The sequence below is a fragment of the Pyrus communis genome, chromosome 4 (assembly GCF_963583255.1).
Source record: "Pyrus communis chromosome 4, drPyrComm1.1, whole genome shotgun sequence".
Classification (NCBI taxonomy): Eukaryota; Viridiplantae; Streptophyta; class Magnoliopsida; order Rosales; family Rosaceae; genus Pyrus; species Pyrus communis.
In genome coordinates, this window is record NC_084806.1 from 25,798,621 (window position 1) to 25,870,709 (window position 72,089).

The 72,089-nt window shown below is 38.8% G+C and overlaps 3 protein-coding genes across 6 annotated transcripts; all 3 read left to right on the top strand.

The window, feature by feature from the left end:
• The first annotated feature begins 7,984 nt into the window (after positions 1-7,984).
• LOC137732886 (uncharacterized) lies at positions 7,985-11,240 on the top strand. The gene is made up of 7 exons (XM_068472142.1): positions 7,985-8,158; positions 8,240-8,429; positions 9,303-9,388; positions 9,651-9,940; positions 10,396-10,577; positions 10,676-10,827; positions 10,914-11,240. The coding sequence occupies exons 1-7, from the start codon at positions 7,985-7,987 to the stop codon at positions 11,238-11,240; spliced, it is 1,401 nt and encodes a 466-aa protein (XP_068328243.1).
• A 13,408-nt stretch (positions 11,241-24,648) lies between these two features.
• On the top strand, positions 24,649-47,634 carry LOC137732887 (cytochrome b). The gene is made up of 2 exons (XM_068472143.1): positions 24,649-24,825; positions 46,737-47,634. Exons 1-2 carry the CDS (start codon positions 24,649-24,651, stop codon positions 47,589-47,591), a joined length of 1,032 nt encoding a protein of 343 aa, XP_068328244.1. The 3' UTR covers positions 47,592-47,634.
• A 1,950-nt stretch (positions 47,635-49,584) lies between these two features.
• LOC137730814 (regulator of nonsense transcripts 1 homolog) lies at positions 49,585-62,897 on the top strand. 4 transcript variants are annotated; one of them, XM_068469793.1, is made up of 29 exons: positions 49,585-50,293; positions 52,741-52,992; positions 53,093-53,263; positions 53,407-53,457; positions 53,572-53,664; positions 53,788-53,883; positions 53,976-54,026; positions 54,113-54,231; positions 54,597-54,705; positions 54,951-55,073; positions 55,149-55,220; positions 55,856-55,927; positions 56,026-56,092; positions 56,168-56,310; positions 56,395-56,466; positions 56,567-56,695; positions 57,902-58,057; positions 58,204-58,317; positions 58,402-58,500; positions 58,579-58,656; positions 58,827-58,961; positions 59,237-59,311; positions 59,455-59,572; positions 60,052-60,428; positions 60,539-60,601; positions 60,689-60,760; positions 61,538-61,669; positions 61,742-61,840; positions 62,108-62,897. In XM_068469793.1, the coding sequence occupies exons 1-29, from the start codon at positions 49,763-49,765 to the stop codon at positions 62,240-62,242; spliced, it is 3,804 nt and encodes a 1,267-aa protein (XP_068325894.1). In that variant the 5' UTR covers positions 49,585-49,762; the 3' UTR covers positions 62,243-62,897. The 4 variants fall into 4 exon arrangements, with proteins under 4 accessions (XP_068325894.1, XP_068325895.1, XP_068325896.1 ...); XM_068469794.1 differs by having other exon boundaries at positions 60,055-60,428; XM_068469795.1 differs by having other exon boundaries at positions 59,455-59,566; positions 60,055-60,428.
• Positions 62,898-72,089: the final 9,192 nt, after the last annotated feature.

Below are 72,089 nucleotides of genomic sequence, written 5' to 3' on the forward strand. Positions count from 1 at the left end.
AAATTAGTGTTAATTGGGTTGTCATGGATAATTATCCCTGAAAATAAGTAGTTCAGGAGTAGGGTGTTATTGATTGTACATTTCACACCGTATTGTATATAATTGAAAATGCTATGACATGGTTGAGTATTAGATTGCATCATGGTATATCCATATGTATATTACTTGCACATAATTATTGGGTATGCTTTCAAGTGCAAAGGTGAACGCAGGACACCCAGGTAAGTTCAGGTGAGTTTATGGTATTAGTTGAATCGATGGAGTTATAGCATAACTACATTTATGTGTTAGGCAACTCTGATATTGTCGTACTGGTTGCCATGAGTTGTACATGTTATATTGAGATGCATAGAGAGCTCATCACTTGCACCCCGGTGTTAGTGCTCCCGCCCATGGTCAGGGCACAGTCCTTCACGTGATGTTCACCTCTCACACCTTACGCTTACCTTGGACTAAAGGTAGGTGCACAGGCCTGTCGTACAGACCACTATAAGTGGTTCTGACTCGTAGGTGACCCGCGATTATTCGCCCAGTCTTCACGTGATCGTAGCACTTGAGCGTACTTATTACACCCAGTCCTGTCATACAGACCACTAGAGGTAGTTCCGACTCGTGTGCAGGGATGTTTGATGAGCTATAGATTAAGTCGTATAGGTCACTATAGGTAACTCCCGACTTGTATACTAGCATTGATTGATGAGATATGGATACCTACACCTCGGTGTTAGTGCTCCCACCCGTGGTCAGGGCACAGTCCTTCACGTGATGTTCATCTCCCGCACCTTACGCTCACCTTGGACTCAAGGTAGGTGCATAGGCCTGTTGTACAGACCACTATAGGTGGTTCCGACTCGTAGGTGACCCGCGATTATTCGCCCAGTCTTCACGTGATCGTAGCACTTGAGCGTACTTATTTACACCCAGTCCTGTCGTACAGACCACTAGAGGTAGTTCCGACTCATGTGCAGGGATGCTTGATGAGATATGGATAAGTCGTACAGGTCACTAGAGATGACTCTCGACTTATATGCTAGCATTGATTAATGAGATATGAGTACAGTCGTATGGGTCACGTTAGGTGATTCCGGCTGATCTATCATTTTATATTGATTAAGTTCATTTGGCCTACTTGTTAATGCATTGTAGAGTCTATGGACATGGCATACCCGTGGTTTTGGCCCTTTTTTTTATTAGCGTGGGTGGATATGTTGATATATATATATATATATATATATATATATGTAGTATTGTTCTATAGAAAACGATAAGGGATTTACAGTGAGGGGTTATTACTGTTAGAAAGGTAATAGTTTTGGGAAGCTTGGTTTTACTGCTTACTCACACTTTCTGTTCTGTACCCCTTCTGGTTATAACTGCTGAGTTTGTATCAACAAGGATATATGGCTAATCTTAGTATTGGTGGCTACATTTAAGGGTATGATTCTTACCCACACTATTGTACCTTACTTATACTCTGACATCGCGTGTGAAATGAGTTCGCTCCCACTCGTAGCGCACTCTGGTATTTAGACACTTTTAGATTCAAATTTATTCACTTTTTATACACTATCACATTTTATGGCTTTGTCACCTTCCAAGTGTCAGCCAACACAGCTCGATTTGGGGTCCTAGTGGACATTCCGGGTCGGGATGTGTCAGTTGCCCATGAGAAAAAATAGGCTGCAATAGATACAAGTGGACAATTTTAAGGATTGTCCTTGGCTTTTGTTGATTGTCATCGCATAACAAATTTTTAGAAGGAACTGTCGCCTTCGCAGCGTAAAGGGAAATTTATGTTGAGCTGATTCAGTAATTATCCTGGGGATATAAACTCTGTCACCAATGTTTCTTCCCATAATGATTTTTGCTTGTATAATTCGGTCGTTTAATTGCATCACAACCAACTGTATTCCATTATACAACCCAACATCTTGGTTTAAATTCCTGATCATCATCACTCGGGTGCCAACTTTCAAAACCAACTTGTGGTGCGGCAAACCAAGTAAATTAAGTTGGTTCAGAAATTCTATTGGATAAAGCACATCTAAATTTTCTAAATTTTTTGTTGAAGAAGACAACGAATCAAAACTAAGATAGGTATGACTTTTGTCGGGCACCATACCCAACAAACAATCGTTTATTTTAGTGGTTGTATCATTAAATGGCGTCACCACAACTCTTTCTTTCAAATATGGCATATCTCAAAAATTTGTTTTGAAATTGTTATACACAGCTGAAACCATGGCTTTGATGGGATCTTCATCAAAACGGATAAGGAATTGTTTGGGAATTTGAACCTAATAGCATTCTTCATCGGTTGAAGATAAAGACCTAGCAACAGTACCGTTGCCAATGTCTAATATCCACTTTGCAAAATCAGCGAGTTCTTGTTTTTCCCTTTCATCCAAACTTGTTTTCGAAAACCTTATGTTTTGCTTCAAAAAGAATATGGTTAAATAGGGCAAAGATATAAACTCGTCAATGAAGCTTCAACAATGTCAACGACATTTCCATTTGGAACAATAGGAAGAATATGCTTGAAATCACCTCCAAAAAGATTTAGCTTACCCCCAAATGGCAAATGGTCAAAACCTGGTTTTGACCCTTTAAGAACATCACGAAGGGATCTAACTAGAGTTTCAAAACATCATTTATGATTCATGGGGGCTTCGTCCCAAAGAATAAGAACAACTTCAGTAATTAGTTTTGCAAGATGAATCCCTTTTTTTATTTCACAAACCAAACAATCTATGATGTTGATAGGAATTTTAAATCTAGAGTGAGCCGTTCTTACACCAGGAAGCAAAAGGGAGGCAATTCCAAATGAAGCCATCACTAAAACAATTTGATTTTGGGATCTAATTTTAGCTATGATGGTGGTCTGCAAAAAAATTTTGCCTATCCCACCATGACCATGCACAAAAAACAAGCCAGATATGTTGTGAATTGTTTTTATGACACTGTGATAAACATATTTTTGCTTTCTATTTAACTGGTTGATCAAGAGCAAGTGCTCATGTTTCAGGTTGTCAACATTGTAATCTAACTCTACCCTCAAACTTCTATTCGCAAGTCTATCCATCATCAAATTGTTTGGTCATGGTAGGTGATGCTTCGACAAAGAACTATTTGCAGCAGCAAACAATTTTTCTAACTCGTACAAAAGTGAATTTCTAAGTTCATCTTGGTATTTAGAGACATCTTGCAGGTCAAAAGCATTGATCATGTTTTTCAAAATGTGATCACACATCGTCTTCCAATACGTTTGAAACAAAGTTGATGGATCAACAACATCACAAAAAAGAACCAATGTGACAAACAATTGCCTAAGTTGAGAGGATGATGCAGTGAAAACGGCTTGTAATATTACATTATTCCATTCCCTATCATCACCTAATAAACCAAGAGAGGTGCATGCAACTCGAAATGTCGGTTGAAGAACACCATCGACAGTCCTCAAATGGTCAAATCCAAAGCTACATTTTCAGTAATTTAGCAACAACCTCAAGTAATATAATTCACCAACAATAAGGTGACCATATGCAACCCTACCTAGAGATCTACCTCTTTTTCTACGAGACCACTATTCCTCATCATTTTTCCATACATACTTGGTAGGAAATTCAACGTAAGATAATTCACATGCATCAGGGTCTTGGACATTGGTTTGAAACCATTGTGTTAACATTGTGCTTTCAAGATTAGGGTGATTAACAGTATGGTTGAGATCATTGGTCTCTCTGAAAAGAACATTTTGGTCAAATGGAAGGTGTACATACAACCTCTCAACCAATTGTTTTCTAAAATGAATGTGAAACTGTAACAATCTCCAAACTGCTTCGTAAGGGCATAAGTATCTACGGTTTAGATAAGATACAATCTCATTGAACTCCTCATCCTCAAAAAGCACTTTAGTCCAATCAACACCTTTAGTTATGTACTTAAAAAGATACTAAATGTGACAACCCGTTCCAATTTTTCATTATAATTTTCTCCCCGAGTATGTAAGATGATGATTATGCCCTTGGTGGCTTAATGACGTGGATGTACGTATGCAGCTTTAAATTATCTTCCTCGTTATCGTAATTAAATCGTGCTTGACGTCACAAGTACATTGATGCAAGTTAGACTTGAATCAGGTCGTAACGAGAAAGTTACGATCATTGAAGTGCGTAAACGAGTAATGACGAACCAATTATATGGGCTCATTTTCTCTTGGGCCTAATCAGATTTTATTATTTTCTTCTTCTGCCAATCACACAAACACGCACACATACACCCCCACATTTTCTCAACTTCCTTCTTAACTCTTCTCTCCGTCCGTACATCTGAGATACCCCACCTCGCAAGCTTAACCAAATCAGCATAGATCGATCTTATAAGCACCACCATCATCCTCCTCTTGACTTCACGATCATCACCATAACCTTAATTTTCTGTTTTCGTAAACTATAACACGTCGATTCTCGAGCTTCATCACGGTGGAACTTTGGACCACGTGATCGTGGACGATTCATGAAGTTTTGAGGCTTGAGGAAGCATCCAATCAACTTCCCTAGAATTTTGGAGTAGTTTTGGAGTGGAGTGGACGTCAAAATAGGCAAGTTCGAAAGGGTACATAGTTGGCCAAAACTTTTGAAGGTTTTTCTAACCGTTTTTCCTTGGATTTTGGACCTCTAATAGGTACGAACATGTTCTACTCTTCAAGACCTTCAAATCCATATAGATTTCATGGATTTTGGTTGAGAAATGATAAAGTTATAAGCTTTAGAAGAATTTTCAGTTTCCGAGGAGTACAGACAGCGGCTTGCAATGGCGGAAACGAATGGAGTAACCGGAGGAGAAGGCGAATATTCCATCAAAGATAAAGGAATATTCCTAACTGCGTCAGGTACTGTCAGTGATCTTTAACGGAATACTCTGTCAAACTAAAGAAATATTCCTAACGACGTTAGGGTTTCTGTCAGCTTGGTATGCATGTGCCTACGCGTGGCCGGCACATGGTGGTGTGTCTGACATCCAAAAGTTTTTCTAAAAATATAGGGGTTTTCATGTTGTCAAGTATATCACTTTGGTATATTCAAACACCCCATTCGAGCAACGTATGAGAAGTTATTCCTAGGGTTTATGTATGTGCTTTAAAATTAATGTAAAATTAGTTATTTCGCATATAGGTGAGACGTACCCCAAGGACGAGCGTGGACAAGTGAGATTGGGGGGCTACGATCCTGCTACTTATCAGTGAGTTGACATTTGCTTTCTATATATGTATATATATATATATCGTGGTTTCCAGAACATTTTTAAAAGGATTTATGCTTTAAATGCCATGTCAAAAATGAGTTACATTTTAAGTATTGCAGTACTATAAATCGTGAATTATATCGTGTGATGCTGCGAAGGCCCAGGTAAGCTTCAGGTGAGTAAATTGTGATGGTATTGGTTGCATTGCACATTGTTATGCATAGATGCATTTAGAGCTCAGCATTGTTGCACCCCAGTGTTAGTGCTCCAACACAAGGCCAGGGCACAGTCCTTCACGTGATGTTCACCTCCCGCACCGCACGCTCACGTTGGATCCAAGTTTGGTGCCATCCCTATCGTACAACCACAATAAGTAGTTCCGACTCGTAAGTGACCCACGATTATTCGCTAGCCTTCACGTGATCGTAGCACTTGAGCGTACATATTACACTTAGCCCTATCATAAAAACCACAATAAATGGTTCCGACTCATGTGCTAGCATATATTGATGAGTTATAGATCCAGTCATACGAGTTACATTAGGTGACTCTAACTGGCATATTATTTTATATTGATTTCACTTGGCTTACATCTTTTAGTGCGAAAATGTTATGACATGGCATACTGCAGTTTTTACTGGCCTTGTCCATTGGTATTCGTATGTATATACGTAGTATTATTTTCTAGAGACTATACAGGTTTTACAATGAAGGGTTATTATGTTCAGAAAAGATAAATGTGTTTTCAAACGTTTTGTTTTTGCCCACTCACCCTTCTGTTTTGCGTCCCTCCAGGTCTTAGGTAGCTATACATATTGGTGGCTGCTGTACATATTGGTGGCTCATGAGGACTTCTCGACAGTTCTGACTATCCACTAAATAACTGTAGGGATCTTCTGCCCGTTTGTATAATTAGTACTTTTTTTGTTTGACTGCACTGTTGATACCTATGCTCTAATTACCTATGTTTGGTTATGTTCACTTTCACACACTTATTTCTAGTCTAAATAAGTTTGAGTTTAATTTTTTTTATTATTATAACCCACGTTTTCGCATAATTATCACTTCTGTTGTGCACTTGGTTATGTCACCCTTACGTGACGGCCAACACGTCTGGACTCAAGTCGGGGTATGTCAGTTTGGTATCAGAGCACTAGGTTTTGCCAGTCCTACATTTTTGTTGAAGTCCTAATTATTTTGATCTATTATGTCAGAACCATGTCGCCTCGTAGAGAGCCATGTACTTCTTTTAAGTCTAATTTTCCAAATATTGGACAACTTAGTGAAGCTATTGCTAATGCTATTCAGTCCTCACTTCGTCCTCCCCAGAAGACCCATTTGGAGACTGTATATAACTTCAAGCTAAATAATTTCTTTGGCAATAAGAGGTCCAAATGAGCTAAGCGTTAGCTCAACCATGTTGAGAAAACCTTTTAGGTGATGCAGTGGCATGGAAATCTTTCTGAGGACAGATGGGTCGAGACGGCCATTTGGTTCTTATGTAAGAAAGTTGCATTGGAAACAGGAATCTTTTCAGTTGACAACTAAAAATGCCATAAATTAGGAGATTTTCAAACATCTATTTCAGAGGAGATTTATACCTCCGGAGTATTTAGATCATAAGAAGGAAGAATTCTCGAATCTGAAGCAAAGAAAAATGTCAACCACTGAGAATCATCGAAAGTTCACTGATTTGTCCCGATATTGTCTAGAGATTGCTGCAAATCCTGCTGAGATACTCCGACGTTTTAAGTGGGGTACTCGTAAGAAGTTGCGTTCTATGGCGACTTCAACTCCCTGTTCTACATATCAAGAATTTTTCGAGGTTCTACTTTTTGTTGAGGACTCCTAGAATGCTCTAGATGAAATACTACTAGTAAGGATAAAGGGTAATCATCCTACAATCCTCGTAAGACACATAATTTTAAACGAAGCGGTACTAGCTCTGGTTCATCTAGTGGTGGTTCGAGTTCTACTGCGCCGTGGAGAGGCAGCCAGTCTTCAGGAGGTTCTCGATTCCAGAGACAGAGAGATTCTAACAGTTCTGGTGCTCCACTTTGTCGAAGATGCAATAATTGACATTTTGGGGAGTGTAGACGAGGTAGTAGTGGATGTTTCACTTATGGCCAAATAGGGCATCGGGCTAACCAGTGCCCACAGAATCAGTAGAAACCCCAGCCTCCTGCTTTACCACCAGCGGTTCCCCTTCAGCAGATTCAGGGGCCTCATGATTATACCCCGACGGGCTACGGTGATGCTTACCACTATCGAGGGGATGTAGCTTCGTATTCTGGTAGAGCCTATCAATATCCAGTTGATCCGTATTATTAGGGTGGTTATCCACTATATCAGGGAAATTATACCCCATATGCACCATACCAGGGTGGTAGACCACAATGGTATGCTAGAGGACAATCTCAGAACTTTGATGTTGCTTCTAGTAGTGCTGGTTTGACGAGGCAGCCTAATCAGCCTAATCAAGGATGAGGAATTCAGGGATGCGGTAATCACGAAAATAAAGGTCCTGGACGTCGGCAGCAGGCGCAGGGTCGTGTTCATCACATTACTCCGTAAGATGCTGAAAGTAACCCTGATTTGATTATGGGTACATTGAATATTCTTGGTCATTTTGCTAGAGTATTGATTGATTCAAGTGCTACACATTTCGTTATTTCTCATATGTTTGCTCAAAAGACTCAACCTTACCCCTACGCCTCTCAGGTATGAGTTAGAGTATTCGATGCCTAGAGGTGAGACATGTTATGTTAGCAGGGAGTATCAGGGATGTCCTGTTCTGGTGGAGGATGTTGTCATGCTAGCTAATCTTGTTCCTCTGGATATTGTCGATTTCGATGTTATTCTGGGTATGGATTGGTTACATTACAATCGTGCCAAGTTGGATTGTTATGAGAAGGTTGTCACTTTCCATTAGTCGGGCTTGCTTATGGTTACTTTTGTTGGCAAGCGTTGTGGATTAAGACAGGGGGTTATCTAGGCTGTAAGAGCAAAGAAACTGTTGAGGAAAGAATGTCAGGGCTATCTAGTTCATGTGGTATTGAACGAGGATACTTCTCCTCGTGTGGAAGATGTTCGGGTAGTCAGGCATTTTCCTGATGTTTTTCCTGATGAATTACCTGGATTACCACCAGATCGTGAAGTGGAATTCGCTATAGATTTAATTCTAGGTACAAATCTTTTTTTTTTAACCCCTTATTGAATGGCTATTGCTGAGTTAATAAAAGTGAAAACCCAATTACAAGAACTTGTTGGTAAGGGTTTTATCCAACCGAGTACTTCACCGTGGAGAGCTCCAATTTTGTTTGTACGAAAGAAAGACGGAACTTTAAGGCTGTGTATTGATTATCGACAATTGAATCGGGTGACGAATAAAAATCGTTATCCGTTGCCTCGTATTGATGATCTTTTTTACCAGTTTCGGGGTGCCTGTGTGTTTTCAAAGATTGATCTAAGATCAAGGTACTATCAACTAAGGATCAAGCGTGAGGATGTCCTAAAGACAACATTTCGAACTCGATATGGTCATTACGAGTTTCTAGTAATACCATTCGGGTTAACCAATGCTCCAGCTGCTTTTCTGGATTTAATGAATCGAGTATTTCGCCCATATCTTGACAAGTTCATAATTGTCTTCATTGATGATATTTTGGTATATTCTAAATCTAAGGTGGAGCATGCTAGACATCTCACGCTAGTTCTGAAGAACTTGAGGGAACATTAGTTGTATGCTAAATTTAGAAAATGTCAATTTTGGCTGGATCAAGTATCGTTCTTGGGACATGTGATATCAGCCTAGGGTATTCTTATGGATCCTTAGAAGGTAGCTGCAGTAGAGAATTGGGAATAACCTCATACTGTCACGGAAGTATGGAGTTTTCTTGGTTTAGCCGGCTATTATGGACGTTTTGTGAAAGATTTCTTAGCTATAGCTCTGCCATTGACGAGGTTAACCAAGAAGAAAGTTAAGTTCAAGTGGAGTGATGATTGTGAGTGAAGTTTTCAGCAGCTGAAGTATTGCCTTACTCATGCACCTGTTTTAGCACTTCCAGATGATAGTGGGAACTTCGAGATTTATACTGATGCTTTCTTGAATGGCTTAGGTTGTGTGTTAATGCAGTATGGCAAGGTGGTTGCTTATGCCTCGCGATAGTTAAAGCCCCATGAAATGAATTATCCTACTCATGATCTTAAGTTGACGGCTATTGTTTTTGCTTTGAAGATTTGGAGGCATTATCTTTATGGGGAAAAGTGTAAGATTTTTACAGATCATAAAAGCCTCAAATATATTTTCTCACAGAAAGATCTTAATCTTCAGCAGCGAAGATGGATAGAATTGCTCAGTGATTACAACTGCACGATTGTGTATCATCCCGGTCGTGCGAACACAGTGGCAGATGCACTTAGCAGAAAAATCACGCAGCCGAATTAGTGCTCTACATGCATGTCGTATTCCCCTCCTCACTGAAGTGAGATCTATTAGAGTTGATTTAGAAGTGGAAGATCGGGAAGAAGCCTTACTTACTAGTTTTCGAGTCAGACCAATCTTGATAGATTGTGTGCTCGAGGCTCAAATGAATGATGCAGAATCTCAGGAATTAATTCAGGTAGTTTCAGACGGGAAAAAGAAAGATCTCAAGATTAGGAATTCTGATGGTATGCTGATGCAGGGCAACCGAATGTAAGTACCTAATGTCAAAGAATTAAAGAAAGATATACTGGATGAGGTGCATGTTTCGGCTTAGGCAATGCATCCTGGGAGTACCAAGATGTATCACACTATTTAACCCTTCTATTATCGGCCTGGTATGAAAAGAGATATTGCTAAATATGTGAGTCGTTGTGCAGTATGTTAACAAGTCAAGGCAGAGAGGAAGTAACCTTTTGGGTTATTTCAGCCATTTCCCATACCTCAGTGGAAATGGGAGGATATTACCATGGATTTCATGTACAAGCTACCTCATACGCGGAATGGTTATGATGGTATTTGGGTGATAGTTGATCGACTCACCAAGTCAGCACACTTCATACCCATTCGAGAAAATTTCTCGTTGAGTCAGTTGGCAAAACAGTTTATTTTGAAGATTGTCAAGTTCCATGGTGTTCCGATTAGTATCATTTTTGAAATGATCCCAGGTTCACTTCTAAATTTTGGGTAGCTTTCCAGGAAGCTCTCGGTTCGAGATTGCTCTACAGCACGACTTATCACCCTCAGACGGATAGGCAATCTGAGAGAACCATTCAGACGCTGGAAGATGTGCTGAGAGCCTCGGTTTTGCAGTTTGGAGATGCTTGGCATAAGCATTTAGCTTTATCAAGTTTGCTTATAATAACAACTATCACTCTAGTACTGGTATGTCACCTTTTGAGGTGCTTTATGGTAAACCATGTCGTACTCCGTTATGTTGGTCTGAAGTTGGCGAGAGAGTGCTGGTGGATCCTGAGATTGTGGATAAGACTACGCAGAATATCCAGGTGATTAAAGCTAACCTAAAAGCAGACCAGGATCGACAGAAGAGTATCGCTAATAAACATGCCACTGACAGAGTATATAAAGTTGGAGATTGGGTATTTCTAAAGTTATCTCTGTGGAAAGGCGTGGTATGGTTCGGTAAGAAGGTAAGTTAAGTCCTTGGTATATTGGACCGTATCAGATCACCGAGCGAGTTGGTGAAGTTGCCTACAGGCTTGAGCTACCTCCAAAGTTATCAAAGGTACATGACGTTTTCCATGTATCTATGCTTCATCATTATGTCTCTGATTCATCGCACGTGATCCCTCCTCAACCACTAGAGATTAATCTGGATGTGACCTACGATGAGGAGCCAGTGACGATCTTGGATTGGAAAGATAAAGTTCTTCGGAACAAGACCGTTCGTATGGTGAAAGTTTTGTGGAGGAACCATTTAGTCGAGAAGGCCACCTGGGAAACTGAAGAGCGTATGCGAGACTTGTATCCACGTCTGTTTTATGGTTATTGATGTGTTGTTGATGTGTAGGAATTTCGAGGACGAAATTTTCTTAAAGAGGGTTGATTGTCACGACCCGTTCCAATTTTTCATTATAGTTTTCTCCCCGAGTATGTAAGATGACGATTATGCCCTCGGTGGCTTAGTGATGTGGATGTACATATGTAGTTTTAAATTATCTTCCTCGTTATCATAATTAAATCATGCTTGATGTCATGAGTACGTTGACGCAAGTTAGACTTGAATCGGGTTGTAACGAGAAAGTTACGATTATTGAAGTGCGTAAACAAGTAATTACAAACCAATTATATGGGCTCATTTTCTCTTGGGCCCAATCAGATTTTATTATTTTCTTCTTTTGACAATCACACGCACACGTACACCTTCACCCTTTCTCTCTTTCCGTCTCGACTCTTCTCTTCATCCGTACACCCGAGACACCCTAGCTTGCAAGCTTAACCAAATTGGCACGGATCGACTCTTCTCTTGGTAAACGTTGACCAGTCAATTCTCAAGCTCCGTCATGGTAGAACTTTGGATGATGTGATCGCGGACGATTCATGAAGTTTTAAGGCTTGAGGAAGCTTCCAATCAACTTCCCTAGCATTTTGGAGTAGTTTTGGAGTGGAGTGGACGTCGGAGTAGGCAAGTTCGAGAAGGTACATTGTTGGCCAGAACTTTCGAAGGTTTTTCCAACCGTTTTCCTATGGATTTTGGAACTCTAATAGGTACGAACGTGTTCTACTCTTCAAGACCTTCAAATCCATAAAAATTTCATGGATTTTGGTTGAGAAATGATAAAGTTATAAGCTTTAGAAGAATTTTCCAGTTTCCAGCGAGTACAGACGGCGACGTGCAATGGCGGAAACCGGCGGAGTGACTGGAGAAGAAGGCGAATATTCTGTCAAAGATAACAGAATATTCCTGACAACGTTAGGTATCGTCAGTTATCTTTAACAGAATACTCCGTCAAACTAATGGAATATTCCTAACGGTGTTAGGGTTTCCATCAGCGTGCCAGGCACTTACCTACGCGTTTGGCTATGACTTGGCCGACGCATGGCGGCGTGTCTAACGTCCAAATTTTTTTCTAAAAATATGGGGGTGCTCATGTTGTCGAGTAGATCACTTTGGTATATTCAAACACCCCATTTGACACTGTATGAGAAGTTATTCCTAGGGTTTGTGTATGTGCTTTAAAATGAACGTAAAATTAGTTATTTCGCATATAGGTGAGACGTACCTCGAGGACGAGCATGGACAAGCGAGATGGGGGGCTACGATCCTGCTACATATCAGTGAGTGGGCATTTGCTTTCTATATATATGTGTGTGTGTGTGTGTGTGTGTGTGTGTGTGTGTGTGTGTGTGTGTGTGTATGTGTTGTGTGGTTTCTAGATATATGCTTTGTGCTTTAAATGCGATGTCGAAAATGAGTTACATTTTAAGTATTGCATTACTATAAATCGTGAATTATATCGTTTAATGCTGCGGAGGCCCAGGTGAGCTTCAGGTGAGTATATTGTGATGGTATTGGTTGCATTGCACATTGTTATGCATAGATGCATTTAGAGCTCATCATTGCTGCACCCCGGTGTTAGTGCTCCTGCCCGAGGCCAAGGCACAATCCTTCACGTGATGTTCACCTTCCACACCGCACACTCACGTTGGATCCAAGTTTGGTGCCAGCCCTATCGTACAAACCACAATTGGTAGTTCCGACTCGTAAGTGACCCGCGATTATTCGCACAGCCTTCACGTGATCGTAGCACTTGAGCGTACATATTACACCTAACCTTGTCGTACAGACCACAATAAGTGGTTCCGACTCGTGTGCTAGCATATATTGATGAGCTATCCAGTCGTATAGGTCATATTAGGTGACTCCGACTGGCATATTATTTTATATTGATTTCACCTGGCTTACATCTTTTAGTGCAGAAACGTTATGACATGGCATACTTTAGTTTTTAATGGCCTTGTGCATTGGTATTTGTATGTATATACATAGTCTTATTTTCTAGAGACTATATTGGTTTTACAGTGAAGGGTTATTAGGTTCAGAAAAGATAAATGTGTTTTCAAACGTTTTGTTTTTGCCCACTCACCCTTCTGTTTTCACCCCTCCAGGTCCTAGGTAGTTGTACATATTGGTGGCTTATGAAGATTTCTCGGCGGTTTTGATGATTTACAAAATAACTGTAAGGATCTTTTCCCCATTTGTATAATTAACACTTCGTTTGTCTGACTGCACTGTTGATACCTATGCTTTGAATACTTGTGTTTGGTTATGTTCACTTTCACACACTTATTTCTAGTCTAAATAAGTTTGAGTTTCCTTTTTTTTATTATAACCCACGTTTTTGCATAATTATCACTTATGTTGCACCCTTGGCTACGTCACCTTAACATGACAACCAGCACGTCTCGACTCCGGTCGGAATGTTTCACTTAATGAGCGTTGATTGACAACATGATTCAACATTTATATGTGCTTAATACTTGAATAATAGCTCACGGTTGTAAGGGACAACAAATGCATTATCAAACTTGATTCCATTTTTTAGAACAAACAGATTTTTAGTATCTCGATGCTTATACTTAATGAAACCCTCATTAGAAAAAGTGGCTTCACTTGTGAAAGATTTAGGATTTTTTTTTAACACTTGTTTTCTTTCATGCAAGGCTAAAATTGATTCGCAATACCGCATGGACCGTGCATCATGTTGTGTAAAATTGAATCATACCTATCCTTGTCACATCTTTCATCAAGAATCTCAGTTGAAATGATAGAATCAACATCATAAGGAAAATGACACTTATAAAGTTTTTTGACCCAGAGCAAGATATCACAATGAGGAAGACCCTTTTTTTGGAACTCCACTGTGTAAAACACTGTTTATCAAAACAGAATGTAGAGACATCAATACCATAGAGTATTTAGACTTGAAACGAGAAGATAGAAACAAATAGAGGAAAAAATTTGGTCAAGAGTAACATACTGACCAAATTTGACTTCACCAAAAGGTTTTCCTGATTTGAGGTATTTAATCATATGGTCAAGCTTTGCTTTAAAAATTCTTAAAATTAGATCTGGTTTGTCTTCAGCTTTACAACCAAGTTGATCACGCAAATCTTCAATAATTTCAAGCCATTTAGCATTACAGGTGAAAGTGATAAATAAATCAGGATTTCCAGAGTGGCGACATATAGCCATGGCATCTTGATAATTATTTATCATATATCTAACACTGCCAATAAACGAAGTTGGCAGAATGACCATCTTGCCAATAGTAGAACCAGTTGCATTTCTTGCTTTCAACGCTTCATGAATTCCTTTAATACCTTCTGTTCTAAAAGACTCTTGATTCGCTATAATGAAATCTAACCTATCTTCTTCAAGCATTGCATATGCATCAACCAAGTATTGTTGAAACAATATGCCGCCTTTTAACAGGGTGTCACTATGTCCTAGTCCATCCTGAATTTGATAACCCAAAAATTCTCTCATTGATGTCGCCCTCCCATCCTTTGGTTTTTTCCCCCTAAAATTGGGATTCCAAGGAAGACCTTTCCTATACCCATCTTCACCATATGGGAAAAGAAAGGGATATTGGAGTACCATGTACTTAGGATGTAACTTTGTGATTCTCTGTAGGCCATCGGTCTTATGCTCCACAACAATATCTCTTTCAGTATGAAATTGGCCGATGTCCCCAACTATTAACCCACATATCCTGTCACATGCCAACAAATTGTACTGCACATCACGGTTGCTCTGTGCACCATACAAACGCAGCCTTAAATTACTTGTGGACCCTTCATCAGTCCTATCCCTAGCGACCCTAAAAAGCTTAACGACCTTATTGCACTCATCTAACATTTTGATGAGGCCACCAACAATCTGTTGATCAAGTTTTTCAGATGTTTATGATCCATTGAAACAATTGATACGATTATTGACTTCATTTTGAGTGTCATAAATGTATAGTTGTGCAAATTTAGGATTGTCACCTTTTGGACGCAACAGATAACCCATCAAATGATGCACCTAACCATTAATCTTAAAACATATGGACCCCAACCCTTGTTGATCAACGGATCAACTTTGGCCCCTATTGAAGTTAACGCCATCATTGAATTATATGATCTAATATTTGTTTTGAACTTCAAAAATGCTCGAGAATTTGTGGGGTTTAACAAATGTTCCAAATAAGCAGGACTGGGTTTAACACGTGGGAATTGTACTTTTTGACTCATGCAGCACGCAGTAAACTGCAGGGCAGAAATAAAAGAAGTATGCTTAGCATGCTTCTTTGTCTACTCTGCAGACCAAAATAGAGCACTGCAGTACTGACATTGGCAATTTCTTAATCCAAAATCAACATATTTTGGATCAATTCCTATAAAAACAAAGATTAATAGAAGCAAAAGTCAAACTAATTGATAGAAGTTAATAAATGAAGAAATGTCAAATTTTCAAAGCAGCAAGAGAATGCAAAGAAAGTCATATCGAAAGATTCCATACTCCTTCTTTTTTTTTCTGATAAGTGGCCTGCTCAATGCTGAGTGAATTCGCAACAGAATGAACAATTTGAGCATCTCTGGCTAATAGACAGTGCACAGTGGCACGATCAGCAAGAAAAACGGGTATAGAAATTTGATGAGAACTCGTAGCTAGCTTCCAAATGTAAGGCACAAACATCACTGGCAGGAATGTTTTGTTCAAAGATTGATGCAAATGATTGGGGATGGTTGCTTCCATTGTTTAAAAATAGCAAAGAGCTTGAAGTATTGTTGTATTCATTGTTATAAGTGGTGGGAACATCTTGCAACACCAAATCATTTAGATCAACGATTGCAACAAATGCAGGCAAATCGGTATGCTGAGTTCCAGTGGCATTCCTAGCTACCCATATTCTTCTAGACATAAATCTACATAGGGGAAAAACCACACGGCAGTGGTTTATTCTCTAATAAAAGCAATGCGACGGCAAAGCAACTATGTTAACCATATGAAATGAGTAGCGAACCACAACCCATTAAAGCAGAAGATTTTCAAAACCATGAACACATTGTAAACATAACAATAACAACATAACCCTAATCTTTTTACATTAAAACGAAGAATATAGACAGTTGATCCATAGTTGTTTCCTTAGACAACGTTGTTTCTTAATGCAGGATGGAAAAGGAACAAATAAAGCGAATTACGATAGCAAAAAAAGTGTGATAAAGGTAACGAGCATAAAGATCAAATAACAACACTACCATGATCCAAAAAAACATGCATTGACAATCGAACATGTAAACCGAGAAAAGAGTAAATTAAAAAAAAAAAGGTGATGGTTCTTTAAAGGGACATAATTCTAACTATTGTAGACACGGAAGCTTAGCTGCATGCGAATGGTACCGAAGAACAATGCATGACCCCAATGATCAAAACAGAACCTAGAGAAAGAGGAAGACAATATATAAACACATATATAATTGGAGAGAAATAAAAAAGTGAACAAACATCGAACAAAAAAAGCCACGTCACACCTCTATGCCATTAGTTTTGCAAGGCATGCATGCATAAATTTGACAAAAGAAACAAATTATTTAGGCTCGATTCACTTTAGACCAGTAGACTGTGCAAGATGAAAAGCGCACAGTTAACAATCTAACCTGTTTATTTAAAACAACAAATCATTTTTAACAGTCAAAGATGGAGTTGTGCTTTGCGCGCGTAATCAACAACAAACATAGGAAGCAGTTGTCGTGCATCATAAAGGACATGCATCAAACGCTTTTAGGCCAGAAAAAAAAAAAATGTATTGCCTGAAACAAAGATGACCAGGATTTAAAACGTTCAAATTTTCTCCTTGGTTGACTAATGAGATGCACCAAGAAAAATGAATCATCTAGAATCATAACCGATCTAACAATAAGAAAGCAAACAACACAAAACAATAACAACAGGCCAAAATAATTTCAGTTCATCCAAGAACAGGCTAAGAGGATTACATAAATCATCAAAGACTGCAACAATGAGAAAGTCCGAAGATTAAAGTTTGCATTCGCTATGCCTGATCCCGTAGACGCTAAAAAAATTTCATTAAATATATTCAAGGAAACCTAGAAACCAATGATGCAATTCCATCGCCTGGGATAGCATACATTAGGCTGGAATCCAACCCTGAAACTAATATTTGTCCATCACACATCATCCATAAGATTCTCAAGTTTCATTTCAATTTTCATTATTCATATTATATTATTCGTTTCTTAACTCAAAAAAAAATAACTAAAAAATATTCATTTTCTAAAAAAGAAAAAATAAAATTAATCATATAAAGTCATATGATAAGCAACAATAATGCCATTAAGGAAGTATTGTATCGAAAATATTTTAAGCACACTTAAATTTCACGTAACGATGATATACTCCCACCACGAATGAGTGAGAGTGAGATCAAGGTGAAACATCACCATTGTAGATCTGTGCTAGAAACTCTTTAAATTTTTAGCTTGTCAATTTTTTTTTATCAAAGGTAGATATGTGCCATCAGCTCATCCATAGGTAGCCTAATTCTAATTAGTTACGTGATGTAGTTTTTATATACTTATATGAAGACAAACGGGCAAAGTATGTAGAAACAAATTCTTAGTAAAAGAATTAAGTTAATCTAACCAACAACTATTACTCAAACTGTAAAAGCGACATATGAGTTTTTTTCGCTTCAATAGAAGCACCAAAGTCAAAGTTTTTTATATGCATTAAGAGAAAAAATTCATTACGGCACAAAAACTCATAGATTAAAGCAAAGGCGAAAAAAGTAAGAGACACAATCGATGCTCTTCATCATCGTGGGGTAAAACTGTAGCTAAAGAACCTGGCGCATCTACTTGGGGGATAGCCAAGGCAACAGCAGATACTACTCCGGTATAGTGGACAAATACTGTTAGAGAAGTTGCCACATCTACCTAGGGGAAAACTGGAGAACCTACCACATCTGCCTGAAAGGCAAGTAAGGCAAGTAAAGATGATACACCATCTTGGGGGAAAACTCCAGCTAAAGAAACATCCGCATCCACTTGGGGGATAGATAAGGCAGCAGAAAATACCGCTCCTGCTTGGGGGAAATCTAAAGAAAACATGGAGAGAGTTTTCTCAGTTTATAATCTAAAAATACATAAGACCACATGAGGACCTTTACATCACTTGAAAGTGCATCCCAAGCGTGAAGGCTGTCAGCCATCTCCACCTCACTGGCCATTCTTGCGAGGCACAATGTTGCCGCTGCAATCATGCCTCACTCCTTCTCTACCATTTTCCCTAGCTTCCTTTACCTCTGTCTGCCGGCAATGTGCTCACTCCACAAAAACAGCGAGGCGATAACCGTCGCCATTTTTCACGTCCACGAAACCATTACCATTAATCTTGCCGCCTATGCAAATTTCACCATCCCTGAACCCACCCTATGCAAACCGCACTCACCCCTTGTATCTTAAATTCTTGCATTTCTTGCACGATATTCATGTCTTCCGTATTCAAATAGTTACATACCAACCGAGAATAACAATATAAATCCCCCGCCCACCCCTTTTTCCCCAGTTGAAAAATCAACCTAAAAACCACATTAACCACCACAATTTTTAAGAATCCAAATATGGCCGAAAACAAAGAACTCGCACAACATAAACATCCACACAAATAGAATTCTTAGGGAGTGAAGAACCAACTAAAATTTTCAGAGTTAAAAAAGAGAATAGAATCTCCACATAAACCAACTAAAGGTGCAATTGAAAAAAAAAAAATCCACTGAATTTTAGTAACCTTGCTGCATACATTGGCTTTGTTTAGCATGAGACCATATAAGCAAAGAAAATACTCGTTCATGAGAACAGGCCCTTCACTAAGAAAACCAAAATATCAAGACAACAACCGTCTTAAAAATGTATAACCAGTAAAGAAGCATGGGCCAAAGGATCCTATCAACAACAGCAGAAATGCCATAAAAATATAAGAAGAGAAAAATAATCCCAGCACGATGAGGTTATTGCCAGCAAAACAAAATTCATAAGTGAGAGAGAAGTGTACCAAAAAGGTGCAAAAAAGAGTATTAACAACACTTGATGTTTACAACAGTTAAAGGGTTAATTGTTTACATTATTGCCCTTATGACCAAACAAAAAAAGTTTACACTGCCTTTATCTAATCTAAGACCCATCCCGTCTGTAGACATTTAAAACCCAAAAGGCCGTTGCGATGGAGGCAAGTAAGAGCAACAAAACTCCAACCTTCTTCAAGCGACCAAACTTGTAGATCCCACCAAAAATCGTTGCAAAACATTTTCATCCAATGGAACTTTTTCTTTCGGCGGATTACTACGATTTGCAGGTGGATACATAGTATGGACCACCAACTTGTTTCAATTTGCACCCTTACCATAAACATGCAAACCCATCCTTGTTTTTTCTATTCTCAATGCTCTCTTTGTACCAGGTCCCCGGGCAGTGTCTGAATATCTCACTAATGTCCCTTGATTTCGTTCATCGTTTCAAGCCATAACCAGTTTCCTTAAATTTTTTACCAAAACTCCTCCTAGAATTTGTTGTTCTCTTCAATCAATCAATCTTTTTCACCATTTTATTTACCCTGAATCAGAAATTAAATAGAGCGTCAATATTGATGTTTTTTAGAAATATCTTTTAGCTTGTAGGTTGAAGAATAACATTGTCATCAATGTTAAAAACTCAAATTAATAAAGTGAATATATAAGAGCTCGCAAAAGTTAGATAAGTATTAGAGAAAACGCAACCAAAAAGCATTTCGACAATGTTGTAGATCAAATTTTGAAGTGGTAGCCGATAAAGAAAATACATAACTTAATTATTAATGTGTTAATGTATCTTGCGGTTTGAATGTAAATATCCATGAATATTTTTGAACATCTAAGATGCATTCATGCGTTGTTAAAAGTCTACTCATTTTCTTAAATACAGGATTTTTCTAAAAAAAATCTGATTCTTTGAGAAAGCGCAGTTATCAACAGCATATTTTAAAGCACTTCAGGGAGGATGAGACAATTCACTATCAGAAAAACCTAACGAAAACAACAACCAACCAATAACAGAATCACAAAGATAAAATACCTAACAACATTCAATAAAGAATCAAGAGCACTGGGTTAAAACCAAAATCACAGAGATAGCAAGGGACCTTCAACCTTAACAGAATCGCACAGACAAAATTAAAACCAAAAAAAAGAAAAGAAAAAAACAAACCATCCAACCTCTGGACAATCAGAGGATCACAGAGACAACAAAAAATGAGAAACAAAGCAGAAACCAAACGAATAATATAAGGCGATCAAACCAAACAATCAATAAATAAAAAATATTCATAAAGTCGCATTCTCTCAAACGGAAAGCACGGGAAAAGAACGCATTTAAGTTCAGGTGACATACCAAAGCCTTGATTCAAACGCAATGCCTCAGAACCCCTAGATTAATGGCAATAGCAAGAGTTGATCATGATGTTGCGATGATAGTCCGATCTAAACTGCAAAAAAGCAACGAGATTCAGAGTAAGAATTCGAAGCGCAAACAAACAAATGTAGGAAAAGTAACTCAATCTATAACATTGCAATGGACTCAATTTGTGACAATGCAAGGGACTTAATGTACAACAAAATTACATTTCACGAAAGAAAAGTAGCTAATCACGGGAAGTTTTCATTTGTCGTCATAATCGTCTTTGCATTCAACTTTTCCATCTGAGATGATAGATTATCTTAAAAAAAAGTTATTGAAACCTTCCAAACACAAAAATGTGCTCAAACCAAACATTTTTACCACTCATCCCCACCCATAAAATGTATTGAGGCCGTCACATGAAATGTACTCGAAAAAAAAAAAACCAATCTGGAACATCATTAGTTTTGATATAAGTTTTATCTTCTAGTGTTCCTTAATCACTATCATACATCATATATGGGGCAGATAATCTTTTGAACTTTTCTGTAGTTAATTTTCCATTGTATATCTCGGTACCCTTTCTTAAATACTCTTCCCATGTTTCAAATAACCTATCGTCAAACTTGATCAGGCTTCGATTGTTGAGTCCTCTTCGAGCTCATTTGGTATACTGTCCTACATCAGTGCTGTTTAATGATCCCAATTCAATGTTTTTCTTACCCTGATCGATAGCCAATGGAAAATAAACCAGCTTTTAATTCAGTTTACTGCTTTAATATCTAGTGAGTAAATGGAATTGGAAAGCTTATCGAGCTTCCTTCGCCCCAGCAGTACAGTTAACCAAGTTACGGGTGAATGCAACTATACTCTACGGTGATGGAGTACTTATTTTCTTGTTTAGGTATTAATGAGTTTATAAATATTGCTTCATACTTTTCTTGGTAGCTAGTTCAACGACGGATTCTTTGAAACAAAACAACTTGGAATAAAGAAGTTTTAGGCACAGCACGTAATATGCTAAATCCTAATTAAAAAAAAATTAAAAAACAATCCTAAATGCCTTATTTCAATTAAAATTTATACAGAGTAAGGAGGTTAAAGAGATTTGAGAAGCTAATTAAACCTCAGGCAGAGTGTCACTCACATAGGCCAAACGTATACCATATCCTAAACCTCACTTAAAAATACACCAAAAATTTGACGGATTCTTTGAAACAAAACAACTTGGAATAAAGAAGTTTTAGGCACAGCACGTAATATGCTAAATCCTAATTAAAAAAAAATTAAAAAACAATCCTAAATGCCTTATTTCAATTAAAATTTATACAGAGTAAGGAGGTTAAAGAGATTTGATAAGCTAATTAAACCTCAGGCAGAGTGTCACTCACATAGGCCAAACGTATACCATATCCTAAACCTCACTTAAAAATACACCAAAAAATTGGAATGATTTCATTTTAATCTCAAAACAAAAGGCCAAATGTTAAGCATTAACTAATGATAATTAAAATATAAACTCAAGAATTCAAAGTTTCAAATGTGCCATGACTTGGGAAAAAGTACAACCAAGATTTGGTAACCTTGACCTATCAGATACCCCCAAAAACAAAAATAACAAAGATCAATCCAAAAAGGAGTTCGAAAGTTTAGAACAGCAAACAGCATAAAAAATTAGAGAACATAACATTCTTTCCTATTTTCCAATCAATTCTAAACCCAGAAATCATTACGTCTAGACCTTTTATTTACACCACGGCCGTTGCTCTACCCCTACATCTACCAATCCAAATTTATTCAAGAAACAATGCTGAGGAGAAAATTCAGAAATAAGAATGTCCCCATGATTAGTCTTCTCGGTTATTTTTCACAAACCAATCACATATTTAAAATCTAAGTACAAAAGCTTTGCGAAGATAAATAAAAAATTTAAATAACTAATTAGACTTTGAACATGCAATCAGGGCGCATAATCGTATACCTAAAAGTAGCAAGGAACCGGCTTCTTCCTACCACAAGCAGAGTTCCTAAAATTTCCAAAGAAAGTAAATCCGTTAGCAATTCAGAGAAATTTGAGGACCAAATCGTATTAAATTTGAGTTAAATGAGCAAAGGTACACCAATTAAATGAGATACTAAACACATTTTGAATCCATGAATTAGAAGAACAATCATGTTTAGACCCCCAAGATGGTGTCCTGAGCACAAAATTATAGGTTAATAAAGGTAAATCCCAATCCAAAGCTCCAACCTTTTAACCGAAAATGAAAACAAAAAGCATGGAACATATATTTCAGTTTTATTATTAGATTTTCTAAATCCTCAATTTAAATGTGTTGTAAATATAATACCACCAACTAAGGGTGGCAATCTGACCATCCTTGTGCATGTCATGTTGACTCTATGCTACTGAATATATAAAATTTAAGCAGCCCCACAGTCTCCTAAGCATCTACAAACCATTAACATTATTTCCCCAATTTTATTTCCCAATTTTATCAAATGCTGCATAAACGATCACAATTTTAAGTAGTTTAAGCATTTTAACATAGTCTCCTAAGCAAACAAATTTAAGCAGTTTAAGATAGCCTCCTAAGCAGAGAATGATAGTTGAATAAAGAAAAATCCCAATCCAAAGCTCCAACTTTTTAACCCAAAATGAAAATGAAAAGCATCGAACATATAATTCAGTTTTGTTATTAGATTCCCTACAATGAACGTGCGCGCACACACCCACACACACCAAACAGAAAACACTTATCACTTGCAGCCATGTTTCCAATTGCTTCTTGTGTTTTGATTACTTTTTCTTCTCTTATTGAAATCCAACCCGCCCAACCCACCCAATACATTTATGAATTAATACCTAATGGTCCTTATGGTGTAAAGACAACAAAAAACAAAACAATTTGGAGTACATATATGATCCATGCTAGCCATGTTAAAAGAAACTAAAAAAAAATCGAGTGGTCCCAAATTAATGGATAGTTTTAATATAAAAACTGCGATGAGGTTGGAAGGAGACCATCCAGTGCCTTCACCACAACCTAGTCTCCATTAACCACTAATTTTTTATCTTTTTGCTGAACTGCATGTTTTGGCACGCAGACACAGCTAGTCACTGCTGCATTGGCGTTTCTTTTAATTGGTTACAAGGGAATCAGAGAAGCCTCAACTGAGTTTTGTTTCTCCAAGATTTATTGATGGTGAGCACTGTGACAATAAAACTGATCTGACCAGTCTATTTATCTAATTTGAATAAAAACCAAAATTCTTCCATAGCCTCCATTTTCTTAGTTGTCAACTTACCTTCCAACGTAATTTCTACACGTATACATCCATGTGAGGCCTATTTTGCTTCTTTCCTTCTATATTCATGTTAAGGATTATGCCAAATTTTATTAAAACAGTGGCTTCTTGATTAATAAATTTGGGCTAATCAAAATTCACTTTGCAGATAAATCCGGTGTTGGCGAAGATGGTCTTCTTCATATGCACAAATTATTGGGAACTTGTCTGAACAGACTATATCATTTGCCAACTTGGGTTACGAAATATATTATCTTGAAGAGAATAGAGATGGTGATTCGGTCTATTATACTATTTTGGGTGACATTACATCTAACTGAAGAAACTAAAACAAAAGTATAGCAAATAATAAACCTAAAAATGTCAAGCAACCAAGCCCATAATTAAAATGTTTCGCTTTAAGCAGATAATAGTGAAAGGGTGAGGATGAACCTGCTGCTATCAATTGCAGATTCGAGTGGATGAAGCTTTCTATTTCTAAAAAACGTGGCATTGTACAAGAAAACAGAAAAATAACAAAAATGTGTAGGATGCAGATTTGTAGGTAACATTCTTACACAGAGTCACACACCGCAACCGCAAACTAAGTTCTGATATCGGAAAGAAGATAGCTAGCTACGCTCTACAGAGAGAATTGAAATTGATCAACCATGTCGGCTGCTTCCCAAGTTGATCCACACGACAAGATGAGAGCCAGAGATGTGAACAGGGTGGCTCGGGGAGAGCAAGCTCCTAGGCCTGCTCTCGAATACGGCTCCATCAAGTCAGCACCTTCTCGGCCACCGCCGTCCTCAGCCTCAACAATCAAGGATCACAGCAAAATCGAGGTCTCTTTAATTCTCTTCCTTTCTCCACATTTGTTATGTAAATACTAATGTTTTTCATCTAAAACATATGTTGCCAAACAAATGCTTATTACGGTTGTCATTTTCAAAGTTCACAGTATGAGAACATAAACATCTTATAAGTATTCTCATAACTAAAAATGAAATGCGTGCCGAAGCAGAAAAACTACAAGAGATTATGACTAATTTGCATGAAAGCTTCTCAATCGGGTGCCCAAAATTTTTGTTTACTATATGGCTAATAATTATATAGATGCTAATTATTGCTACTGATAACAACGAATATAACGATGGTATGTTAATGGCGTTGATCATATTGGCAGGTCGAAGATAACCGAACAGCGAGGCACTGTTATGCAAGTTACGTACAGTTCCACAAGTTACATATAGTACCCCTATATATTAAGCATTTTATCACTGTAAATGTTGATCGTATATTAAGGGAGATTTCTAGTTAATTATGAAGTTCAAAATAACCTTAAGCTAAAAATCATATTTTAAGTCCAGGTACGTACTAGATAGTTAAAATGTCAAACTGATTTGTTAGTTAAAGTGCCCAACAATCACAAGGTCATATCTCATTTTTTTTTTTTTTTAAGTAAATTTGAAATAAGTGTCTGATCCCGGGTTCGAACCGGGACCTCTAGTATGTGACTATCGTGATAACCGACTACACATTAACCTTAGGCATACGTAATTTGTTTTTAAATAAAACATTTCACTGCAAGTGAGTCTGGTTATTGGTCTTCCTCTTCACCATTTAAACCCTTCCTTCTCTTTAGTGTAAGTTAGTGCAAAAAATTTGCTTGCAATAAAAAAAAAAAAAAAAAAAAAACATAAAAAAGTTCACTGCATTAATCAACTTTGGCGTATGGTCTAATTCACAAATTTTGGGTTACGCCCAAAACCTTAGATCTGCACCCCAAGCCATAACTCCTCCCAAAGACCCCAAAACCCTTGATTTGCACCCCAAACCCTAACTCCTCCCAAAGACATTCTGAAATCCTAAACTCAAAATGATCAACCCTAGACCTTTACTGACTTTATAAAACTCCAAAACAATAAGAGTCAATCACGGACTCTAATGAACCTTTCAAAATCCTAAAACAAATAAACTTGAGTACATGATGGTAATTTTACCCATCTTTTATTTAGTATAGGCCTTCTTGCAATAAAAATTGTGGTCTATTCTAAATACTTAGTTGAGCTTGGTAATTTTCCTTAAGAATTTTTATTACAAATGGTACTTGAAATTGAGTTGTACCGTCAAGATGGTCTCTAAAATTAAAAATCGATCAATATTGTGACATCCCGTCCCGGAAATACCGAAATGTACGTATGAAATTACAATTTTACCCCTAGTGTGCTTTCGTCACGTTTTGGTTGTTCGTTGTGTTGTGGCATGTGTTTGGAACCTCACACACTCCCACACACACACAGACACTATCCTTCTCTCTCTCCCTCTGTCTTCTCTCTCTCCCGAGTCCTCTACCCTTCTTCTTCTTCCTAAAAACGTACGGACCAACACATATACCCCTCAAACCGTGACAGATCGAGGAAACTAAGGACACCATTCGACTCGTGAGGTCGAGGCGAGCACGACCATAGCATTTTCAGGTAAGAACTTCGACGTTTTCACGTCGATATCGCGAGGTCCGTTTTGAGCACTGTTCATGCAACATTAATTTACTTAGTTTTTGGACATTTGAAGCTTGTAGGTGTGTTGGTGAGGTCCTAAGGAGCGTCGGAGTAGCTCGTTGGACGAATTTGGACGTCGGGAAGGCCTAGTTCGAAGTTGGCCGGTTTTTGAGTTTTGAGACAGGTATGATCGCGTAACTTTTAGCCTTTAAAAGTGGTCCAACGTGATTCTACTAGTTTAGGGCTTTCTTTTGGTCCAAGAATCATAGAAAACGGTTGAGAAACGAAGGAGAATAGTTAGTTTAAAGTTTTTCCCAGTTTCCGGCGACCGGAGTCCGGCGAGGGTAGGCCGGAGAAGAAAGGGGAATATTCCGTCAAGTTTGACGGAATATTCCTAACGGCAGTGACGGTATCCGGTTAGATTTGACGGAATATTCCGTCAGTTTAACGGAATATTCCTGACGGCGTCTGTTGACACCGTCAGTGTGCCTGGCACGTGGCCGCGCGTGGGGGCGCGTGGGTCCGTGCCTGTGCTGGCGCGTGGGGGCGCGTGCGGGGTCCAAAAATTATTTTAAAAATATGGTTGCGATCCTGAGGTTGTGTAGAGCACGTTGGTATATTCATTTGTCCATTTTGAGTAATGTATGAGAAGTTTTTACGAGAATTGGGTTATGTGCTTTAAAGTTAACGTTTTTATAGTTGTTTCGCATTTAGGTGACACGTACCCCGAGGACGAGCGTGCACACGCGAGACAGGGGGGCTACGACCCTTCTACATACCAGTGAGTGGGCTTTTGTTTTCCGTATATACCTATATACATTTATATTCCCAGAAATTGATTTAAAAGGGTTATTTGCCTTATGCCATGCATGTTATTATTAACGTTTATGCATCATCACATTCATTAGTAGTAGCATGCATATACATATTTATATGTGGGTGCTGTGGAGGCATAGGTAAGTGCCAGGTAAGCGTTATTTAACGATTGCATTAAATAGTGGATAGAGATGCTTAGAGAGCTCATAACCTGTACCCCCGGTGTTAGTGCTCCCGCCCTGAGCAGGGCACAGGCCTTCACGTGATGTTCACCTCCCGCACCTTAGGCTCAGCTTGGATCCAAGCTAGGTGCACAGGCCTGTCGTACAGACCACATTAGGTGGTTCCGACTTGTAGGTGACCCGCGATTATTCGCCCAGGCTTCACGTGATCGTAGCACTTATTTACACCCAGTCCTGTCGTACAGACCACTTTAGGTGGTTCCGACTCGTGGGCAGGTTTAGATATTGAGATTGAGATTTGAGCTCTAGATGTAGCCGTACAGGTCACGTAGGTGACTCCGGCTGCCTGATTACATGATATTGATTATGATTATACCTGGGCACTTGCATATCACTTTGAGATTTGGCATGGCATATCTTGAGCATGATTGGTATACCCTTGAGCATGTTTTGCATGTCTACACATACGTACATATGTTTATTTTCTGGGAAGTATACAGGTTTTACGGCGAGGGGTTAGAAAGTATTTTGTAAATGGTTTTAGAAAGAATTGTTTTTGCCCACTCACGCTTTTGTTTTGCGCCCCTCCAGGTTCTAGTTGCTTAGCTGTTGCGGTGGTTTCCCTTGTGAGCTTTTCGGCGTTCTGACAGACACTCCACATTGTAGGGTCGCCTTCGGGCGTACTACTGTTGTTGTTTTAATTGGACTGCTATAGACCTGCTCTGAATTTGTATCGCACTAACTAGCACTCATTCTAGTACTTGTATGCTAGTTTTTAATTATTTCGTACTTTCATATTACTACTTACTAGCTTCCGCACGTGCACATGGCTACGTCACCTTTGAGTGACGGCCAGCACGCTCCGATCTCGGTCGGGGTGTGTCAGTTTGGTATCAGAGCCTAGGTTTGGTAGTCCTGTGTCCTTGTGAGTATTCTAATAATTTTGGTGTCTTCTGTCAGAACTATGTCGCCACGTCGGGAACCCCGTCGCTCTTCTGAGCCTATGTTCCCCGATATTACTCAGTTGGGGGAAGCTTTTGCTACAGCCCTTCAGGCAGTGATGCGCCCTCCCCAGAGGACTCCTCTGGAGACCATGTACAATCTGAAGTTGGATAAGTTTAAGGGCAGTGAGGGACCCGAGAGTGCAGAGCGCTGGCTAGAACACATTGAGAAGACTTTCCGGGTGCTACATAATCAGGGGAACTTGCCTATGGAGAGGTGGGTCGAGACGACCGCTTGGTTTCTAGATACGGAGTCGGCAGCTTGGTGGGAGCAGGAGCTCCGTAGGTTGACTCCGGATCAGAGGATTGATTGGAACGTGTTTACGGGGTTGTTTAGGAGAAGATATGTACCCCCTGAGTACATTGACCGCAAGAAGCAGGAGTTTTCCGAACTGAAACAGCGGAAGATGTCAGCGAATGAGTACTACCGTAAGTTTACGGACTTGTCCCGTTATCACCCTGATGTCGCTGGTAATCCGGCGGAGATGCTCCGTCTTTTCCGTCTGGGCACAAGGAAGAAGTGGCGTTCTATGGCGTCTACGGTCCACAGCGAGACTTATCGGGACTTCTATGAGATACTACTGAGGATCGAGGACTCCGAGAATATGTCGAGCGATACTGATGAAGAAAAGGACGGCAACCAGAAGAAAGATGACAAAGGCAAAGGTCAGGCATCGCTCGGGCCCCGACAGACTCAGAACTTCAAGAGAGGTGGAGCTAGTTCTAGTTCTTCGAGTGGTGGCTTCAGTGCCACTGGGCAGGGTCGTGGAGGTAGATTTTCTGGTGGCGCTAGAGGCCAGAGGCAGGGCGATGGTGGGCGAGGCAGAGCCCCTATTTGCCGTAGGTGTAACAACCGACATTTCGGTGAGTGTAGACGTGGTAGCAACGGTTGTTTCACATGTGGACAGGTGGGACATAGAGCGGCAAATTGTCCCCAGGGTCAGCAGCAGCAGAAACCACAGCAGACCTTTATGCCACCGCCTGCACCACTCCAGCAGATCCAGGGTCCTAGTAGTTACGGCCAGACGGGTCGAGGTGGTGCTTACCACTATCAGGGTGATGCTGTCCCTTATGCTCCGGGGCAGTATCAGTACCCTCAGGATCCCTATTCCCAGGGTGGCTATCCCCAGTATTCAGGCGGCTATATGCCGTATCCTCCAGCCCCAGCGGGTGGTTCACAGTGGTATCAGGGAGGACAGTATCAGCAGGGGGAGATTGCCACTAGCAGTGCAGGATCTTCGAGACAGTCAGGCCAGCCCAGTCAGGGGCGTGGTGCTCAGGGACGCGGTGTTCAGGCGAGCCGAGGCCGCGGTGGGCGTCAGCAGGGACAGGGGCATCTTCACAATATTTCTCTGCAGGACGCTCAGAACAACCCAGACTTGATTATGGGTACGTTGAACATTCTTGGTTGTTTTGCTAGAGTCTTAATTGATTGTGGAGCTACACATTCCGTAATTTCTCATACATTTGCTCAAGCGACGCAACCTCGCCCCACACCCCTAGGGTATGATTTGGAGTTTGTTATGCCTAGGGGAGAGAGTTGCGTTGTAGATTGTGTGTACCCGGGGTGTCCAGTGATCGTAGAGGGTGTTGCTTTGTCAGCTGATCTTATCCCGTTAGATATTGTGGACTTTGATGTGATTCTGGGCACGGACTGGTTGCACTTCTATCGTGCCAACATTGACTGTTACGGGAAAGTAGTTACGTTTCACCGACCTGGACTACCTGTGGTTACTTTCGTGGGTGAGCAGAGTGGGGTGAGATATGGCGTTATTTCGGCGCTACGAGCGAAAAAGTTGTTAACTAAGGGTTGTCAGGGGTATCTGGCTCATGTGGTGCTGGATGAGGTTGTTACTAGCAGAATAGAGGATGTGAGAGTGGTCAGACACTTCCCTGATGTATTTCCTGAGGATTTACCTGGGTTACCCCCAGATCGAGACGTAGAGTTCACCATTGAGTTGATTCCAGGTACCAATCCTATTTCTTTAACTCCTTATCGTATGGCTCCTGCGGAGTTAAGGGAATTGAAAGTTCAGCTGCAAGAGTTAGTAGATAAGGGATTTATCCAGCCTAGTACTTCGCCTTGGGGTGCTCCAGTGTTGTTTGTGAGAAAGAAGGATGGAACTTTGAGACTGTGCATCGACTACAGGCAACTCAATCGGGTGACGATTAAAAACCGTTATCCATTGCCTCGTATCGATGATTTGTTCGATCAGCTGAGAGGTGCTTGTGTGTTCTCTAAAATAGACTTGAGGTCTGGTTACTATCAGCTGAAGATCAGTAGGGATGATGTCCCTAAGACGGCGTTCAGGACTCGTTACGGTCATTACGAGTTTCTGGTTATGCCATTTGGATTGACGAATGCACCAGCCGCCTTTATGGATTTGATGAACCGAGTATTCCAGCCTTACTTGGATAGATTCGTCATTGTCTTCATTGACGATATTCTGGTGTATTCTAAGTCGAAAGCGGAGCATGTTCGACATCTTACTTTGGTGTTGAAAAGGTTGAGGGAACACCAGTTATATGCTAAGTTTAGCAAGTGCCAGTTCTGGTTAGACCAAGTTGCGTTCTTGGGACACGTCATTTCTGCTCAGGGTATTTTGGTTGACCCTCAGAAGGTTGCAGCGGTAGAGAGTTGGGAGCAACCGCGAACCGTCACCGAAGTGAGAAGTTTCCTTGGTTTGGCAGGGTATTATCGGAGGTTCGTTAAGGATTTTTCGGTGATTGCCTTGCCGTTGACGAGGTTAACGAGGAAGGATGTCAAATTTGAGTGGGATGTTAGGTGTGAGCAGAGTTTCCAGCAGTTGAAGCATTGTCTCACTCATGCACCTGTTTTGGCACTCCCAGACGATAGTGGTGATTTTGAGGTTTACAGCGATGCTTCTTTGAATGGTCTGGGATGTGTATTGATGCAGCATGGTAGGGTGATTGCTTATGCTTCGCGGCAGTTGAAACCTCATGAGAGGAATTACCCTACACATGATTTGGAGTTGGCCGCTATCATTTTTGCGTTAAAGTTGTGGAGGCACTATCTTTACGGAGAAAAGTGCAGGATCTTTACGGATCACAAGAGTCTCCAGTATCTCTTTACTCAGAAGGAACTCAATCTTCGTCAGCGGAGGTGGTTGGAGTTGCTCAGCGATTACGATTGCACGATTGATTATCATCCTGGTCGTGCGAACGTAGTGGCTGATGCACTTAGCAGGAAGTCACAGGGCCGTATTAATGCGTTGTACGCTAGTCGTGCTCCTCTTTTGGTGGACTTGCGTACTACGGGGGTAAGGCTAGAAGCCGAAGATCGAGATGTGGCATTACTTGCTAATTTCCAAGTTAGGCCGATACTTGTTGATCGGGTGCTTGAAGCCCAAGTAACTGACCAGGAGACTCAAGAACTTATTCAAGCTCGAGAGCAAGGAAGGAGGCGGGACCTCAGAGTTCGGGATTCGGATGGCATGTTGATGCTAGAAGGTAGAATGTTCGTGCCTAAGAGTGTGGAGTTGAAGAAAGAAATTCTCGATGAAGCACATATCTCGGCTTATGCCATGCACCCAGGAGCTACTAAAATGTATCATACCATTCGACCGTTTTATTATTGGCCGGGTATGAAGAGGGAGATAGCCGAGTATGTGAGCAGGTGTGCTGTTTGTCAGCAAGTTAAAGCAGAAAGGAAGAAGCCGTTTGGGTTGTTGCAGCCGCTTCCCGTTCCAGAGTGGAAATGGGAAAATATCACCATGGATTTTGTGTACAAGCTCCCGCGTACACATAATGGCTTTGACGGCATTTGGGTGATCGTCGATCGACTCACTAAGTCGGCTCATTTTATTCCTGTGAGAGAGAAGTATTCTCTGAGCCGTTTAGCGGAGTTGTTCATTTCGAAGGTTGTAAAGTACCACGGTGTCCCAGTGAGTATTGTTTCGGATCGAGATCCACGATTTACGTCGAAGTTTTGGGTAGCTTTCCAGGAAGCTTTGGGCACGAGATTACTTTACAGCACGGCGTATCATCCACAGACAGACGGACAGTCAGAGAGAACTATTCAGACCTTGGAGGATATGCTACGAGCTTCGGTGTTGCAGTTTGGTGACGCTTGGCATCAAAGATTGGATTTGATGGAATTTGCTTACAACAACAGTTTTCATTCGAGCATTGGCATGGCGCCATTTGAGGCCTTGTATGGCAGAGCTTGTCGCACACCGTTATGTTGGTCAGAGGTTGGAGAAAGAGTTTTAGTGGGTCCGGAGATTGTCGAGGAGACTACTCTGAATGTTCAGGTAATCAAGTCTAACTTGAAAGCAGCTCAGGACAGGCAGAAGAGCCTAGCGGATCGGCATGCTACGGACAGAACATATGAGGTCGGAGATCGGGTATTTCTGAAGCTTTCACCGTGGAGAGGTGTTGTGCGGTTCGGAAAGAAAGGGAAGTTGAGCCCCCGGTACATTGGACCATACGTGGTCACAGAACGAGTCGGTGAGGTAGCTTACAGGTTGGAGTTGCCCCCGGAGTTGGCTAGAGTGCATAATGTTTTTCACGTGTCTATGCTCCGACACTATGTTGCTGATCCATCTCACGTGATACCTCCTCAACCGCTTGAGATTAACCCAGATCTGACGTATGATGAGGAACCGGTGACGATCATTGATTGGAAAGAGAAGGTTTTGAGGAACAAGACAGTGAATTTAGTGAAGGTTTTGTGGAGGAACCATTCAGTTGAGGAAGCTACGTGGGAGACAGAAGATCGGATGAGGGATTTGTATCCCCGGTTGTTCTTTAACCACTAGGGGTTGTTATTTGGTTGTTTTGAATTTCGGGACGAAATTCTTTTAAGGTGGGAAGGTTGTGACATCCCGTCCCGGAAATACCGAAATGTACGTATGAAATTACAATTTTACCCCTAGTGTGCTTTCGTCACGTTTTGGTTGTTCGTTGTGTTGTGGCATGTGTTTGGAACCTCACACACTCCCACACACACACAGACATTATCCTTCTCTCTCTCCCTCTGTCTTCTCTCTCTCCCGAGTCCTCTACCCTTCTTCTTCTTCCTAAAAACGTACGGACCAACACATATACCCCTCAAACCGTGACAGATCGAGGAAACTAAGGACACCATTCGACTCGTGAGGTCGAGGCGAGCACGACCATAGCATTTTCAGGTAAGAACTTCGACGTTTTCACGTCGATATCGCGAGGTCCGTTTTGAGCACTGTTCATGCAACATTAATTTACTTAGTTTTTGGACATTTGAAGCTTGTAGGTGTGTTGGTGAGGTCCTAAGGAGCGTCGGAGTAGCTCGTTGGACGAATTTGGACGTCGGGAAGGCCTAGTTCGAAGTTGGCCGGTTTTTGAGTTTTGAGACAGGTATGATCGCGTAACTTTTAGCCTTTAAAAGTGGTCCAACGTGATTCTACTAGTTTAGGGCTTTCTTTTGGTCCAAGAATCATAGAAAACGGTTGAGAAACGAAGGAGAATAGTTAGTTTAAAGTTTTTCCCAGTTTCCGGCGACCGGAGTCCGGCGAGGGTAGGCCGGAGAAGAAAGGGGAATATTCCGTCAAGTTTGACGGAATATTCCTAACGGCAGTGACGGTATCCGGTTAGATTTGACGGAATATTCCGTCAGTTTAACGGAATATTCCTGACGGCGTCTGTTGACACCGTCAGTGTGCCTGGCACGTGGCCGCGCGTGGGGGCGCGTGGGTCCGTGCCTGTGCTGGCGCGTGGGGGCGCGTGCGGGGTCCAAAAATTATTTTAAAAATATGGTTGCGATCCTGAGGTTGTGTAGAGCACGTTGGTATATTCATTTGTCCATTTTGAGTAATGTATGAGAAGTTTTTACGAGAATTGGGTTATGTGCTTTAAAGTTAACGTTTTTATAGTTGTTTCGCATTTAGGTGACACGTACCCCGAGGACGAGCGTGCACACGCGAGACAGGGGGGCTACGACCCTTCTACATACCAGTGAGTGGGCTTTTGTTTTCCGTATATACCTATATACATTTATATTCCCAGAAATTGATTTAAAAGGGTTATTTGCCTTATGCCATGCATGTTATTATTAACGTTTATGCATCATCACATTCATTAGTAGTAGCATGCATATACATATTTATATGTGGGTGCTGTGGAGGCATAGGTAAGTGCCAGGTAAGCGTTATTTAACGATTGCATTAAATAGTGGATAGAGATGCTTAGAGAGCTCATAACCTGTACCCCCGGTGTTAGTGCTCCCGCCCTGAGCAGGGCACAGGCCTTCACGTGATGTTCACCTCCCGCACCTTAGGCTCAGCTTGGATCCAAGCTAGGTGCACAGGCCTGTCGTACAGACCACATTAGGTGGTTCCGACTTGTAGGTGACCCGCGATTATTCGCCCAGGCTTCACGTGATCGTAGCACTTATTTACACCCAGTCCTGTCGTACAGACCACTTTAGGTGGTTCCGACTCGTGGGCAGGTTTAGATATTGAGATTGAGATTTGAGCTCTAGATGTAGCCGTACAGGTCACGTAGGTGACTCCGGCTGCCTGATTACATGATATTGATTATGATTATACCTGGGCACTTGCATATCACTTTGAGATTTGGCATGGCATATCTTGAGCATGATTGGTATACCCTTGAGCATGTTTTGCATGTCTACACATACGTACATATGTTTATTTTCTGGGAAGTATACAGGTTTTACGGCGAGGGGTTAGAAAGTATTTTGTAAATGGTTTTAGAAAGAATTGTTTTTGCCCACTCACGCTTTTGTTTTGCGCCCCTCCAGGTTCTAGTTGCTTAGCTGTTGCGGTGGTTTCCCTTGTGAGCTTTTCGGCGTTCTGACAGACACTCCACATTGTAGGGTCGCCTTCGGGCGTACTACTGTTGTTGTTTTAATTGGACTGCTATAGACCTGCTCTGAATTTGTATCGCACTAACTAGCACTCATTCTAGTACTTGTATGCTAGTTTTTAATTATTTCGTACTTTCATATTACTACTTACTAGCTTCCGCACGTGCACATGGCTACGTCACCTTTGAGTGACGGCCAGCACGCTCCGATCTCGGTCGGGGTGTGTCAAATATAGTCTTAGAAGTAGGTGTCTCAAATCAATGTGGTCATTTTATAACAATTATATATAATAAAAAAATTCTATAATTTGCTGATGTGACACATAAATGGTCCCACAAGTCTAATTATCAAATTCTTGAAATTGACTTGTACCATCAAGATGCATATTGATGGTATAGGTAAATTTTGGGACCATTTGTGTTAAAACCCCTTAAATCTTGTGGGCCTATTTATATGCCACATTAGCAAATAACAGAATTTTCGACAAAGTTGTGATGAATTGACCATATTGTTTGCGACACCTATTTTTAGGAACTACATTGATCGATTTTCAATTTCAATGACTGACTATCTTTATGGTGTGAGTCAATTTTTAGGACCATTTGTAATATAAAAAAAAAATTCCGCAATTTTTTCTTTAAACCTAAGTTATTTATACAGCCTTCAAGTTATAATTAGGGTATTAGACGGAGTAGCTGGTTCATGAAAAAAAATCCTCAACCATGAATGCGGAGTGAAAGAAAAAATTAGTCTCGAAGATATATAAATTTTCCCAACCATGAATAATGAGTACCTCACAAGTTAAGGGGAAAAAAATTAGGGGTGTCTTATCACCTAGGGATCAAACTCTAGTTTTCCCAATTCAAAAAGTATTGCAAATTACCTAATTGAACTTGACACAAATGTTGCAAGTGAAGTTGGTTATGAGCATTCGCCTATGCACCTGGAGTTCCATCTTTAAATCCATCTTCTGGTAGTTTAGATGAATTTACTGAAGATTATTATGTCGTTTGTAAAAAGAAAAAATAATCAACACAATTGTGATTGTCATCCATGTGAGTCAAACTAAAACATTCCATTTACAAGTTTGGATGAATATGGCTACTAGACCACAATGCTAGTTGGTAAACATTAGTTATAATATCTTTTTCCTTTGAATACACAATGTGTGCGCCGTAGTTTGATATGAAACCTATCATATAGGGGAGTAAGACCTCCCATGGAGAAGGAGAAGAATACGACTTAACCATAGTTTCAACGACGCTCGTGTGATGTGAAAGTACATAATTTTCATATTTGTCAGCGATGTGTGTCGTACAAGTAAATGGTTTTATTAATATATATCATATTGTCTTCAGGTGTATCAAGGATGCGAGAGGTTTGAGAAGAATTACAAATCGTTATGTCCCGTTGAATGGGTAAATAGATCTAAACGTTAAGATGCAAAGTCATTACGCCTTGTTTCTAGTTTTATTTTTCTCTTTTTTTTCCTTTGGACCTTTTATTACAGTTCGATATTGGCTGCTCGGCGCTGTACTCAGAGAGTTGTGTTTACATTGCAGATTGAGAGTTGGGATGAAGAGCAAAAACTTGGAGTGTTTGCCGGTGCAGTTTAGACGTAGTTTGCAACCAAAAAAAAAAGTTAGGTTAATTTGAAAGTTAAATAAATGAGTTCATCTTGAAAACTTGATCAGGTTACAAGATGAATTTGTAAATATTCATATAACTATAGACTAACTAATACCATATACTTCTATGGTGTACATGAAATGGTTAATTTCATTTTACGTCAAAAGTAAACAATGTCTGCACAAATTGGTTTAGAAGTACTAAATTTGACAGAATGAGAAACCAAATTTGAGAAAAAATTGCAGACTGCAAGTTTAAGAAGGGAAATTTTATGGGTTTTTTCATTAACACCCCACATAAACATATATTATTAAATCACTCATGTATATTAACATGAAATGATTATTTAGACTCAAAAAATTTAAAAGAAATTGAATACACAAATTATATACTAATATGAACCTTAATTCTAACTTGGTTGTCTAAACCCAAACCCTAAAATCTTAAAACCCCTAATTGACAAAAACCCCCAAATTGATAGAAACCTAAACCCTAAAAAAAATGTTACAAATTCATAACCAGACGTACTTCATTATGGATTTTGTAAGAACTACAACATTTTTTTTGTTATCAAAATCTATAACTACTCCAAAACAAATTTTCGATTTCTCAAAAAAAAAAAAAAAAATCCATTATAATATATAAAAAAAAATAAAAAAATTCTCTAAGTGGTAAGCTTGGGAGTTGGCACTACTTTCTTTTAAGTTTTGTACAGTCAAAAGAATTGAACCCATTATGATTTTGGAAAAAAAAAATTCACGCATGTCCTATCATTCTTTTTTGGGTCAAAATTTTGTGAGATTGACTCTAAAGGAGTAACAGAGACGGATACAAATTTTGAATTTGTGCTCAACCAGTAAAATAAACCAACAATTGAATGTCATGTAATCGACCTCATAATTAGCATTTACATGTTCAGCGAGAGTCTTGAAATTTGGAGGTGTGGTGAGAATGAACAATGAGAGAATGTTGAAAGTATGTGAAGAATGCAGGGTGTATGTTGAAAGTTTGGGGTGTGAGGGTAGTATAGGAAAGTATGTGGGGTGTACTAAGATAAATTTTGATTGAAAAAGTAGATGTGGGGTGAATTCAACAATATGTGAATTGTTTCTTTTACCTTATAACATAATTATCATTAAGTACAAGGTAAAGTTAACATTAAACTAAAATATATTAATAAACCCACCCCCAATAATCACACTCCACAATGCTTATCCTACATTCGCCCTCCATCAAACTGGTTGCATGGCAAATGCAACCCTTGAATGCTTGGAAGATGTTGGCATATATTGTATGGTAAACTACCACTTAAGTTGTTTAGGGTTAGAGCCAAAATAGTCAAAAGATGACACGTTGAAGACAGCCGGAATATGACCTGTTAAAAGAGCATTAGCCTGCACAAACAACCACTACACCTGATCTTTACTGCCAATCAAGTTTGGAATTTCTAAAAAATCAACAGATGCGTATATGTATTGGAAGGGTTCCTTTAAAGATTATTCAAGTCGTTGAACTAAAGCTAATCAACTTCAACCTGTGTAGATGAGACAATTATGGTGGCAAGGTACCACCAAAATTGTTGTTTTTGAATTCCAGCTCAACAAGAAATGACAGATTGCCTAGGTGGGGATTTGATAGCAAGAAAAGCAGCCTAGTTTGTGCTGAAGTTGGCTTGTGCTGCTACTGAACTTGTTTTTAAGATAGGTATGTATATACAAGAGTATTGAACTAGTAGCAACTACATTTTCAATGAGGGAAAACGAGTTGTCGCTAATGTTGTGCGTTGTGAACCAAGAAATCATAAGAAATAGGAACTCAAGGGTAGTCTTTTAATCTATTGGGCAAATCAATCTTTAGCAGTAATTACATATTGTTAACCCGGTAAGTTTAGAAGTGTATTGAATTTTACGTGGTTTTTAATGTTTTGAATGGGTGCAAAAATAAATTTACGTATTGAATTGGGTTGTGAGGGTGATTTAGGTAGTAAAGTTGGATTTCAAGAGATATCAATAGTTTAATTAAAAATAATATGGGTGTAGAGAGTAAGATGGGTGTAGAAATATGTTATATGGGTTCAAATGAAATTTCCCTTTAACGAATTAAGACCTGTTTAACAATTATTACAATCTTTAGTTTTTTAATTTATTAATAAATTAAAAACTTGGTTGTGTTACAGACCTAATTTAGTTAGGAATGTGATTATGTAAATATTTATAAGATTTTGTTGAATCATTTAGATAGTGTATTAATTGAGATGTATTACTCGAACGCAAGGATTCTTTCTTCTTTACTAATATGAATAAAGGTACATTACGGTAAGAATTCTCTCCTCTCTTTTGTCGTTGCACTGCCATGTCGTATTGGAGTCTTTCAGATTCATGAAATTTTTCATCTTTCTCCATATGGTATGCCCCTTGTCCTTTTTCATTACAGGCTAGTAATGGAGGAGGACAAATGTGGAGTTGTCATGCAATGCTTTGCGGGTGACCTTCGATTTTAGCTCATCGGAGCAGACTTAAATTGGTTGGAACTCTCAAGTTAACCGTTGACTTGATCATGACTGTGTGCATTCTGAACTCGTAGGTCATTGCGGCATGTTGTACATCGTTTAATATGAATTCGGAGCGAAAACCTAAAGAATCCTGCAGAAAATTTCAACATGTGCTATGAGTGATAAAATGGTAATAACGCCTTCCATGTAACTTGAAATTGAGTTTCGGAAAATTCTACAGAAACCTACTTCTGTATCTTAGTGATGATATATGGTACCAACCCTAGTTTGCTCCAAGCAGGTACAGTTTAATCTAGGAAGTCAGTAGTGCTACTGCGATGTGTTGCTTGTATTGGTTTGTTGTTTAGCTACTTTGTGTGCTAGATTTGAGACCGTTCTTTCTTCTGGAAAATTCTGGAAGAATAAAAATGTGATACCTTGTCCTAAATTTGTCGTATTTTATATTATCGAATGTATGAAATTACCAAATTACACTTGAAGCATGAACGTTGACTTTCGTTGACCATCTCAACATAATGCATATTACTAATTTTCTTAGTTTATTCTTATCATACTCATCGCCACAAACGTGTAAGCGTGAACGAATTCGAATTTGGAGTTATAATGAAGATTTTACATTACGAAACATCGAACGTTTTTTGGCTATTTTGTGTTTCATCTTTAGTGACCTTGTTTTGTGAACCACTAGAGCCCACATGTTCCCCCTTGTCCTCATGACCCTCTCCCCTCTATTATTTCTTAAATATCTCTCTCTACAAATTCTCTCCCTCAACTTTTAGCCCTCTTTTTTCTCTCTTAAAAACCAGCCCTCCCCAAAGGCTCCACAAGTAACAACAACCTTGACTACAACACCACCTTCCCTTGTAGTCCCTATGAGTCTTTAACCAGAAAATAGAAGAAAAACCTTTCGAAAACTCACTCCCCGAGCTGCATTGTTGAAGGAACTTCTTCAGCGATTTCTCGCCATTTCCAACAAAGGTTCGAAATTGGTACCTATCATTGTTGATCGTGTTTAGGTTCACGATTAGTAAGTTTTTGCATGGCCTTGGTGGTGTAGGAACACGGAAAAGATCAAAAAAAGTCACTGTGAATCTGGAAATTTCCAGGCAGTGGTCGTTTGGCCATCTTTCAGGCCAACTTCGGCCACCACTAAGTCCCCACTTGGTATGAATCTCTTCTACACATTCCTAACTACATTTTAGCTTTTGAATCACTCAATTTGGAGTTGTATCGAGCTCGGAATGGGCTTTTGAAGTTGGGGGAAAAATCTAGGATTTTTCTAGGTTCGAAGGTCGGCACGTGGAGCACATGCGCCTTCTCGGGAGATACTGTGCTCCGCCGCCATCCACGGTGGCGCCTGGGACATTTCCGGTGACCAATCTCGGTGTATGGCCTTCTGGGCCACTATCCTGTGGCAGCGCGTGGGGGAACCTGAGGTCCCCCCCTTAGATTTTTCAATGTCCTGAATCTGTTTACAACGTTCGTTTTCCTAAATTCAATCATTTTAGTAGAGTTTTATTAATTGGTCCCTTTATGTGCTTAGGTGCGTTTGTTAGTGACGTTTCCGTCCTCCTTAGTTCGAACAACTCTTCGGCGACGGAGTATCTGTGAGTGGACCCCTTCCAAAATGCATGATTTAATTACTAGAAATGCATACATGAAAGGCATGATTTAATGACTGCGTTTTATTAGACGTTTATGAGTTATCGGATTTATGCTTTATGAAATATCATGCTTTATCGAATTTATATTTACTGAGATATTTATGAATATGATTTATTGATATGATGTTTGAGCTATTGAGCTCCAATGAGATATATTTTCGAAAGTTTATGTTCATGATTTTCTATGCTTACTTAGTGGAAGATTTATATATGTCTTCGGGCGGGTGATGAAAGGCATTCAGGCGAATGATACTTATATATGCCTTCAGGCGGGTGATGAAGGGCCTTCGGGCGAATGATACCACTACTAAGCACACTATATATGATATTGATAGGATTGAAAGCACACCACAAAGTAGCACACAAATGTCCTATTAATTTTCCTCATTAACAATAATATTTGTCAATTGTAGCATATGAAAATAAGGGTCTTTCCCGTAGAAGATTGTTTTATCTAATTACTTAAAATGTCACAAAAACTGGGCTGTTGTCCCTACTGACCAGCCACCGAAAAATAATTATTAAACCGACTTACACTTAACTAAAGTCTACAAAATTTTATATGCAGATACTAGACACACAAAGCTACACTCATACAAAATTTTGGGATTTTTGGAGTTGATTTTCTATTTAAATTAAATCGAACAAAAACAGGACAAAAACAGATTTTAAGTAGTTCACAAATTAAGAGAAACGAGTTAGGGGAATTGCTATCCACCACCAAATAATCATGCAAACATGTTATGTTTCATTTAAATTCCTTCTATTTTCGGATGAAGATGCTCAAGTTGACTCAATGTTAGAACTCAACCTATTACTCTTTCTTATGTAGTATGTTAAGAGAATGACATTTTCAACTTAACTTAGTCCCTAACATGCAATCTAAAATGGTGTGTTCATAGATTTAACAAGTAGAAATTATTAAGAACGAAAAGAGTTTGAGTCATCACAAGACATCGTAAGTACTAGCGTTGTCTTACTTATCCTAGAAATTGATTCACATGTTAATCGCAATTAACAAGTACTACTCTAGAACATATGTAGGTCCTCATTCAACAAAGGCAGGCACACACATATTCATAGCATTAGAATCCTAGATATGCTTACTAAGTATGCATCCGTAGAAAACACATAAAGAATTCATCAATGAGACAAGTAGTGAACCAAATGTCATCCATTCATAAAAGTAATTCAAACGAAATGTCATAACAAACTTGCAATCATATTCGGGGCTTCAAAACAGCCCCTAACTACTAAAAATTTAGTTACACAATCCTTAAGTTAAAACAAAAGATAGACATGAGTTTGAGAAAATAGAACCGAAAGAAATCGATTGAGGCTTTTCTTTTCCTTCCTTCCCCAACACTACTTTTAAACCAATTCTTGCTGCATCATTTTCTTCTCCTTAACTCCCCCACTAATAGCCATTTAGTGATGACAATAAGTGAGAGGAAATGGTGAAACAATTGTAACTCCTTGGGTAGCCTTTATGCCAATTACTCCCTCTTAATCCTCATCTTTAATTCCATTTCCTCTGATATTTGAATAGGTGTCAGCTGGTTTGTTCTTGATTGCATTAGTTTTGGCTGCTAGTTTTATTGGATTTATTGCTTTCAATGCTTTCTTGGGAACCTTTTAGTGTTAAAATGGCCATAACTTTTTCTAGAAAAATGATATTAACAATATGCAAAATACTCCTGAAAATAGACATCCGTAGCTTTCCAAGCATATAAGGCTCATTCTCTAATTCATTCTGAGCTGTCCGCAACTTGCTTCCAAAGTCAGCTGACATGCACAGGCAGTTTTGACGAATTTGTTACCTAAAATTCCACTTGTGTTATTTTTCTTTTCTTTACTTAACAAATCCTACAAAACACAAAAACAAAGTAAATAGCTCAAAAATATAAGGAACTAACTAAGAAAAGACAAGTGAATTTGATGTAAAATTTATATAAATAAGAGCTTATCAAATATATGTTTTACGAAGGTTTTATGGCATGCTAGGGTTTTTGGAAAACCTATTACTTATTATGCTGTATGAATTTCCTAAAGTTGGGGGCTAGTACGTTGAAGAAAAACTGTTTTAGTATTACTTATATATAAACTTGGTCCACTCATGTTTTATTTTGCATCCCCTCAGGACCTAGGAACGAGGCATACGACCCGAGCTACGAGGCATTCCCATATTTGTGAATTTGTGTCCTCTTTTCTGCGTAGGACACCTCTTGTAATAGCACTTTCTAATATTCCTTCCGCTTGTATTTCGAATTAGCAGTATGCTTTGAACATATCATGCATTATCACTTTTAAATTGTTGGCAGTTGAATATTATATTTTATTAAGGTTTGTACTTGATTACTATATTGCGTTGTTACGTGCGAAATTTATATGCATGTTTTACATGTTCTCAGCATGTGCATTCCTGAAACGTCACCCTCGGGTGTCAGCCAGCACATGGCCATCTAGTTGTCATTCGGACTCCAGGATCAAGGCGCGTCAAAAAATATTGTAGCTCGACTTCTTATCTTTTCAGCCACATTTGGCATGATATGGGAAAAAATTAGGAAGGCTTTAAAATCTTCATTTTCCCATAGCTGCGCAGTTCTGACAGCTTCGACTGTCTTTATACGCAAGACAAGAAGAATTGGCTTTGTCGAAAATTCCAAAACTTTGGTACAACAATCTTGGGCATCCTAACTTTCGACTTCAGCTAGCCTTCTGTCAAAATTCATCTAGGAAGTCAGTCTTTCATTGAAAATCATTCAAGTATGCAAAATAGGTTTTAGGCACAATTACATTGCCACCATAACTTTTGTGAGAGCACACACCCCAGCTGGAGTGTTGCGAGACTCAAACTGAGTTGCGAGTATACTTCAAACGAGAGGTCCACAAGTCAAACTTGCGATGAGGTGTTGGTCTACATGGGACCAAACCTGTCTTCGCTTCTTTGCATAGACGCGCTTCTATTCGAGTCTTTTTTGTAATTCTTTGTGCTGTAACATGATTGCCATGCTGCCTTGTAAACCAATGATGATTCATATTTAAGCTCGGAACTCGAGACTTAGTTCCAAAAACTTTTACGCCTTTTCTAAGGGTGACTTGCCTCTAAGGTACTTCTCCTCATGTTGAGATCATGCCATATTCATAAAAAAACGTTGTGCCGTTGTCAGAATTATTGGCTTCCTCGAAACAGTGTTGGACTGAAAGGAAGAAGGGATGTGCAATTAACACATATCCCCTTAGAAAAAAAAAAAAAAAAAAAGCAATAACAAATAGTTAGATCAAACTCTTTGTTTCCTGGTAAAGCGATTTAAACTTTTCCAAGTAATAAGATAATAGAAAAAGTAAATAAAGGTATTCAAAACCCTCCATTTTTGTATTCCTCTAGGAAAATCCAGGTCTTGTGATATAACTCTTCTTCACATCATATAGTGTTGGGTTCGTGATTTGTCAATCCATGATGAAGTAACTGTGAACATTGTCCTTTTTTTATCCCTCACATATAGGATTTTTACCATCAAATCAACTCCAATTTGGTCCAAAAATGTCTCTTTTTAAAGCTTAAGATGTCCTCAACAAATCCTCAGAATGAACCTTCCTCTAAATATGCCATCTTGACCTTCAAACTACCCAAAACGCCTAAAAACATCAATCTACAAAAGCTACATGCTGGGCCTTCTTTTCTTCTCCATGGTCAAATGGCTTGGAATTAAATTTTGAAATTTAGATACAATTATCTCAAAAGACTCACAAACCCACTCTAATTAACATTGCTCCAAAAGTCCTTCATTTGATCACTTTTTGCACTTTTTGCCCAAAGTAGATTTTCATGTGAATAGAGTGAGTTGAACGAGGGAATATGCATTTACTCTCAATGAAAGCACCAGTTGTTGAAACCAAATTTGTGCACATCCGCGGATGGAGGTGAAAACCAAATTGGAATAGCCTATGATCACCGTCAAGCCCATGATCACCGTCAAAGGGAGAATGAGGTTAACTAGGGGTGTGGTCGAATTTGGAAAGGACTGCCTACATATCTCTAGGAAAGAGAATCAAACCACGGGTGTAGTTCTATGAAAGAATGGTGTTATCCATCCTTGATGAATAATCTATGGAAGGGTGTTGTGAGATGAGTTCTCCATGGACATGTCTACGTGTAGACGACGGCATAAGGGCCTTTGTTACATATAGAGAGAATAAGTGTGTTGTGGTTTTGTAGAGGGAAATCTGTGAATGTAGGTGGATATCTATAGTAGTCTTATAATCTTATAGAGAACACAGTGATCATCCCTTGATAAATACCCAGGATAGTGTATTCATAAGGATCTTGTAGGGAGAGTAATCTTTATCAAATCAGGAAACTATCTAGGAGGAAATCTAGGATACGAACCCAATTTTACTAGAATCTTGATTATGTTGCCTAATCTCTAAGATATCCCAATTTGACTTTAATTAGGACTTCCTTACTTGAGAGACAAGTAATGTTATCAATGTGCTTAAGCCTAGTCCATTTGTCTATGGTTGTCTGACTTCGCTTGGTATTTTGACTTCGTCTGACTAATACTAGTCCGATCTGACTAAGATTAGTTTGATATGACCAAGGCTGACTCAATATGACTAAGATGCCTATAAAAGTAACCTGTTTTGATCCATATCAGGCATCTCAACTTGTTTGCCTAATTATCATGTCCTACGGGCATTCCGGTCTTTCTTGCCACCTAAGGTGCCACATGCCTTAAGTCTAGAAAATCATGGTCCAACATCTATTTTCAAGTTTGCCACATGGGTTATAAAAGTGGAATTATAGCATAAACCTCATAAGCGTTTATTTGAGGTAAAAAAGGGAACTATCACTTTCTCTTTTCTTCTAAGGAGGCCAACCATCTAGGGTTATTCTACTAGCATTCAATCATCTCCTAGATCATCCATCTCTTCTTCACACATCATCCTTAGTGTGCAGACTAAGAAGCTTTCAACTTTGGAAGCTTTCAAGATTCTATTCACCAAATCCTCAAGGAGCGAAGGAGCAAGCAAGGTGCAAAGAATCAAGGAGAAAGAAAAGATCCAAGGAGTAAGGAGAGGACTCGAAGGCCCTCCACTTGGGTGACTACCTTGCTAACAAAAGAATGAGCTTCAAGGGTATGAAAGCTCAATCATTTTGCAAACAATCTCCTAGTTTACCACTCCCTAGGTCTTGAATTTTATGGGACTTAGATTTGTTTTTGAGTTAATGCTTTCTTTAATTGTTAATATATATGCATATGTTTCTTACATAATCTTAATATGTCAAAAGTTTTCTTCACCTGACGGTAATTATGCCATCTACGTAAGTCCGAGCACTTAAGTCCTCCTTACAAAAAAGAGAGCACAAGCGGAAGTGAATTCTAATAAAGTACCAAATATCAACGTTGTAGGCTAAAGCAAAGAAACAAATAATCTCAAAATAAGAACACTAGAGATAAACGTGGTTCAGTGTAACGCCTACGGTCACGGGCGAAGCACGACAAGAAATTTCACTAAACAAAAAGAGATTACAAAATGGTGTTTAACTCTCACAACCTAAATCCCACAAATTACAAAACCTAAACTAGATGAGTAGAAAACCCAAAACCAACGGAGAAGATTCTCCTAAGTTGTCCTAGGGAATTTGTTCGGTGTCTCGGAGTTGTAATCTTCCTATTAATGATTGTGACAGCTTTTACTGGATACGTACTACCTTGGGGTCAGATGAGCTTTTGGGGAGCTACAATAATTACAAGCTTAGCTAGCGCCATACCTGTAGTAGGGGATACCATAGTTACTTGGCTTTGGGGCGGTTTCTCCGTGGACAATGCCACCTTAAATCGTTTTTTTAGTCTTCATCATTTACTCCCCTTTATTTTAGTAGGCGTCAGTCTTCTTCATCTGGCCGCATTGCATCAATATGGATCAAATAATCCATTGGGTGTACATTCAGAGATGGATAAAATTTCTTTTTACCCTTATTTTTATGTAAATGATCTAGTAGGTTGGGTAGCTTTTGCTATCTTTTCTTCCATTTGGATTTTTTATGCTCCTAATGTTTTGGGGCATCTCGACAATTATATACCTGCTAATCCGATGCCCACCCCGCCTCATATTGTGCCGGAATGGTATTTCCTACCGATCCATGCCATTCTTCTTAGTATACCTGACAAATCGGGAGGTGTAGCCGCAATAGCACCTGTTTTTATATGTCTGTTGGCTTTACCTTTTTTTAAAAGTATGTATGTGCGTAGTTCAAGTTTTCGCCCTATTCACCAAGGAATATTTTGGTTGCTTTTGACGGATTGCTTACTACTAGGTTGGATCGGATGTCAACCTGTGGAGGCACCATTTGTTACTATTGGACAAATTTCTCCTTTAGTTTTCTTCTTATTCTTTGCCATAACGCCCATTCCGGGACAAGTTGGAAGAGGAATTCCTAATTCTTACACGGATGAGACCGATCACATCTGATTAGTGAAAAATTCTGACACCAATCATTTACGAGTGAGTATTACACCAATAATTAATTGACAAGCTGATGAGTTTTCTAGTTGGCTATGTTGATATAGCTTAGATAGGGTTCACTATATATCGTCGTTCTTTTTTTATTGCTAGCTGTCACTGGGCTTCCAACCTAAGAAGCCGCTCTACATGAAGGGTCCAGCATGGCGGTCATGAAACGTCTACCCCGGCGCGGACCAAATTCCGTAGGTGATGGAAGAACCGCTCTTTTTACATCTACCTTGAAAGGATGGCCTTCGAGGAGATGCTTAAGTTACCTTAAACCATTCTTCTGTCAGTCCCTGTCTGTCTCCCGGGATCTAAATGGGCTATCCGGGCATGACCACCAAGAGGAAAATCTTGCCGGATGTATCATTCTACAAGAAGGGACTTTTGGTTTGTTTTCAACAAGTTGCGTATGTCCTATTTTGTACGTTTGCTTGTTGGTTGCTTTAGTGGTCCTATATGCTTAACACACGTGAGTTGCCTCTTGCCTTGTACTTTCCATTTCCGCGGTTTATTTCTTTTGATCCTTTCACTAGGATGAATTTAGTAATAGGCTTGCAAGTGATCTGGTTCGTGCTTTCTCTGGTTGATGAGTGGTCCCCTGGCCAGTAGTAGAAGGGGATCTTGCTTGGTCTTCTATCTTATCTTTTAGCCGCCGATTTCCTCAGGATGGAAACCTGCACGGGGGGAATCAACAAGGTGCCTCCCAGGCGGATCGAATCACTCTCTCTTCCAACCTTTCTGACGGTGGCATGAGCTACCATGTTATCCGGTCAGATGGCTCAGTCCCTGGCTTTCGTTAGACTTCATTAGCTTTCATTAGATAACTTACGACCCGGAAAGAAAGCACTTAATAGAATATATCTCCTAAGTCCTATCTTTCGAAATTAATCAATCAATGAATTCAATCTCTTTGATTGATATAGCGAAAAGTTAGAGCTGAGAGGACGCACCCATTCCAGAATCCACTTTAATCAAGTCCTTTTCAAAGGGCATCCTCCTTTCGCTTGTATTTTCATAAAGAAAGTGTATATTTCTTTTTATCGGAGCTGAGGTTGGACCTAGAACAAAATGTCAGTTTGATTCCGGCCGGTTCATATGTGAAGATCATACTTGCGCTATGCTATGATCTTTTTTCCTTAAAAAAAAGGGTGGAAACGACATGCAAAGAAGTTACGATATGCCTTGTTCGATTCAACATCTCATTAAAAAAAAAGAGGTTTATGTTTTTTATCAAAAATGACAAAGCGACTTTCGCAAGTTTGTCACTCAAATAAACCACGCCAAATAACAAGCCTTAAGGCCCTATTTATGGTATAGGGCTTGTACAATGAGAACCCTAATAGGAAGTCAAATCCGAATCCTAATAGGCAAGGAATTCAAATCTTTATACTAATCAAATAGGTAAATTATCAAAACTTTTCCACTAAACAAAGAATCCAAGTAAGAAGTGCGAAACTCAACCCATATACGACCCATAAACAAAACAGGAAATACGAGAGTATTTCGCTACTCATCTCCGATCGATCGCCTTGATGTCAGTACTCTTCAAACACTTCTTTGCTTTTGGCCGATTGTCACCGCTTCTAGATTCATATCCAACACTTTAATTTTGAGTTAATCACAACACTCGTGTGAGGCCATTGGATGTGGTGGCCCATGGGTGTGGTGTGAGAGGGAGTGCTACACAAAATGTGGCCCGTCAACGGGACAAAATCAGGAAGGTGAGTAGAAGGTGATTTTTGTCTCTTGACCCGTAGAAACACTCGATCCGATTTGGATACTGATGAATTTCTCCTCCAAGAGACTGCGCCCAGTCACTGCCCAATCACAGTGGCGCGTCGCAAATATTGCAAAAACAGTTTTAACCTATATTTGGGTACTCGCCCAAAAACAGAACCAACAAAACCCCCTCACACGCACTCTCTCCCCCCTCTTCTCTCTCTCTCTCTCTCTCTCTCTCTCTCTCTCTCTCTCTGTCTACAACCATCACACCTCCCACACTCTCTCCTCTTCCGAAACATCTTTCTTCTCTCTTCGCATTCGTTTCTTGACCGAACCCTAACCCTAACCCCCTTTTACTCTCCTCATCTCTCTCCAAAACCCTCAACAAATTTCAATTCCACACCCCAACCATGGATTTACAGCCCAACAACCTCTTTGACACGGCGTCGCAGCCCGACACCGCCAATGACGCCTACACCTTCCTCGAATTCAACACCCAAGGCGAGGACTTTGACTACCCGGAGTTCCGCGACCCGATTCGGTCCCCTGTCGCCTGGCCCACCGCTTCAGATTCCTTATCGGAACCCGCGGACCGTGACCGTGGCGGGGGTGGAGTCGGATCGGATCAGCAGTCTGATGCATCACCGGTTTCAGCTGCCCCGGGCAGCGCCACAAAGGCTAGGGCAGGTGGGTCGGGCAGTAACGCTGGGAATAATCAGGTGGTTGACGTCCTAACTGCTGGGATGAGTGTGCTTAACTTTGAGGACACTGGGGATGACGACAATTACGAGTTTGGAAAAGGGGATTTCACGGAACATGCGTGCCGGTACTGCGGCGTGTCGAACCCGGCGTGCGTTGTGAGGTGTAATGTGCCTTCGTGTCGAAAATGGTTCTGTAATTCTAGGGGGAATACGTCCGGCTCCCATATTGTGAATCACCTGGTAACTCACCTGGTTCGGAGTGCTATTGTTTCTGCCTGTTTATTTATATTTTGGGTTTTGCGATTATAATTTTCGGGTATGAATCCAATGGGAATTTGGGTAAGAAGTGGAAGGTACTAGTTTCAAAATGGATGCCATTGGAGGAAGTTTAGTAGTAAGACGATGCAGAGCAATAAGTGTTTTTTGTTTTGAGAGACAAACTAGCTGATACGATGATGGGTATCACGTGTTGGCATTGCTTGTACAAAGATTGAACTTAATTTTAGGTACATTTAGAGCTGCAATATTATACTCCCATGATGTTTGGGTTTATTATCCCTGTTTCAAGATGTTTTTAGTTCTACATATTGGGAGTCGATGATGAAATTTTGGTTTAAACATGGTATTGGATGACAAAAGTGCACCGAGAGATAGGAAGCAATCTGGGTAAGGAGAAAGTAGATTCCGATGATTTATCTTTGTCAATTTAGTCTCTGAACACATATAATCGGACCTTAGTGATGGGTCCAGCCAATTATTAATCATGGCACCTTATACTCATGGACTCTTTTTTTTTTTTTTTTTTTTTTTTTTTTTTTTTGGAGTTGTAGTTTGGTTGCATGAATGATTTAACAACTTTTTGAGCTATTGAAGATTCATGTGGTTCATGTTGATGTTACAGTTAGGTTTGGCCACATATTTTAGAATATATAAATATATGAGTTGATTTAAATAATTTTTCGTAATAACATACGCAGTAATGTGCTCTTATATATCCATGCAAATTTATAGAGATACTTATTTATTGACACGAAAATTTGGAAGTCTTCTACTTCCCACACCACTTATTATTAAACTTCCATTAATGAAATACACTTGACCAGAAATTTTGGATCAATATTCCTCTGATTTGTCTGGGTGGATGACATTGGATCTTACATACGAATGGAGTTAATGATTACATTGGTTTAATATAATTTAAGCAACCAGCATTATGCTTCAGATTTTGGTGTTTACAAGACTGCATGATTTGATTTCTGATACTTCTTTTCTGCCAATCATGTGGCTGTTCTTGAGTTGATAGTACTCTTATTATTACATTGTATGATAGAGCATTAGAGTATCATTCATATCCTCTTTCAGTTTATGTTAGCTCGAGTAGGATCATGGATGGGCTGCAAATAATTTTTTAAAGTTAAAATCAATGTTTTAAAAAAAGAGCCTTGAGGAGTGCCTAGGCGGCCTTCGAGGTGGGGCAGTGAGGAAAACTCCTCTGCCCAGTGGGATTAAGCTTAAACTTGCCTAGGCGTGGTCGAGGTAGGCACGTGAGGCGTAGCAGGGGCTTTTTTTGTTTCAAGGGTTAAGGTTTCTCACTTACAGTGAATAAACTTTTTATTTGATTGTTGATTATTCTTCTATAATGTTTGATTTTGACTCTATATGTTTGATTTCGACTCAATATGTTTGATTTCGACTCTAGATGTTTGATTTCGACTCTATATGTTTGACTTCAACTCTATTGTCCATTATATTATATATATTAATAATTTTAGGTCCCGTGAGGCTACGCCTCATGCCTCAAGGCTTTCGCCTAGGCAGGACTATTCATGAAAAGCCTTGGCTTCGCCTTCGCCTATTAAAACATTGGTTAAATTACAAGCTAAATTAAGGAGTCATAGTTTCTATGGTGGAGTTTGATTGAATTGAAGGTTTTAATATCTAGGTTATACCAGTAAATGTTTTGTATAATTGATGATGGCTTATTTGGGATTGCTTCTGTAGGAACTAGAAGTGCTTACACTAGAAACACATTGAAATTTCTATTAAATATCCAAGTGCCTCCTCTAAAAGCTGTTGAAAGTGCTTCCTGAAGAAGCATCTAGCAGGTGCTTCTTCAGAAAGCAATTCTATGATCCAGAAGCACTTCAAACAGTTTTTTCCAAACGCAATCAGAAAGTGCATTTGGCTGTCAGCAAGTGCATTTATCCTGTCCAGAAGCAATCCCAATAGGCCCTAAATTACTTGGGCTTCAATTTCTTTACTCTAGTGTAATGGGAACTTACCATAAGCTGCCTCATTTGACTTCACTTCACATTGAGCAGACATAAATTTTTGTAAAAATTGAACTGCTTCTTCCATTCATGTCTTTTGACTTTTTCAATCTTGAAAAATTAATCTTTGTTGATGCTTTGAACAGCCTTTTCACGGGCGAATTTTTAAGGATATGCAACCACAAATAATCTGTTAAATATAAAGAAAGTACCAGCTGTTGGAGCCTCATATCATACATAACTTTTTTTCTCAATAGCATGCTGATTCTTGGGTGGTTGCATATGGTTGGTTCCCAAATACAAGCTTGAAGATAAATCTTTCAATTGCTGTATACTATTAGCTGACATTATTAATAAGGGATAGACATTGCATTCTGATAACTCTGCCTAATTGGTCTGTTATGCTGGGTTTTGTAGGTCCGAGCCAAACACAAGGAAGTCTGTCTTCATAAAGATAGCCCATTGGGAGAAACAATCCTTGAATGCTACAACTGTGGATGTCGTAATGTATTCCTTCTGGGATTTATTTCAGCCAAGACAGAGAGTGTTGTTGTTCTTCTTTGTAGGGAACCCTGCTTAAGTGTTAATGCATTGAAGGATATGAACTGGGATCTGAGCCAGTGGTGTCCCCTGATAGATGATAGGTGTTTCTTGCAGTGGCTTGTTAAGGTTTGGTATTTCACTACTCTGTCATTAGGCTAATAGTTATTTTCATCTGAGGCAATTTATGGTTTTCTGTTTAGGAGTTTTAAGATGCTGTGCTTTGCAGGTCCCGTCTGAACAGGAGCAGCTAAGGGCGCGCCAAATCAGTGCTCAACAAATAAATAAAGTAGAAGAACTTTGGAAGAGCAATCCTGATGCTTCCCTTGAAGATCTCGAGAAGCCGGGTGTGGACGATGAACCCCAACCCGTGGCCTTGAAGTATGAAGATGCTTACCAGGTGAATCTGTTTGAAATTCATTGTATATGCTTTGAAATTTTGAGAAGGCTGAAATCTTGTTCATTTTATAACATAGGAAGCCTTTGGAGAATTTGCATCTTCTAAATGGATGTTTTGCTGATAATTTCTTGTTTCTGATGCAGTATCAAAATGTGTTTGCACCACTTATTAAACTTGAAGCTGACTATGATAAAGTATGAAGACTAATCTCTGTTTTCCTTTTTCTTTTCAATTCAAAGATTTCTTATGATCCCTGTGGTACAGAACAAGCAAGTTGTTAAGTTCTTATGATCTTAATTTTGTTGTAGATGATGAAAGAATCTCAAAGCAAAGACAATGTCACAATTCGGTGGGATATTGGTCTTAACAAGAAGCGTATTGCTTATTTTGTGTTTACAAAGGTGACTATCTGCAAAAAATTTGTACACTTTTTTTTGGTGAATTCTTTTAGTACCATAAGCATGGTGTTCATTCTGTTCATATGTATGTATTTTGAACATTCAGTTTTTGTTTGGTTGCTGCAGGAAGACAATGAGTTGCGCCTTGTACCTGGTGATGAGTTGCGGCTTCGTTATTCTGGAGATGCAGCTCATCCAGCATGGCAGTCAGTGGGACACGTTGTATGCCTCCTTCCCGAAGCATTAAGAGTATATATTGTATATGTGTTTTAGTTTTGTGGCACTTATTGTATAGTACTTATCTGCTGTTTCAGATCAAGTTAACCGCACAAGAAGAGGTTGCACTTGAACTTCGTGCCAGTCAGGTAGTTTTAGTATTAGTGCAGCTTATATATTGTTATCTAATTCATTAAACTTGGTTGTTACTAATGTCTATTCATGTTGTGTGCAGGGAGTTCCAGTGGATCTGAACCATGGCTTCAGTGTTGACTTTGTCTGGAAGAGTACAAGTTTTGATCGGATGCAGGGAGCTATGAAAGCTTTTGCAGTCGATGAGACAAGTGTTAGTGGGTAGGTTTGCAGTGTTTTTTTTCTTCATCCTTTTCTTTTTCCGCATCTTCTTTGGCAGACTTTTAAGTTTTAGAAAGAACAGCCTATTGTTTCCCAAAAAAAAAAAATTTGATAACTTGCTTATCATTATGTGACTTATAAGTGTTGATTCTACTTCTGTGTTATAATTCTTGTATAGCTAAATATTTTATGGAGATGACAAGCATAAATTGGTTTTTAGAGCAGATATTGCATTAGCTGTTTCAGTTTGTATTTTATTCAATGAAAGTATGTTACCTAAAATGAAAGGAAAATAAATCATGTCAGGCTGCAGCGATTTTAATGTTTTGCATTGAACTTAAGTGTTCTTTATACTATTTGTGCAGATATATTTATCATCATTTGTTAGGCCATGAAGTAGAGGTTCAAATGGTCCGTAATTCATTGCCTCGTCGTTTTGGTGCACCTGGTCTTCCGGAGCTCAATGCATCTCAAGTACGATATTTTGATTATACACTTATTGTTATCCTCTATGTTCATGATACATTGAAGAGATTTTTGTTGAAGAGCTCTGTACTTTGCTTTCTTTTCTGGCTTATCCTCTCTTTTTCTAAATACTAGTTTTTCACATCAAATGCATCTCCAACCCAAGTATTTTGTAACAGCATTTTCTAGGTCCTTTTCAGGATCCTTTGTTGTAGTTGGTCTAATCTGAGTGTCTTACACTTTTGTATTGATAGGTTTTTGCTGTAAAGAGTGTCCTTCAGAAGCCTATAAGTTTGATCCAGGGTCCACCTGGCACAGGAAAAACTGTGACTTCTGCAGCAATTGTGTATCACATGGCTAAACAAGGCCAGGGACAGGTAAATAACTAACATTTGTTATTTCCTCTCCCTCTCTCTCGCCCCTGTTTTAATCACAATTTCTCTCTTTACCAGGTTTTGGTGTGTGCTCCTAGTAATGTGGCTGTAGACCAACTAGCTGAGAAGATAAGTGCAACTGGGTTGAAGGTAGAGGACTAGTGCTTGGCCTTTGCCTGCAATTATAAATTTATACCGACTCTAAAGTGTGTCCCATTTGTTTTGTGGCTCTTTGAAAGAATATTTAAATATCCCTTTAGTTGTGTAAGCAATGTTGTGCAGATACATAAATGGATTCTGTTTCACTTATATTTTATTAGATTGGAGAGCTTCTTATTTACCTGGGTTAAATGATGGTTTTGTTGCTGGGCTGTTTAGTAGTTTCCTTTTCTCTGAATTTTAGATTGCTCTTCTTTATGATAGATCGGTTGTTCACTGTTCATGTTGTTGCTTTTTATATTAAGCTGAAATCTATATCCATCAAAGAAAAGTAATTCCAAGCAGCAAGAAATCAGAAAATGAGTACCTAAGCGTATTTATTTCCAACTTAGAATGACTCCCTCTCAAGTATCACTTGTTCTGCTTTGTAAAGCATAGCAGTGTGTAATCTGATTTCTATTTGTTTGAAACTAGTTGGTTTACAGTTTTGTGCTGTTTATGAGATTCAGGAATTAACTCATTTTTGCATCAAACATTGCAAAAGTTTTTATCTATTATGTCTCTTTGGTAATAGTAGGTTTCTTATGAATTTGTCTGATTTTTGTTTCTTCCTTTTGGTATTTAAGGTTGTTAGACTTTGTGCAAAATCAAGGGAAGCTGTAAGTTCTCCTGTTGAGCATTTAACCCTTCATTACCAGGTTTGTATTGACTTGTTGCCTTAATTAATAATTTTTAATCTCAGGTTCGTATCTTCTCACTTATTTAACTGGATGCGTACCGACTCTGTTCATCTCAGGTTCGTCATCTTGACATGTCAGAAAAGAGTGAACTTCACAAGCTGCAACAATTGAAGGATGAGCAAGGTCACTTCGCTTTTCTGAAAACTTCTATGTATATTTGTCTCGACTTGATGCTCATTAGTTCCTGAAATTTTACAGGAGAATTGTCTAGTAATGATGAGAAAAAATATAAGGCACTGAAGCGGGCAACCGAGAGGGAGATTTCTCAAAGTGCTGATGTCATTTGTTGCACATGTGTTGGTGCTGGAGATCCTCGATTGGCCAATTTTAGGTTCCGGCAGGTTGGAATAAGTCTTAAATTAACAGTTAGTTACTATCTGTCACAACTTAAAAATAGCTTACACAAATCTATCCTCTGCTTGTAGGTACTTATTGATGAGTCGACTCAGGCTACAGAACCTGAATGCCTGATTCCTTTGGTTCTTGGGGCAAAGCAGGTACTTTGAGATCAAATATGTAGACGTTGCTAAATTTTGATTATGAGCTTGATTTTTAACAAGTTGTTGCCCGGAGTCTGATGAGAAATTTCCGTATTAGGTTGTTCTTGTTGGAGATCACTGCCAGCTTGGTCCAGTCATTATGTGCAAGAAAGCAGCTCGTGCTGGGCTTGCCCGGTCTCTTTTTGAACGCCTCGTTATACTTGGTGTGAAACCAATTAGATTGCAGGTAATTGGTCCAAAGTTTTCAGTCTGTGCATGGGTAGCTGCGCATAGTATCATTTTGCTAGTGTACATTTACTTGCCCCTTTTTTTTACATTTATTTGTTTGTTTATTTATTCTTTTATGTTGGATAATCAGAGATGAAATCTGAGTTTTGTTATTTGTATCAATGTATTAAAAGGCGGAGGCGTGGGCAAGGCGTTCCATGGATAGCCCCGCCTAAGCGGAGGCGTGAGTCGAAGCCTTACGGGACCTTAAATAATAGGGGACTGCTGAGAAAAACAGGGAAAACAGGGGACTCTTGGGGTTTTAAAAATAAAAGAAAAACAGACTTGGCCAAAACGACGTTGCTTTGGGCCACGTCATTTAAAAAATATTAAAGACTTGGCCAAAATGACATCGTTTTGGACCAAGTCTTTTGAAAAAATAATCTCTCCTCTTCTTCGTGGTCGTCTTCCTTGTGAAGATGCTGCACACCCTGCAACCCTAAACCCAGATGACAGCCTTCAACTTCGATTTACCCAGACAACAGAGCATTTGACTTTGATTTTGGGTTGCGGATGGATCTGGAAACGCCCGCCAACCGCCTTTAGGCGCGCCTCAGCCGCCTAGGCTCGCCTCGGTGAGTTTTTGCCCACTCCCACTGGGCAGAGGCGTTATCACTTGCGCCCTGCCTCCAAAGGTGCCTAGGCGCGCCCCTAAAACACTATTTTGTATACCCATTCATTAATAGATATGATATTGGTCTTTTCTTCTTAATGTTACAGCATGAACATTCAATTCAATATTAAGGTGTGCCAATGAAGTTGTTGCTTTACTTATCTCTATCTCTTTATTGGAAGCTTGTTGCAGTTCTCAATGTATTTGCCCTTAACTCATTGTTTATTGCTTTGGAGTTTAGGTACCTGTATTTATTTATTTTCCTTCTTATCACATTTTCCATAACTTCTGTGAGCAAATAAACTTTATTGTGATTTAATTTGTTTGGATTATTCTCAACATTTAACCTGTTTGGTTCTTTTTTATTTAATTTTAATTCTGTTCTGTCATCAGTCTTGTTTCTGATTCAAATATTAAGTTGCATAGTGTAGCTAACAGTGCACCATTAAGAGGCTTATGACACTTTCTGTGTTGTTGTATGTCGTTCACAGTGAAATTGCTCTTTCTTGCATGTGTTGCAAGGCTAATATATTTTGTGTGATTTAATTTTAGGTTCAATACCGAATGCATCCAGCCTTGTCAGAATTTCCATCTAACAGCTTCTACGAGGGCACACTTCAAAATGGAGTTACCATCAATGAAAGGCAATCATCGGGCATTGATTTTCCTTGGCCGGTTCCCAATCGTCCCATGTTCTTTTATGTACAGGTAACAATAAGTGCCAGTTGAATAGTATAAACCATCTAAAAGTTTGTTGCAAAGAGTTGCTCTGTCTACTAGGTGCTTTTCTGTCGACATTTTTAGATCATATTATCTCCGAAGACTTGTTCTGGACTCATACAGCTGTGTTATAGATGGGGCAAGAGGAGATAAGTGCTAGTGGAACATCCTATCTGAACAGAACTGAGGCTGCTAACGTTGAAAAGATTGTCACAACATTCTTGAGGAGTGGCGTAGTCCCTAGTCAGGTGAACCTACAACATTCCTTATGAGTTTAGCATTTTATATCTGGATTCCATGTTTCATTAATTTAATAAAAATACACTTTGTAGATTGGAGTGATCACACCATATGAGGGACAGAGAGCTTATATTGTGAACTATATGTCGAGAAATGGTGCTCTCAGACAGCAACTTTATAAGGAAATTGAGGTAATATATTCATCACATGTAGAAGTCTTTGCGCTTGACCTATTTTGTCTATATTGCTTCATTGTTATGTTATTACAGGTTGCCAGCGTAGATTCATTTCAAGGACGGGAAAAGGATTATATCATCCTTTCGTGTGTGAGGAGTAATGAGCATCAGGTGTGTTCATAAAACCACTTGTGTGAAGTATGCACATTTTTCTGTTATCAATGTACATTTGAATTGTTTTGTTGCTATTTCCCTGCCGCGCGCGCGCCGGGGGGTGCCGCCGGGGGGGGGGGGGGGTTGGGGTTTGTTGAGGATTCCTGTCTAATACACCCCTTTTTCAGGGCATCGGATTCCTTAATGATCCTCGCAGGCTCAATGTTGCTCTAACACGCGCTCGATATGGTATTGTCATTCTTGGAAACCCTAAAGTTCTTAGTAAACAGCCACTGTGGAATAGCCTGTTGACTCATTACAAGGTATTAACTGTTCTCTGTAATTTTGATATTGTTGGTTTGCGTTGACCTGTGCCTTTTGTTTTTTATTCCAGCTAATAGAAAAAGACTTTTTAAGTTTTTCTCAAGTATTTTTTGTTATTTAACTTGACAATTTTTTCTGCTAGTATGTATTTTTCGTTCTCGTCCTGTTTTTCTCAAGTCCTTTTAGATCCTTTGGTTCATTGTGTTTGTTGTGCTGTATGGGTTGATATACAGACTCTAGCATTCCATAGTACTGACATTTTATACACCATTAGGAACACGAGTGCTTGGTTGAGGGGCCACTAAATAACCTGAAGCAGAGTATGGTGCAATTTCCAAAGCCTAAAAAGGTGTGTCACTAGCAGAGAAGGCAAAAATTAAGTTTTCATGCTTTTTCTTTTGATGTACTCATATTTTTAATCTGTTGTGGGTTATGAAATCACCAATTTATGATGGATGTAAATTTGTTGTGTTTGCTCTTATGTTGACACAGATCTACAATGATCGTCGCCTATTCTATGGTGGTGGTCCTGGAGTTATCCCCAATGACAGTTTTGGGTCTGTTGCCTCAGCTGGCCAAAGTGCTGACAGAAGAAGTAATCGGGGTAGGGGTATGTTAGTACTAGTCTCTTTCCCTTTTTACCTTGTTTCTCCAGGAATTGTAGGATGAAGTGCACTGTTTGTTTTCACCACGCTTTCCATTTTACTCTGATGGTGTTCTTGTTATCTTTGTTTTGATATTTCTTTTACTTTTCCTATTCCACCAAATACAAAAGTAGTAGGGATGAAAAAGGGAAGAAATCTATATGAAAAATTGAAGCCAATACTTTTAACGTAATGGTTATTGATATGTTAGTGTGTAGTATATAAACTTGGGTTCATTTGATATGGTGAATAATTCAAATAAACGGATTCACATGTGTTGAAATGTTAAATTTTTTTTCTTTAGAAGTTAAGACAAGGAAATAGATAAAATAATTAACCCCCGAGTTCTAAGTTTTAATCCAATAAATAAGTAGAAAACCTTAACTGGTCTCATATGCCTAAAATAATGATGTCTTTCATCCTTATAGATTGTTTATGCCAAAAGCAGGTTCTTACCTACCTCCTGGCCCACCCAATGGTACCCATAAGCCTGGTGTACATCCGGCTGGATATCCATTACCTCAGGCACCTCTTTCGCCATTTCATGGAGGACCCCTTTCTCAACCGTATGCTATTCCAACTCGTGGAGCTGTGCATGGACCAGTTGGAGCTGTTCCTCATGTCCCTCAACCTGGAAGTCGTGGTTTTGGGGCAGGACGTGGGAATGCCGGTGCTCCAATTGGCGGTCATCTTCCGCACCAGCAAGGCACACAACAAAATGTTGGGAATATGGGGTCTACCTTCAACATTCCTTCTCTTAAAAATCCAAATAGCCAACCATCTGTTGGTGGCCCCTTATCTCAACATGGATTTGTCAATAATGTTTGTACCGGCCCATTTTATCCTTCTGTTTTTCTCATGTACCAATTCTCCCCTAGATCTTGGTCCCTCATCCGCCTGATGCATGTACTCTTCTTTGTTGTATGCAACAGATGCCAGTTCAAGGGCCAAGCCAAACGTTTCGTGATGGATTTTCCATGGCGGGCATGTCTCAGGTCTTTCTCGTACTAAACATGATGTTCGTAGTAACTTGTCATGTTGATATTCATTTTTTAATTTCATCTTTGATTTTATGTTGCCAGGAATGTTTGGGTGATGACTTTAAAAGTCAGGGATCACATGTTCCTTATAATGTTGCTGACTTCTCCACTCAGGTACGAAGTTGCGGTGCTTTTTCTTTTGTTGTATTTTTAGTGTATGCTGGGCCATACATTATTTGTTTGTTTCTGCAGTGTATTTCTGGATTTAATTTTTGGGTAAAATATATTTTTGTTCACTGTGTTTTGACTCAAAATCACTTTTGGTCCTGTGGTTTTAAATGTATCAATATAGTCACTGTATTTCAATTTTTGTTAGCAATTTTATCACAATCCAAAGTGGATAAACCCGAGAAGTGTAAGTAGTTTTAGGAGGCCTATAGCGCGGTCTTTCAATCCCTTAGCAACATTTTCTTGAAAACAGACGGATTGTTTTCCAAAATGAAAATCTGGATTCTAACTTGTTAATTACCGCAGTTTCAAAATTGTTTTTAAATTCCTTGCAAAACCAAACACACTGACCGAAAATGACATCGAGGCAAAGTATAGTGACCAAATATGCATTTTTAGCATGTGTTTTTGGGCTATGCCTTAAGTGGTTTGTTTAAGGATGTTATACAATGTTTTTCATTAATTACCTTTTTTGTTTACATTTTCGATGAATTAATTTCACATGGAAGAAGAGTTCCTACATCATGCAAAAGAAAAATTGAAAGGAAAAGGTTATTTATAGAAAGAGGATTTTCCCTTACCCTTTTTGTGTCTGCGCTATTTACTTTCCTAATGTACCTATAGTCTATGTTATGTAATTTAAGAACCTCTATTACTTGCAATTGCAGAATTAGTCATGTATTCGAAAAATTAAAACTGACATGATGCTAGCATGCTTGACAGGCTTCTCAAAGTGGATATGCTGTTGATTATGTTACTCAAGGAGCACAAGGTGGGTTTCCAGGGAACTTTCTGAACCAGAACTCTCAAGCTGGATATTCTCGATTTGGTAGTGGGAATGACTTCATGTCTCAGGTTTGCTAGTTTCCCTTTGTTGTCATTAAATTTTTACTGTGCTTTGGGCAATTCTCAATTGCTTTCTTACAGGACTACATGCCTCATGGATCACAAGGCCTATTTACTCAGGTGGGCTTTAATGACCCATCACAGGATGGAGTTGCAAATGCCAATCAACTTCAGTCTCAGGTTTCATTTTATACCAATGCTATTTAATAGATTGTGACGGGAAAATAAGGAAATGGGAAGTAGAAACATTTGGCTGTTCTGTAATTAGGAAGTCCTTTCACATTGCTCTTCAACAGAGTTTAGAGGGTTGGGTATATGACGAAAATGCGTACTGCATTCTGCCTCTGTTCTTCTTCAAGTCATATTGAGTCATATTTAGTCATATTTTGGCTTGGTGGTGGTTATCCTCGCCAGTGCTAATAGCTGATAGGTTCGACATATTTGCAGGGCTTTATGAACTCACTGTACTCTCAGCCTTTTGCCCATTACAACACACAGCCAATGAACTTGCAGGCCCCACAACAACAACAACAGCAGCAGGGTCAGACCTCCCAAAATCAGAAAATCCACTACAATGGTTAAGAGACAGTAGGGAATAATGGCTGTGATGGGTTATAGTATTTGCATTCAGCAACTTGGTTTGTGCTCTCTTGTGTGCCCAAATACAACTACCCTAAAATGCAGAAGATTTGTTGGTTGCGATCAGTGTCGCTATCTCCAGAACCTGTAGTTGAGGTGTTCTGGGTTTTGAGAATACTATCAAATAGAGTGGGCAAATGAGCATATGGGGGTCTGAGCAAACAAGAGCGGCACATCCGCTGCTGAGAAAGAAAAGGATAACCCCAATATGACCTGCTTGAAGTTTTGTATTGTTCCGAAGAAAGGTAAGAAAAAGATGGTTAAGTGAAATGAGAGCATTACATGGCATGGTTTTTGGCGAAAGGGTTCTGGCACCGGAAGAGACAGAGCGCGCTATATATGCTGACTGACAGGGAAATGACCCAATTTATTCATATACAGAAGCAGTTTTACCACAAAAAATTTGTACAGCATGCTGGGGAAAGTCGCCTAACCCTTTCAGCTCCTGGCATGTAGTTATACTCTACATTATAATTTTGCATCGACGATGATGAAATCTTTAGCAAGTGTTTATTCAGTGCTTGTATTGCTTGGCATTGAACCCTTTACCCCGGTCAGGTGGTATATAAAAAGGCTAATGATTGGTTTGTTTCTGTTATCCGGCTTCGTTTCCCCTCGATTCCCTTTTCCCTTTTCCTGTTTTGTTGACAAGTCTCTGAAAAAACCAAGGAAAAGTAGAACCACTTGACGCAAAACTAGCAAGATCCGCAGCATCCGCCCCTTGTTACTATTAAAGAAAACAATCGTCTAAGCTCTCCATGATTTGACTCGGGAACTCAACGAGCTCAAAACCTTCATGTACCAATTCACTGGCGGTCCACGGCCTGACATCCGTCGCCGCCCAAACCGTAGTACATCTGCGGCCCACACTCTTCAACGTCTTTTGCCAACCCACCCATCTCATCCGGGTTATAGAACACGTACGTTGGACATCAAATTACTCGTCCAATCCTAACACAGTTCCCTCACCTCGACTCGATCCCCGAGTCCGTTGGCCCCCGCATTCCTCAATAGCCCTGGGAAGGAGTGGCCCAATATTCATGAGAACGACTTAGGCTCGCTCCAAGCCAAGCTGCTGTCAATCCGGGGAGTCCTGTACCTGCACTGAGCTCGAGTACCGACTTGTCCTGGAAGTTCAAGTGGAAGTGGAAGATGGCTGGGCCTTGAGTGGCCATCCAATTGGGTAGGACCAGGTACGAGGTCCAAACCCATGAGCCGGTGAGAGCTCGGCCTGTTGTTGAGTTGTTGACGTCGTCTAGCTCTTGGATTACTAGGTTTGGTTTGTGCCCTATATTTGTTTCATGGCCATTATGTTTAGGTCTGGCAATTTCTTATACGATTCGTTAACACGACCCGAAATAATTCGAAAATAATGGATTTCGAATTGATACGTTAACTAATCGAGTGGTTATCAGTCAAAGGTTAAAAACCTGTTAATAACGGATCTTTAACAGGTTTAATCATGGTTAACCCGTTTTGACCCATTAAGAAAAAGAAGTTATTTTGATGATCTTACACAACTAAAAAAACTTAATATAAAATACAATAGCCATAGTTTACATATTGCTTATTAAATACTAGTCTTTCTGCACACACTCATGCGCGTGCGAAAAGGCTATTTTTACATCACGGTGCGCAACGCGCCGCTTAGAAAGAAAGTTGAGACAGAAACTACAATGGCCATTGTTATCTGTTTGGTTCTCCACTCAAATTGTCTTCAAGGTCAATTAATAGTTGCCTTTCTTCTTGCGTTTCTTTGGTGGAAGCTTGCAAATGCTTCCTTAAATTGGTGAGGAAATTAAATGAGTGAATTAGTTGATTATGAACTAAAACCGTACAATGAAATGAGGCAACACACTCACATTTGAAACATGCCCGACAATTCAGACATGGTGTTAAAAAAATTGCGGAGTAAGTTAATTTGCTGCAAGAAGTCCATAAAAATTATTAAAAAAATTAATTGAATGCAATATGTTATCAAAACTGAGAGAAAACAAAACTGAAAACATGAATTACAAACCCAATGAAAATCTCCATTTTTGGAAAAGAAGTTGTTCTTAAAGAGATTTAGAACCTAAAGTTCATCACTATCTATTTGTATAAATAATGAAAGAAGTAAAACTGAAGAGAACTGGTTGGATTAATTGGAACACTGCGTCTGCAATTTCATTGATCCTTCTTCCCTACAAGAAGAAATCAGAGTATTTATAGCTTTAAATTTAAAAGAAAAAGTATTAAAAGGATTATTAAAACTATTAAAGCAAAAAACAACATTAATTTAAATTTTGAAAAACCTGACTTCTGCATTTTTCTTCTTTAGTTCATGTGGAACTGAAACGAACTCGAGCAAACACTGAAAAGAGTGCCAACAGTACCACAATTTCAGCTCCAATAACAGACTATAAAGTTGTTGCTTTCGCCTATAATTCCCTTACTAAGTAAAGGGTAATCCTACTTGAAAATAGGGAAAATAAAAAGTTGAAACAAAAACCAAACGTGTGAATAAAAAAAAAAAAAAAAAAAAAAAAAAAAATCCAAATAGACTCGAAAAACAATGAGCATCGAGTCCCTTCTCTAAATCAGTGGAGCAGTTCATAGAATTGGAATTATACTCCTCCGTTACCTCTTTGGAGACCAAATGGAGTTCCTGGAGTTCTCCACTGCTTCCCCTTGTAGCAGGGACGGAGTTACAAATTTTTTTTGTGGGGGTATCTCAAAAATCAATTAAGAAAACCTTATTATAATATGACTTAGTGTAGTAGTGGAAAGTGGAAAAGTGGTGAGAAAAATATTAATACATGATAGGCGAGAGAGGAGTTTTTCAGTTTGAATGATAGAGTAAAAGCACTTTTGCTTATATAATATTTGACATGGAGTATAAGTGGTATGAAGATATGTTCGATATTAGATACATATATTTTCTTCTAAGATAACGCATGTATATTTATAACTCTAATCAGCAACGTAATAAGCGAATTACTTGAGTGGGGCATCTCCCCCACCCCCCCCCCCCCCCCCCTCCAGTGAGCCTTCATTGGCTCCGTCCATGCCTCGCAGCACGATGCTGACGAGGGTTGTAGTGAGAGAGAAGGATGCCGTGATTTAGATAACCAACAATAGAAATTGAGTAGGATTAAAAGCTACCTTTTTTTGCAGGCGACTTGATGTACCAGAGAGGAAGAAATTTGATCAGGAAATTGAGACCGAAATTAACCAAGTAGCAAAGCCTGTGAGAATTTAAAATTCCAATCACATGGTATGTCAGATATTTCATCCATGGCTCTAATTAATTCTGCCGACGAAGGCATCCCAACAACGTATGTGACCAGCTCTCCCGACCTGCAGAAAAACAATAACAAAACGAATGAATTTTTTGAGAGAAATTGAAGTTAAAACTTCATAAATATTAGGAATTTGCATGAAATGTTGAAAGCCTTTGATTTGTGGAGAAAGGAAAGAAAATTAAAGAGACTTTCCGCTGCTGCACATAGAATGCTATTGGGGTAAAGCCAAGCCAAATCGATAGAACACCAAATGAAAATATAATAAAGCCGGAAATTTCAGGGAGGGCTATCAATATTACAAGGGTGATGGAGTGATATTAGAATTTCGTAACTGAACAAATGCAAAGAAGAAGGTATGATACAAAGAGCTTTTTAGCCAAAACGGTCCCTGAGATTTGCATAACACATCACTTTGGTCCCTGAGATTGAAAATCAATATAAATGGTCCTTGAGATTGTCCACCATCCATTATTTTGGTCCTTCCGTTAAAAACTCCGTTAAGTGTCCCGGAGCTCTTGGCCGAAAGTTTGGGCAATTTTCAAAACTTTGTAACTCAATCGTTTCTTAACCAAATTCGACCCATAATATATCAAAATGAAGATATGAAAGTGTATAATAAGATTATACCTATTTAAAAGCCCAATGGTGGCCGGAGATGGCCGGAAAAAATCCTGAAATTTGACTGTTCCGCGGGAAAACTGGAAAATTCGCTGGAAACTGGGTAAACTTTAAACGTTCATAAATTCTTCAATACTTAACGAAATCGAGTGATTCAAAAACGAAAATCATATTTCTCAAAGATACCAAGAGAATGGTACCTTTCTAGATGGATAAATGGCCGTATTTTGGCTGAAAAGAGCTCGAAAGTGGCTGTCTTAGTCTCGAGTTAGCCACTTTCAAGCTGTTTTTCGGAAAAAACCATGGCGATTTAGCCTTCAAAAAAGGTACCATTCTCTTCATGTCATGGAGTAGTATGATTTTTGTTTTTGAATAACGCAATTTCGTTGAGTATTGAAGAAGTTATGAACGTTTAAAATTTACCCAGTTTCTGGCGAGCTTTTCAATTTTTCCTCTTGCCAGTCACCTTTCAGGCTATTTTCTGGAAATCTCTGGCACCATTGGACTTCCAAATATGTATAATCTTGTTCTATCATTCCTATCTTCATTTTGATATATTATGGGTCGAATTTGATTAAGAAACGATTGAATTATGGAGCTTTGAAAATTGCCTAAACTTCCGGCCAAGAGCTCCGAGACACTTAACGGAGTTTTTAACGGAGTGACCAAAATAATGGACGGTGGACAATCTTAGGGACCAAAGTGATGTGTTATGCAAATCTCATGGACCATTTTAGCTAAAAAGCCCATACAAGGCTGTGGGAGTTTGAAAACTGAACGGAAACTACTATGCAGTTTGCAAACTAAACATAATGATCGTGATACTTTTGTCCCTACGTTGGTTGTTATTTTTATTTTTATTTATTTTTTAATATTTTTGTGAGATATTAGTATCTCCTGAAATGGAGGAGTTATTTATTTCTTTTTCCTTCAATAAAACAAATTTTATATTTTTGTATTTTGACAAAGTTGCCTATGAGTTTTTAATGTATTATATTAGGTAAGTTATAGATTTTTTTTTTGTTTGAGGGTTATTTTAGTCCAATTTTTTTTGGTGAAGCCAAGATACTAAAGTTGTAGGAATTAGATCCTCTCTGGATCTCCTCACTAGGATCCGGGGGATCAATGAATACTAACCGTTCATCAAAGATCGTGCGACCACAATTGAATGCTTTTTATATTTTTAAAAGTAAAGTAGCCTTGTTTTGCGTGAAGAATATAAAAAAGAAAAAAATTATGGCCGAACGATCTTTGATGAACGGTTACTATTCATTGATGCCCGAGATCCCTAGTGAAGGGATCCGGAGCGGATCCAATTCCAAGGTTGTATTCTAGCTTTCTAATATCTATATATATAAAGTCAGAAGCACACAATGGTGAAGCATTCCGAAATGCCAAAAATATCCTCATTTCATACACAAGGCTAATGGATAACTGCTTATAAAAATAGGGTTAAAAACGTAAAAATATGGAATTACATCTCAATAATGATTCCGACCATTGGATCAAATCACCCACACTTTAAATTAATTTTCACCCATTAGATTAAGCATACAATTACTGCTCCAGATGAAAAAAAGGATAATCGACCACAACTACTCCAAATAGAATCGAAGCACTCCATATCAGCAATTGCACAGACTAGAGATGGAACTACCCTCCATCGCACGTAGGGGTGGGCACTGAGAACCGAAAACCGAAACCGAAACACAAACCAAATCGAACCGCACCGAACGGTTTGGTTTTGCGGTTTTGAAACAGTTTCGATTTTGAAACCGAACCGCAACATAGAAAACAATTTGGTTTCGGTTTTAGCTATTGAAAACCGCACTGAAACCAAACTGCACCACAAATATTAATAAATATTTAATTAAATGTCCATATTAGATTTCATGTTTTAATTGGTTGTTTGTTAGAATCTATACACTTAGTATGGACTCAACCACACTAGAATATCATCATTCACCACTTTCTTTCGTTAATTAACTTGAAGGACCTTTGTTATTTTATACCATCACACACACATATATGCACAAGGGTGGACTAATCTTGTTATCAAGAGTCGAACAATGATTAATGAAGTCTACTCATTTGAAGCATGATATCACATATTCTAGTATGAAAGTTTCGCTCACTTTTAATGAATTCAAATTTATTCAACTTGTTTATGATAAACATTGTAAGGGACACCCTTTTATTGCACAAACATGTTTTAACATCACAACTGCATGCAACATGCTAATTGTTTACATAACAAATGTCTTTTTCCTATTGCTATTAGGAAATGCTTATTAATATGTTAAATTGCAAATTGTACATTTTTTCTTAAAAACCAAACCGAAACTGTTTGAAACCGCACCGAACCAAACCGCAAAAAATTTTGGTTTCGGTTTCAGTTTCACTGAAAACCGCACCAAACCAAACCGTGCCCACCCCTAATCGCACGTTCTCGATCACCACAGTGCATACAAAAGAGTAAATTGCATAATTTTCTCGAACAATATTCTTATCTATGCCAAAATTTTGAAATGGGTTTTCGCTTTCTGCTTCAATTCAGGTACTCTATGCCTAATTGAATTGTTCATATTCTAATGTTTTGATTTATTAACTAATTGCCCACTTTAATATATAATAATTTGGAGATTTTTACTTGATTATCATTTGAACTATTTATCTTTACCAGATTTTTTTAATGGATTTTGGACCAATTTGTAGAAAGCTCTCTCTTTTGTGTATTGGTTATTCAGTTTCTGGCTTAATTTTTGCCATTCTGGAATGCCAGAGACATTTATAGGAGTTACTGAAGTTACTCAATTACCAGTTCTTTACAAAAAGCCTTCTTCAGCCGCCGAAATTCTTGACCTTTCATCTCACCAGAGATTGGTGGCTTCAGCTTCATTGTCGCTCAGACTGGTGACCCATTGGTATCGGGTACGGTTTATTTTTGTTTGTCTTTTTTCCCGGATTTAATTTGATGTAGTGTATTATTTATCTGATGACGATGCTCCACGATTGCACGTTAACACCCTTTGATCATCCTAGGGCTCTCAATAGAGTTGGGGCGGCAGGATCCAGATCTGAGATGGTTGAACACTCTACAGCCAATTAATACTTTTGCCCACCATTCCGCTCAGTTGTGTTCGTAACCTCTGGGTTGTGACGGTTCTTCATCTCTCTTACTTGAGATTCTTTGAATTTTTTGTCCACATTTTATGCAATTGATTGCTGGGCATTTGAAGACGAACATGGAGGAAAAGCTGGATAATTATCCTCCTAAACTGAGCGGTTATAATTATAACACGTTGAAAAAAAAATTGGAGCTCAAATTTGAAATTGCAATTAGCAGCTGCAATTGGTATTTTTCCTTCCCCTCAAAAACTAAATTGTTTTCACTCTCAGGTATGTTACTTTGATGTTTGATTTATTTTTAATTTCCCCTTTTTATCATTAACTCCAGATTTGATCAAAATATATAGGCTGATTGGTGAATCCCTAGTGATCGATGCGTTTTCAATATATGAGTTGGTGGTTTCATTCCTTTGGGTAACTTCGTTTAATTCTTTTTTCCTCCTGTCCATGAATTAATTTTAAATAATTTAGTAGAAATGTTCATTTTTGGTTTCTAGGAAATTAAAAGTTTGAACCTTTTTTATTTGTGTAATCAGTTTTGAAGTTTGTTTCACAGTGAAAATAAGTAAGAAGGAAGAGAAATAGTTGAAGAAGAGGGAACAAATTTAGTTTTGAGTCATCCTTTTCTATTTTAAGTAACATAGTTTCATCCCTTTTCGTTTTTCCTTCTGTCCATGATTTTGTTTTTAACTAATTTAAACAAAATGATCATTAAAGTTTGAACTTTTTCTTATAGATTTGGGCTACAAGAGCGGAGGAGAAGAGGTCTTGATCATGTTTTTTTTTTTCTTCATTTAGATGGTTGATCTACTCTCTTATTTGGTGCTCGGACTTTTTTATCTGCTTCTATTTTCTATGCATACTTTTTTTATAGACAATTGGTGGACGATGTTTTGATGGGACGGCAGTTGTCAGGTAGGATGACGATCTATGCTTTATTTTATGGGCATGCCCATTTTCTTAACATGTCTCTCATATTTCCCATTTTGTTTTTCCTATTTTTCAATTCACGCTCTTCTCTTTCTCACTCTTTGCCTGTAGAGCCGTCAGGTGTGTCAAAGTGGTTGGATATGTTTGATGTGAAAGAACTGGCGTGGTTTGAGAGGATACGTGAAGGGTATGTTTCTATTTACTTTTTCTTCCATGTTTTATTTATTTATTGGCGATCATATGATACTTTGTTCTTTTTCCATTTTGGAAGAAAAATGTTACAATTGCTCTATTATGTAATGGTTTTAAGGCTCTAAAGATGTCCTTAATTGTTTATGTCATGTTTAATTTATCTTAATACTGTAATCTACGATCAAACCTATATATGCAGTATGAACACTATATTAGAGAAGGGATTTTTATTTTCTTACTTTGTATTAAGAGGAAACAAAGAACCATAGGAAGATATCTACAGTCGGTCCAAGAACAGTGATTATAGAATTTGGGTTCAACTTCTTATTTCTTGTAATCAGTTCAACTTCTTCTTATTTCCTTATATTTAGTTGGATTTCCTCTTCGTTGGGGTTGATTATAGAATTTGGGTTTGTTCATTTGGTGTTTTAAGTATTTGTAAGAGTGTTTGCTTATTTTTTAGGGTGATATCCTTATTGCGTTGCTCTTCACTTTGACCAAAATAAAGAAAGAGACTTGGAACCCTTGCTTTATGTATGTTCTTTTAGGAAAGGGGAAAAGTACGGGTAGCACTACTTCTCCTTTTATTTGAATAGGAGTGAGGGGAGGAGACAAGAATGCATAAACACTACAAAAAAAAAAAAAAAAAAAAAAAAAGTCTAAGAACACAATTCATTGGTGCTCTTTTCAATTTCATTGAGCACGGATATGTATTTTTGCTTTAATGTTTCATTGAGCACAAAATTATCTCGAGCACGAATATGTATTTTTGCTTTAATGTTTCATTGAGCACAAAATTATCTCGAATTGATGAAGTAAACATGTTCTTTATCTGAGTATGCTTTGTCTATTTTTGTTACTTCATGTTTCGATCAATTTTTCTTTGCATAAATAAGATGCCATGCAAGCAAGTAAAGCTTTCTGGGTTTTACATGTCTATTGATTCTGAAGTTCGAGTGTCAAAACCATGAAAATGGTTTTTAGATTGCGGTTTAAGAATTGGTTAACTACATTCCTCTAAATCTTACACTAATTAATAGCCAAGCAACTCTTCGTTGAACAATATTTTAAACAACATAAAATATTTAATAGTCAAGCAACTCTTAAACCGCAATCTGACAACCATTTTCTTGGTTTGACACTCCAGCTTCAGAATCAGTAGGCATGTAAAACCCCGAAAGCTTTACTTGCTTGCATGGCATCTTATTTATGCAAAGAAAAATTGAACGAAACATGAAGTAACAAAAAAAGACAAAGCATACTCAGATAAAGAACATGTTTACTTCATCAATTCGAGATAATTTTGTGCTCAATGAAGCATAAAAGCACAAATACATATCTGTGCTCAGTGAAATTGAAAAGAGCACCAATGAATTGTGTTCTCAGAATTCTTTTTTAAAGAGCAACGCAATAAGTATATCACCCTAAAAAATAAACAAACACTCTTACGAATACGTAAAACACCAAATGAACAAACCCAAATTCTATAATCAACCCCAACAAAGAGGAAATCCATCTGAATATAAGGAAATAAGAAGAAGTTGAGTTGATTACAAGATATAAGACAAAGTTGAACCCAAATTCTATAATCACTGTTCTTGGACCGACTGTAGATGTCTTTCCATGGTTCTTCGTTG

Coding starts and splice junctions, on each gene's coding strand:
- LOC137732886 (XM_068472142.1), top strand. CDS start 7,985: ATGCCTAGAGGTGAGACATGTTATGTTAGCAGGGAGTATCAGGGATGT. Junction 9,389..9,650: donor TGTTAATGCAGTATGGCAAG/GTGGTTGCTTAT, acceptor GTGCGAACACAG/TGGCAGATGCACTTAGCAGA. Junction 10,828..10,913: donor TATATAAAGTTGGAGATTGG/GTATTTCTAAAG, acceptor GGACCGTATCAG/ATCACCGAGCGAGTTGGTGA.
- LOC137732887 (XM_068472143.1), top strand. CDS start 24,649: ATGTCGGCTGCTTCCCAAGTTGATCCACACGACAAGATGAGAGCCAGA. Junction 24,826..46,736: donor AGGATCACAGCAAAATCGAG/GTCTCTTTAATT, acceptor CCAACGGAGAAG/ATTCTCCTAAGTTGTCCTAG.
- LOC137730814 (XM_068469793.1), top strand. CDS start 49,763: ATGGATTTACAGCCCAACAACCTCTTTGACACGGCGTCGCAGCCCGAC. Junction 53,458..53,571: donor TTGAAGCTGACTATGATAAA/GTATGAAGACTA, acceptor ATTTTGTTGTAG/ATGATGAAAGAATCTCAAAG. Junction 56,311..56,394: donor CCAATTTTAGGTTCCGGCAG/GTTGGAATAAGT, acceptor CTCTGCTTGTAG/GTACTTATTGATGAGTCGAC.